We start from the raw sequence: 68,023 nt of genomic DNA on the forward strand, positions 1-68,023 counted from the left end.
TTTTATTAATGAACATTCCGCTCCAGAGTCGAACGTTGTTATAAACGTCTCACCTCGATGAACCATCTCTCCTTTGGGCTCAACAACTTCGCAAAGCTCCACTCTTTTCATCTGATGTGTATCCTTGATCTTGTCCACTTTAGGCTTACTGCAATGTGTTGAAATATGACCAGTCTTCGACTAGCTCTCGTTGCGGGCAGACGTCGCTTCTCTTATCAGCAGAGTCTATTCGGTGTTTTTTCTTTTGCGACCCGCGCGGTCTATCTTCTACTGATCTTCTCACATTCTTTCGCGAGTGCAGTAAAGCTTTAGCTATCTAATCGAAAGCTTATATCGTCCGACAATGGGGCCCCCCCCTCGGCCCCCTAATCTGAAGGGCAATCAGTTTGCGTTGCTTTCTGAAAGCCCCCCAGTGAAAAAAAAAATCAAAAAATCGACATGACATTTCCCGAACTTCCAACAATAACACTTGAAAACCCTAAGTACATTGTTATGGCATTCAAAAACGTTGAGAAAAAAATCTCTGATTTCTCCTGTATCGCCGTTTACAACGCACTGCGTTTAATTTCAAAAAACATCACTTCCATCTCCAACTTGCGCGACGGCAACCTGCTAATGTTAGTTAAAAATCAAAGCGAGGCTGACAAGTTCATCAACTCACCTACTTTACCGGGCATTTGCGACATCACATGTAAGATGCATGAAACCCTTAACCAAGTGAAAGGCACAATATACGCGCCCTATCTCTCCGATGTCTCCAACGAAGAAATTATAGAAGAGCTGCGATCCCAAAAAGTCAGCGATATTTTCAAGTTCACTAAAACCATCGACAACGCTACCAAACCCTCTGGAGTAATTCTGGTCACTTTTGACCTATACCACCTTCCCAGCAAAGTCGATATAGCATGGCATTCAGTAAAGGTACGGGAGTATATTCCGAACCCAATGAGGTGCAAATCTTGCCAGCTGCTTGGCCACACAGCCAAGCACTGCAAAAATGAACCTCGTTGCGGTAATTGCGCTTTACCTCCTCATTCGCCTGACAACTGCTCACAAACGAAATGCGTCAACTGCTCAGAAGAACACCCTTCCTCCTCTCGACAATGTCCCAAATATCAGCAGCAAAGAGAAATTTCTGAAAATCAAGACAACAAAAAAATGCACAATGCGCGAAGCTAAATTACTGTTTAACGGAACTACAACAAAACTATCCAGCTCTTCCTCCTACGCTGCAGTAGCGAATGCTGGACACAATAACAACGGAAAAACAACGGAACAAAAATAATAACAAAAACAACCACACAAGTACAACTATCAATAAGACAAGCAGAGAGATAAAACATTTACCGATTCCAACAAAGGAACTACAACAGCAACAACAACAACAACATCATCATTTAACTCAGCATCTACATCGCTGTCGTATCAGCAAAATCAACACGATAATAGCACTACCGAAACAGTCGATGATGACTATGACTATCTTGGCCTGACGCCTAAAACTACTGAATACCTAAAACCTCTATCTAACAAAACTAAAACTACCTCTACCACCAACCTCCCATCTACTTCTACCTATTTAAAACGAAATGATCTTAACAATATATTAGATGACTCTATGGATGATTCTGATATATAATATAAATCTAATTATTATCTTAATTGCATATAATATCCACTCCATCTCTTCTAAACAATGACGCTCAAAATTCTTCAATGGAACATAAACGGATACTTCAACAATTACATTGAACTATTGTTATTAATTAATCAATCCAATCCGGATATTATATGCCTACAAGAGACTAATCTCAAATCTAATACCATTCAAGTCGCTACTCCCAAACCATTTATTGGTTATTTTTTTAATAATTCTGCCAGTCTCCATGCGAAGCATGGCGTTGGTATACTTATACGACAAAACATCCCGCATAAAACTATCAATTTAAACTCTCCCACTTGCTCTATGGGCATTGAAATTTTATCCTACCCGAATATAATAATATTAAACTCTTACTTCCCCCCCAACCAAAGCCTATTAGCCTCCGATTTAATAAATATTGTAAAGGCAGCTCTAAAACCTATAGTTTATGTTGGGGACTTCAATGCTTGGAGTCCGCTTTGGGGGTCCTGCTCTCGCAACTCTAAAGTTTTTCAAGTCGAAGATCTCATAGTCAGAACAAATTTAGCTATTTTAAATGATGGTTCTGCCACTCACCACTCGACTCACAACTCCTTTACCAACATCGACCTGAGTATGACTTCCGCTACCCTGGTACCATACTGCAAATGGTCAATTGGCCAAAACTTACATGGTAGCGATCACTTTCCTATCACCATTAACCTCCTGACCCATATCCCACCGGAAAAATTCACACCTATAATTAGGTTCAAGACCGACCATGCCAACTGGATTACCTTCCAATCCATTTGTAAAAAAAACTTTCAGTTTGAGTCTACCAATGATTTGAACCTTTTTACTGCCAGAATCACGAAAGCTATAAAAACAGCAGCCAACGTAGCCATCCCTCAAACTAAACCAAAAAAACAAAGGAGGAACCCTGTTTGGTTTAGTCCATTTCTCCAAGATCTGAGAAAACAAAAGCAGGTTCTCTGGCACAGCTATAAAACCTCTCTTAACAGTACCAACTTAATAGCCTACAAAAAAGCTAGAGCCTTGTTTAAAAGAGAAGCTATTAAAGCAAAACGTGAATCTTTTGGCAATTTCACCTCCAACATCAACCCTCTTTCTACAACCAAAAAAATATGGGCCGATATCAACAAATTAGTTGGGATTTTCCCAGGGCCAATTAAATCCATAAAGGATAATAATATTGAGCTGCATAATTCGGCAGACATTGGCAATGCTTTCGGAGCTATGTGGTCCAATTATTCCAAGGACGAAAATTTCTCTAATGTATATATAGCTAGTAAAGAAAATTTCTATCTCAGGCATATTTGCCTAACCACTTATCCGCAGATGCTAAGTTCCTCGAATCGCAGTTCACTTCGATTGAACTGGAATCAGCTCTGCAGCATGCCAAAGGGAAAACTCCTGGTCATGACCGCATCTCCTACACTATGCTTCGTAATTTACCCATAGAAGGAAAGCAAAAATTGCTAGAAATATACAACAAAATGTTAGATGCGGGTAGCTACCCGCATACTTGGAGGACTGCTACTATAATTCCTATCCTTAAGCCAAATAAACCTACCCATGAATTATCATCCTTCCGTCCCATATCTCTACTCTCCTGCCTAAGCAAAACCCTGGAAAAAATTCTTGCCAGAAGGATCATGTGGTTTATGACTAAGAATAAACTTATCAGCCCCAACCAAACTGCTTTCAAGCAACAGCATAGTACCATTGACTCTTTTGCATATCCATCATTACGCGTCTGATGCCCTTTCAACCAGAAATCATGTCACCATTTTGGCTACGGATTTCGAAAAGGCTTTTGACCGCGTTGGAGTGCACTCTGTTCTAGAGCAACTATCCCGGTGGGGGATAGGTCCCAAGATCTTCAACCTAGTGAAGGCTTTCATGACCAAGCGATCCATCCGTGTTAGAGTTAATAACACCCTAACTAATTTTTATAAATTACACAACGGCATTCCACAGGGGTCCCCCCTCTCTGTGGTGTTGTTCTTAATAGCTTTCCAATCCCTTAATAATATTATATTAAAACACAAAAAATTCAGCTCTCAGTCTACGCTGATGATGCCATCATTTTCAGCAACTGCAAAGATAATAATTTACTTTCATTTACCCTTAAAAAAATTCTTGAGGATATCGTAGAATGGGGCAAACTCTCAGGAGCCACTCTGGCTTTAAACAAATGTAAATTATTTCATATTTGTAAAAAACATCGTTGTACATATCCAACTGTAACTGTAAATAACATTACAATAGAATATACATCTAGTCTTAAAATTCTCGGCCTTACACTCGACAGAAAACTTACGTTTAAGCAACATTGTATTAACCTTTGAGATAGCCTTAACAAACGCTTAAATATTATTAAGTTTCTTGGGTCTAAACGATCGCTCGTCCATCCAACCTCGCTAGTTCAAGCCACAAGAGCCTTAATGCTGGCCAAAATCGACTATGGGTTGGCTATCTATGGATGGTGCGCGCCTTCCAACATCAAATTGTTCTCCCCCGCATACCATGCAGCAGTACGGCGAAGCATTGGCGCATTTCCAACAACTCCGACAAAATGCTTTTTAGCTGAAGCTGGCTTTGCTGAAATACAGACGAGAACTGCTCAACTGACTTTTAAGCTCATTCCAAAAATTCTTTGCTCGACAAACCAAATTCTTTTAAAGGATTTTAAAACAACGGTTAAGCAGCGCCGAAGATTTAAAGTCATGTCTACTATCCGCAGATGCTCCAATTTCTTCAAAAAACATTAATTGGATATGCCGCATAGTTGGAACAAAATCAGCCCATCCCCTCCTTGGCGACTACAGGACCACACCGTGAATATGTCTCTCCACGTGTTAAAGAAATCGCAAACACCCAAATGTATATTCCTGCAAATGCTAGCTGCCGAAACGGAAAAATTGCCCAATTGGAGTTGGCTATACAGTGACGGATCCAAAACCATTAACTCTACTAGCTTCGCAGTCCTGGTACCGTTGCAACGGTTGTTGCATCAGGATTACTCCCTGCTTACTTTTCAATTTTCTCCGCAGAAGCTGTAGCGGTTCTAAAAGCTATCCAACATGCTCTCGAGCTTAAGGGAAAATTCATAATTTGCAGCGATAGTCTTTCTACTCTTAATGCCGTTAAAAACACGTATAACCATGACAGCCTGATATGCCAAATCCGACATCTTTGCATTAAACACGCTTCAAAAATAAAACTTTTTTGGGCCCCAGGGCACATGGGCATAAAAGGCAACGAACTGGCAGATGCAGCAGCTAAACTTGCAGGACAATCTCCTTGCCTAATGGTCATCCCTGATGTCCGAGACGACCTATGGCGCAACATTAAGGCTATTCTAAAAAGGAAGGAAATGACACATTGGGACAACTACGACCACAGGTTTAAACTATATAACCCAAACATGGAACCCGTTCGTTATCCACCTTCATGGCACAGAAGACAGTGCAATGTTATCACCCGGCTCAGAACTGGTCACACTGCTTTAACCCACGAGCACCTACTAAAAGGAAAATCTAAGCCCAGAGCCCCAAGTGCGGGGGAGAATTATCAATGCAACACATATTAGATACCCGTCCGCAACTTATTAACACGAGAATCCGCCTATTTGGCCAAATGCAACCCACCTCTCTTCTTACCTTACCTACTCACAATAATGTTAAACTACTAATTAAATTCCTAGACATCAACAAATTATTAAACAACATATAAATTAACTGTCGAGTCGATGGCCTTAGTTGCTAGCACTCCCTTTCTTTTAGTTATTATATTATTCTGTATAATAATTAACATGTAAATAAAATAAATAATGAAATATGACCAAGTTCACCACACTTAAAGCAGGTTACATTCGCTTTTTGATGGTGGCCAGATACACTCCTGCCGCTACTGTTTGTAGCATGAGAAGACGGATTTTGCTGCTGCTTAGCTCGACATTCCATCATCTTGTGGCCTAATTTTCCACAAAAATGACATTTTATTGTTGAAAGTTTCGAACGCTTTCTGTCAGGTGACGATATTTCTTCTTGTAGATTTTTCTTCCTCTTGTTGAACTCGAATGCTTTAAGCTCGGTTTGCAATTCACTTCTGGTGCGCATATTTGAAGTAAAGGTTAAACGCTGCAATCTGTTATCAACATGAGCCATCTTCGCAAGCGTCACAGAAACTGCAATTTCCTCTACGTTCATGTCACGCCATTTCGTGATAAGTGACGACTAGCATAATTGGAGAGACATTCGCCATCGGTCGGACAATTAGCTAGCATTGACAAAAACATGGCCGCTGGCGTTTCTACAATGCCAAAACGCTGGGTGAAAAGTTCTTTAAATTCATCCCAAGTTATCTATGGATAACATATTTGCGGAAACCACTGCGACGCACTACCTTCCAACGATGCACTCAAAGCCATTACCAACTCGCTGCCTTTTATAGTATTTTCTGCCAAAATTATGTTTACGGTTGAACAGCAGGCCGACGCGTCGGCGCCATCAAGGTCTGCGTTGAATTTTGGAAGCACAATTGTTTTTTTGTTTGTTGTTTCAGGTGCCGCCGATTGTACAGCTTTAATAAGCTCGATCAAGTTTTTATTTTGCATTTCCATCAAAATTCGCCATGGTCCATCTGCATCATTAGGTAGCGAGCCAGATCCAACTTCTGATGTTGCAGCGCCGTTATTTTCCGACATCGTAATAGCACAGCGAGTTTCGGTTTTACACACACGACGATCTATACGCAACTGCCTGCGTCGTCCCTTCTTTATTCTATGCTTACCACCGAACCACACTCGGCGACAGCGACACTACGCTGTCGCCCTGCTAAAACGACACTTCTTAAAGCGACAACATACACACACAATTAATCACGGCGCAATTAGTGACTGATGCAATATTCCTATAATGATGAAATTAAGCCTCTGGTGAAATTCCTACAACAGCATACCCACACACTCACACCAACATACACACACACTCTTAGTGTGCGCCGACATATATATAAATAGAGTATTTAAATGTAATTTTAAATTATAGTAATATTTGTTTCATTTAGTTATTTTCTGCAAGTATTTGAAGTCCCGCCAAAGTCCAAATGGTGTTATTCAACACTGACTGGTTCCACGCTGGTTCCAGTGATTAGATGCATCTGCGAAATGAACTTGTTTTTGCGGGTTAGGAAGAGGTCAATTTTCTCAAAAACAGATAATTGGATTTCAACCAAAATTGCTATATATGTATCTTCCTTATAGTTGTATCTACGAAAGTGTGCGCTATGGCCGACAAGAAAGTCAAAAAAAGTTACGGTCATTAATCGGCAGCATTGATTTTTTGTGCTCATTTTGTATGGGGCTGGAGCTGAGGTTATCGTACTTTTCCTGAAATATCTCAAAAACGAAAAGTTTTAAAATTATGAATTTTTGAGGGTATATTTATAAAACAATACTCTATAACTTGTCATAAGCCGATTTGGCCGACAACTCGTCAAAGCCGAGATATTTGCAAAAATGTTGCTACCCCAATTTTTCAATCACGATTTTAGTGCATAAATACTGCATGAAATTTGACGAACACGGATTTAGTAGAAAGATAATTTAATTGTTTTGTTTTGTGTCTATTGTTTTGCATTTAAACTTTTTTAATTTTAGTTTAAATATCACGTAAAAAGACGAAAACAAAAAGTTTTTTTTAGCCGATATTTTTGTATCGATATGTGACGCTAAAGTTGCGGAGCTATCTTGACGCACATCAAATTTTTGTACAATTTTTACAAAAACTAATCTATTTTACTTGAATTTATAGTGAACAATATTGGTGGTGTTGGTGGCTAACATCTTGGAGCCTTTTGAGCACGCTACTCGGTCTATTTCCCAAGAAAAAAAACGCTTCAATATCGATATTAATTCCTCTCATATGTGAATTAAACAAAAAGATGGTTGATATTAAGCCAAAAATTAAGACTACAGAGGGGAATTTAATTTTCGATTTTCTAACGTCTCGTATGCCAGAGCGTTTCGCCCATTATGAGGTTAGAACAGTCCCAAGAGTGGCAACTATTCTAGATTCAAGGTTCAAAAAAGATGGTTTTCTCTCAGTCAAATTCAGACCAAGCTGCTAAGGCTTTAGAGAATGAATTGTACAACACATTGTCCAAAACACAGCACGATACGCCAACACCACCAAATCCAGAACCGGAAAAGAAGAAATTTACGTTCCTACAGCAAAAAGTCGCTGTTAAATCTAAGTCGACCAGGACAGACGCTATTATAGCTCTAAGGCAATATTTGGAGGCTCCAAATTCCCCGGAGAACGTCGAGCCCCTAGAGTTCTACAAGGTTTGAAATTGTTCAATATATCCTTTTAAATCTAATGGTTATTTTTTATAGATATGCCCAGATTCCATGGAAGCTTTGAAAAGCATTGCAAAACGATACTTTTGCGTTCCAGCATTTTCCACGGCGTCCGAGACGATTTTCAGCAAAGCTGGCCAAGTCATTAGTGAGCGCAGGAGCTCTCTCAAACCAAAAATAGTTAATATGTTGATATTTTTGTACAAAAACAGCTTCCTTTATGATGTCTATTAAATAAGTTAAATTTAAACGGCGATAATCGATGTTTTCATCCCAAAACATCGACAACATCGATTGTGGCCAACATCGATGTTTTTCCAGCTCTAATGTCCATATATTGCGACACATTCAGTCCCATTGACCATTTGGGATTGTTGTGCGGGAACAAATTTCACAGAACAAACTGCACCAGAATAGGGCATGATTGACAAAATTTACTAATCAAAAATAATTAATAAAAAAAATTAAATTAATAAAAATATTGTTTTACTAACGTAGCTTTATATTTTGGCTATCATCCTAATTGTCTGGCGGTTTCTAGCGTTTTTCATATGTTACTTTAGCTATTTTATGAACAGAAGAATTGGCAACACTGACTGTATGCGATATTTTCCAGTGTTAGGCTGATGTCAGAGTGCGCGCGAGAAGCGAAGCGAAGCGATGCGAGAAGCGATGAGCAAAGCGAGAAGATGTCAGAGTGAGAGCTTTGCAAGAGCGAGCTACATTGTTCTATTTTTCAGTTATTAATATGATGGTGATGGATTCGGACGAAGATTTTTTTGCTTCAAGTGCAACACTTAATTTTGTTTAAAAAATAAGTGGCGTCCACCCGCTTAACTGCAGTAGAAACGAAAAAGTAGAAAGGAAAAAGAGTTCAAAAATTTATATAATGACTTGAGAAACCACCCAGAAAAGTTTTTTTTAACTATTCAAGGATGTATATTTCGATTTTTGACTATATATTAAATAAAATTAGTAGTCGGCTGGAGAAGCGTTGGCCAAATTTTGAAAATAAGCGGTAATTAAATCACAGAATGCAACAAAACAATCGTACGCTCTGAGAGAGTTGAAGCGATAAAGCAGGTTGCAAACTTCTCTCTCGCTTTGCTCTCGCTTTCTCGCTTGAACTCGCAACTCGCTTCGCTCTCACTCTGTCATCTTTCGAGCGATTGCATATAAAAAAGGTTGCAGTGGTTTATCGCTCGTTCTCGCCCAATATTATCGCATCGCTTCTCGCTCGCACTCTGACATCAGCCTTAGTCATGGTTCAATTTCTAACTGATACAAAATTTGTGCCTGGTGGAACAGAGTCATTTGTTAAAATAATATGTGTGAACATACAATTTTATGAAAAATTTAAATTCTTTGACAGCATTTGTTATGTTTACACACAGATCAAGTTTGTTTCAAATTTTTGCCACGCCCACTTCCGCCCCCCAAAATTAAAAAATCGAATAACAAGCGTAACTTTACAGCTAGAGCAGAAATTTTTTTATGTAGAATAATAACTATAGTAATTGTGATTCCTGAAAATTTGGTTGCGATCAGATGAAATTGTGGAAGGTATTAATTATTTTGTATGGGCAAAAACGCCTTCTATGCTTTTATTTGTATGCGTCTATGTACATATGTATACACACATTCTCGCCTATATTGGTGTGTGCAGGTAGTGTGCATTGCACACGCTGTACAGCTTGTGTGTTGACTGTGTTCAACTGTGCAGATGAGTGCAGTATTTTTTAATAAGTGCATAAACATGGATTATAAGGAGAACGACGCTCGTGCAATGAACTCACAATATAATGTAAGTTTTTGTCATAATATATGTATATGTTTTGTAACAAAGTAGTATATGTGTTGCTTTATATGTTTGTGATTGTCTTTTGTATGTTTGTGGTTATTGAGTGCCAGAGACCCAGACAAAAACAGTGATTGTTAAATATATGTACATATGTATGTATTTCATGTTCATTTGTAGTATACATTTTGTACAAAATTATTAAAATAAAATTATTTGCAATCAGACGCTGGACACAGCAAATGAATCGTCTTTTAAAGAGTACGCTGCCACAGTAAAATCAAAATTATTAGCTGGTGAGCTTAAGCCTACTGATTCACGTGGTCGGAGCAAAGTGTTGGACACCTTTTCACGACTGGTCAATACAAACGGCATAATGGCAGTAGAGTGCAACATATGCAAAAACATTTACAAATTTGAGAAAATCACATGAAATTTAGTAAAACACATATGCTACATTATGGTCAATAGCCGAAAGCGCAGTCTTCCTGTCGTTGATGTATCCACCGAAACCAAAACGAAGTGCACCAATCTGGCAACGGAGTGGACAATAAAGAATGGTCGACCGTTTAATTTAATTTCGGACTCTGGGTTAAAAAACTTGGCACAGTTTATAATTTCTGTCGGTGCGCTCTATGATTTTCACTTCAATGAAGTAAGCAAAATTAATGAGCAATGAAATTAATGAATAGTACGGATATAACATATCTACGGACGATTTCCTTAAGGAATCTTATATTTCACTGACTATGCATTATGTCAAAAACAAGTAAGAAAGTTACAGTCGAGTGTGCTCGAATGTGAGATACCCGCTACCCATTTTTAATAAGGGCAAAATATTGCGGTATTATATTCAAAATATACCGAAAATACTAAAAATATACCAAATGGTATGTTTGGTATATCGATACAGCAAACCATTCAAAATATACCATAGACGGCACAATGTACCAGATTGTCGACCAAAGCAACTAAGAGCCCTAGTAAGTAGGCGATTTGCCCATACAAAAGTATTTCTTTAATAACTTCCACAATTTTTATCTGATCGCAAACAAATTTTCAGGAATCAAAGCTACTATAGTAATTATAATATATACCAAAATTCGCAACTTGTTATTTGATTTTTTTGATTTGCGGGGGTGTAAGTGGGCGTGGCAAAAATTTGAAACAAACTTGATCTGCGTGCAAACATAACAAATGCTGTCGAAAAAAAATTATAGTCCTATCTCTTATAGTCTCTGAGATCTAGGTGTTCATACGGACAGACGGACAGACACACAGATGGACAAACATACGGGCATGGCTAGATCGCCTCGGCTGTTGATGCTGATCAAGAATATATATACTTTATAGGGTCGGAGATGCCTCCTTCTACCTATTACATACATTCCCTGCCGGCACAAAGTTATAATACCCTTCTACCCTATAGGAAGCGGGTATAAAAACAGACAAATTGTATTGAAGTATTAAACAATAGAAAAGAGAACAAAATTTGAAAACTCACTTAAAAACTAAATAAGAAAACTTAACTTAAATTAAATTAAATTGAATTAAAGACTATGGAAAAAACATGATATTAAATAAGTGGAAAATATAAGAAACATATTAAAATTTAAAACGTATAAATTTATATTAAAGTAAATTGAAATTCCTAATTAACTTAAAGCAAATTAGCCAGGTCAAGGTAGGCAGGTCAAGGTAGATGATTAAGCGATTTAAATAGATATATAAACATACATAACAAAACATGCGTATATAAATTGATAAATAAACATATACGAACCGCCAATATGCGTAAGAAATAAAGTAAGTTATCCATTACGCCGTTGTGGCTATTTGTTGTTTCGCTCGTCCTACTGCGTGATTTTTGAATTTTGTTCCTTTGCCATTTTGAAGTCCAAATATTTGTTTATTATCTGAATATAAAAAAAATTAATTAAATGTTAGTATTTAAGGAAAATTCTTGGATAATATAATTGTAATTACGTTGAACAAGGTTGTGTGAGTTTTCTCAGCATGGCGGGGAGGGGAATTCCTCAGCGCTACGCCGGATGAGGAGCAGCCAACGTAAGGGAGATGGCGCCGATGTGGCCATCTCAGGCAGGGTGGGTACGCCGGGGTCCAATTGGACCCTATTCAAATATAAAAAATGGATCAGTGAGTCTATTTATTGTTGTTTTCTTTGTACTTACCGTATCAATAGTTTTTTTTTTATATTTCCTTTTGTTTAGCGCAATTTTAAATTGCGCGGCAGCTGTTTTGTTTTGTGATGCGTTTCTTCTGTTTTAAAGCAGCCGCAAGGAGAGAAATGCAAGTTCGCAGAGGCATCATAGAGCTGATCAGGAGTATAGGGAAAGTGAACAGATTAGAAATACTCAGCGACGTTTAGTAAGGAGACGATCAGCGCGAACTAGGCAGCATGAGCAAACGGAAGATACAGTCCAAAAAAGATTGAGACGCACAGACGCCGACTATCGACAGAACGAACAATCGGATAATACAGTAAATAGAAGACAACGACGAAAGAATTCAGCCAGAGCAGGCGGCTGATACTCTGCGACAATCGAACCGTAGGCAGGGCACTGACTATCGACGAATGGAACAAACAGAAAACTCAGAATTTAGGACGAACAACAGTATCTTTTAGAGAGCCTGAACAGCAGGCTGATACTGTACGAAGATCGAGGCGTAGGCAGAACGTACAGTACCGGACAGTAGAGCAGATTCAGAACACTGAATTTTGGAGGGAACGACGGGCGGACGTAACTTTTAAAGAGCCTGAACAGCAGGCTGATACTGTACGAAGATCGAGGCGTAGGCAGAACGTACAGTACCGGACAGTAGAGCAAATTCAGAACTCTGAATTTTGGAGAGAAAGACGAGTGGACGTGACTTTTAGAGAGCCTGATACTTCACGAAGACGTATACGTAGACGGGATACACTGTACAGGACCAACGAACAAAGACGAAACTTGGCATTAAGGGCAGCAAGACGGACAGATCCTGAAGGGCGTCTATTAGAAAGGGAATTAGGATCGGATTAATGGGTCACAGGTTAGAAATATTCTTACGAAGTGCCCGGTTATTGGCGCGACTAGCAGCATTTGACGCCTCAAGACGACTTAGCCAAAGAGTTAGCCAATATAGAACAAATATTAAAGATAGATTAGTAGAAATCCGTCGTAATGCTGCCCATAATAGAGAAAACGTGCGAACAGTCTTCAGGAAGAGAATTCACCCAGACCCACGAGAATCGAAGCTCTTATTGAGAATTTTAATAGAGTTATCATGATGAGCCCCAACAAATTTGCCTTTCTTGTAAAGGTCTCTGGTTTCCTCATCAAGTAATCCTACTTACTTGACCTCGAATCATAATTGAAGACAATCATGAGTTTTCTGCGGAGATTTTTGATGTTGAACGTCAGTTCTCTTCATCTGACGGTTGCTTAACTTTTTGCAAAACATGTTGCCGCAAAATAAGATCTGGTGTTAAACCAAAAACTTCCATTTCAAATGGACTAGATTTCCCTCAATTACCTGATTGCCTTAAAGGCCTCACTCCATTAGAGGAACGCCTCATTTCTCCTCGTCTTCCTTTTATGATAATAAAAGCCTTTAGGTCATGAGCGTCAGAGTGCAATTAAAGGAGCTGTAGTTAATATACCAATACCAATAAGTAACATCGTTACATCCCTCCCGCGGGCTTTTCATGAAGCCGAGGTCGTACAGCTCTACCTCAAGCGTAGAATGGAATATAGCCATGATTTCATGGCCGAAACCATCAAACTCTTAAGAATAGCTGACGTAATTAGGTATTTAGCTAATATAGAACTTTATAGAAAACATAGTGTAGTTTTAAATGAACAGTGGTTGTATACTTATACAACTGAAACTGTTCCATTCATAGCATCTCAAGCAGACACAGAATTTGTGGAGGGACTTGAGCGAAGAATTGAAAATACAGCACATCAGGATGATGCTGCGATTAGAGGAGCTCAATCCTGGGGGTCAAGAAACACTGCTTGAGAATAACCAGATAGACACCGAAGAGAATCACCCTGGCTCCAAGCGAAGGCCAACGACCCCTAGATATGATTCTCGATGCTGACTTGGAAGAGTTAGCATTCCCTACAATTTATGCTGGCATAAAAAGACCTTGTCCCCTTAGCTTTTCCGCAATTGTAAAATCTGAGCTTCGAAATGTAGATAGGAGAGGTTGTCGAATTGACAAATTATTATTCAATTATAAGAAGTTAGACTTGATCCAAATTCGTAGTAATATTACTATTTATAGTCCTATCTCTTATAGTCTCTGAGATCTAGGTGTTCATACGGACAGACGGACAGACACACACAGATGGACAAACATACGGGCATGGCTAGATCGCCTCGGCTGTTGATGCTGATCAAGAATATATATACTTTATAGGGTCGGAGATGCCTCCTTCTACCTATTACATACATTCCCTGCCGGCACAAAGTTATAATACCCTTCTACCCTATAGGAAGCGGGTATAAAAACAGACAAATTGTATTGAAGTATTAAACAATAGAAAAGAGAACAAAATTTGAAAACTCACTTAAAAACTAAATAAGAAAACTTAACTTAAATTAAATTAAATTGAATTAAAGACTATGGAAAAACATGATATTAAATAAGTGGAAAATATAAGAAACATATTAAAATTTAAAACGTATAAATTTATATTAAAGTAAATTGAAATTCCTAATTAACTTAAAGCAAATTAGCCAGGTCAAGGTAGGCAGGTCAAGGTAGATGATTAAGCGATTTAAATAGATAGATATATAAACATACATAACAAAACATGCGTATATAAATTGATAAATAAACATATACGAACCGCCAATATGCGTAAGAAATAAAGTAAGTTATCCATTACGCCGTTGTGGCTATTTGTTGTTTCGCTCGTCCTACTGCGTGATTTTGAATTTTGTTCCTTTGCCATTTTTGAAGTCCAAATATTTGTTTATTATCTGTATATATAAAAAAATTAATTAAATGTTAGTATTTAAGGAAAATTCTTGGATAATATAATTGTAATTACGTTGAACAAGGTTGTGTGAGTTTTCTCAGCATGGCGGGGAGGGGAATTCCTCAGCGCTACGCCGGATGAGGAGCAGCCAACGTAAGGGAGATGGCGCCGATGTGGCCATCTCAGGCAGGGTGGGTACGCCGGGGTCCAATTGGACCCTATTCAAATATAAAAAATGGATCAGTGAGTCTATTTATTGTTGTTTTCTTTGTACTTACCGTATCAATAGTTTTTTTTTTATATTTCCTTTTGTTTAGCGCAATTTTAAATTGCGCGGCAGCTGTTTTGTTTTGTGATGCGTTTCTTCTGTTTTAAAGCAGCCGCAAGGAGAGAAATGCAAGTTCGCAGAGGCATCATAGAGCTGATCAGGAGTATAGGGAAAGTGAACAGATTAGAAATACTCAGCGACGTTTAGTAAGGAGACGATCAGCGCGAACTAGGCAGCATGAGCAAACGGAAGATACAGTCCAAAAAAGATTGAGACGCACAGACGCCGACTATCGACAGAACGAACAATCGGATAATACAGTAAATAGAAGACAACGACGAAAGAATTCAGCCAGAGCAGGCGGCTGATACTCTGCGACAATCGAACCGTAGGCAGGGCACTGACTATCGACGAATGGAACAAACAGAAAACTCAGAATTTAGGACGAACAACAGTATCTTTTAGAGAGCCTGAACAGCAGGCTGATACTGTACGAAGATCGAGGCGTAGGCAGAACGTACAGTACCGGACAGTAGAGCAGATTCAGAACACTGAATTTTGGAGGGAACGACGGGCGGACGTAACTTTTAAAGAGCCTGAACAGCAGGCTGATACTGTACGAAGATCGAGGCGTAGGCAGAACGTACAGTACCGGACAGTAGAGCAAATTCAGAACTCTGAATTTTGGAGAGAAAGACGAGTGGACGTGACTTTTAGAGAGCCTGATACTTCACGAAGACGTATACGTAGACGGGATACACTGTACAGGACCAACGAACAAAGACGAAACTTGGCATTAAGGGCAGCAAGACGGACAGATCCTGAAGGGCGTCTATTAGAAAGGGAATTAGGATCGGATTAATGGGTCACAGGTTAGAAATATTCTTACGAAGTGCCCGGTTATTGGCGCGACTAGCAGCATTTGACGCCTCAAGACGACTTAGCCAAAGAGTTAGCCAATATAGAACAAATATTAAAGATAGATTAGTAGAAATCCGTCGTAATGCTGCCCATAATAGAGAAAACGTGCGAACAGTCTTCAGGAAGAGAATTCACCCAGACCCACGAGAATCGAAGCTCTTATTGAGAATTTTAATAGAGTTATCATGATGAGCCCCAACAAAATTTGCCTTTCTTGTAAAGGTCTCTGGTTTCCTCATCAAGTAATCCTACTTACTTGACCTCGAATCATAATTGAAGACAATCATGAGTTTTCTGCGGAGATTTTTGATGTTTGAACGTCAGTTCTCTTCATCTGACGGTTGCTTAACTTTTTGCAAAAACATGTTGCCGCAAAAATAAGATCTGGTGTTAAACCAAAAACTTCCATTTCAAATGGACTAGATTTCCCTCAATTACCTGATTGCCTTAAAGGCCTCACTCCATTAGAGGAACGCCTCATTTCTCCTCGTCTTCCTTTTATGATAATAAAGCCTTTAGGTCATGAGCGTCAGAGTGCAATTAAAGGAGCTGTAGTTAATATACCAATACCAATAAGTAACATCGTTACATCCCTCCCGCGGGCTTTTCATGAAGCCGAGGTCGTACAGCTCTACCTCAAGCGTAGAATGGAATATAGCCATGATTTCATGGCCGAAACCATCAAACTCTTAAGAATAGCTGACGTAATTAGGTATTTAGCTAATATAGAACTTTATAGAAAACATAGTGTAGTTTTAAATGAACAGTGGTTGTATACTTATACAACTGAAACTGTTCCATTCATAGCATCTCAAGCAGACACAGAATTTGTGGAGGGACTTGAGCGAAGAATTGAAAATACAGCACATCAGGATGATGCTGCGATAGAGGAGCTCAATCCTGGGGGTCAAGAAACACTGCTTGAGAATAACCAGATAGACACCGAAGAGAATCACCCTGGCTCCAAGCGAAGGCCAACGACCCCTAGATATGATTCTCGATGCTGACTTGGAAGAGTTAGCATTCCCTACAATTTATGCTGGCATAAAAAGACCTTGTCCCCTTAGCTTTTCCGCAATTGTAAAATCTGAGCTTCGAAATGTAGATAGGAGAGGTTGTCGAATTGACAAATTATTATTCAATTATAAGAAGTTAGACTTGATCCAAATTCGTAGTAATATTACTATTTGCATAAGAAAACAAAGCGCCCCACTCGCCATTACAGCCTCTAACGCTCTCAATGATGAGCATATAGATAGCATTATTCGCCACGATGAAGGCTATAGGGTCCTGAAGAGTGTTCGCACGTCTCCTGCTCACTGGGAAGCAGAAAAGAAAAAGGTAATGGCGATGATTCGGCAATTCGGTCTGCCAACCCTTTTCATCACCCTGTCAGCTGCTGAGACACGGTGGTCGGAATTATTAGTTTTATTGAAGGGGAATATAGATAGGCAGCAAGTTACAGAAGTAGAAGCTTCGAATTTTAGTTTTAGTGAAAAGGTTCGTTTGATTAGGTCAGATCCTGTAACTTGTGCAAGATATTTTGATCACAGATATCGTCAGGTTTTATCAATTAGAGGGAGGGGGGCGTTTTCGCAAATCATTCCGTTCTCAAGTATTATTGGCGTGAGGTTCGCCTCATATTCATGGCATGTTTTGGCTGTGGACTTTGAAAATGTATTGTCTATAGCCTCAGTCATTTCATTTATTGACCAATTCATTACCACAGATGTACATAACTGATACTGAGTTAGCTCAGTATATTGAATATCAGAAGCACAATCACGGACATTCTTGTATGCGTGAAATGCGGTATTCCATATTTTCCCATGCCACAAACAGAAATTCTTCAGCCATTGCCAGAAGATTCTGAAAACATTTCTCTTTATCACGAAAATTTGAGGAGTTCAATCTCTCCTAAATTTCCTTTTTGATTCTGAATCTATAAGTCAATTAAGCATATTTGAGAATTTCTTATCTCAACAACAATTGAACCTCAGCTACGAGGACTATAAATATGCATTGAGATCTGGCTTGAAAAAGCTCCAAATATTTGTGAAGAGAACATTTGCAGCCATTAAAGTTAATGCTTACAATAAACACTCTCAGTGCAAAGGGCTAATATGGATATTCAGTTCATAATGGATCCCTATGCCTGTTTCAGTTATATAATTAATTATATAAACAAATCCTAAAGAGGAATCTCAACTCAGCGATCGAGGAGATAAGACGTGTTTAAAAAGCAAACGCAAAAGCTACACCAACGCACAGTTCACTGCAACTCTCGCGAAACAAACAAACACTACCACAAAAGAAAATAACGTAAAACAACCAAAAACAAATACACAACACAAACAGTTAAGCCGGGCTTTAGCCCAAAAACAACAACCATGCACGAACCGCCTGACATAGGCAAATTCACCAATAGAACCAACAACACAAAAGTCAACGAACCTAAATACATTGTACTTAAAAGAGACGACAATGAATCGTTTGAAAAAATATCACCATTCGTCATCAAAAAAACCATAGACTATACATGTGGAGGAGAAGTGGAAACATGCAAAAAAACCAGAAACGGCTGCCTACTAATTAAAACTTAAAATCAACTACAAGCAATAAAACTTCTTAAAATCACCGATATAAACATTACGGCATCAGAACATAGAACACTAAACTTTACCAAAGGTGTAATCTATTGCAATGTACTTAGAAACATACCAGAAACTGAAATACTACAAGAATTAAAATCCCAAAAAGTAACTGAAGTACGGAAAATACTAAAAAAACAACCAAACGTTACCAACCAAACTGAAAATACTCTCACAGAAACTGGTCTTATTACATTAACGTTCGCAACGCACAATTTGCCTAACTCAATTAACATTGGCTACGAAATTGTCCGAGTGAGACCATACATCCCTCTTCCCCTCCGATGCAAAAACTGTCTCCGTTTCGGCCACCCTACCCCCATCTGTAAGAGTGCTGAAACTTGCAAAAACTGCTCAGAAGTTAAACACACAATCGAAGGAGAACTCTGCAGAAATTCACCAAATTGCCTAAACTGCAAAAATAATGCCGAATATGACCATCAACATAGCCCACTCAACCGCACTTGCCCTACCTTCCTCAAGCAACAGGAATTAACAGCAATAAAAACATCTCATAAAATCGACCATAAAGCAGCACTTGACATATGCCAAAATAACTGCACGCCCTACGCACACTTCATCAAGCACACACTCATCCACTCCTACTGCATCTTCATCCACAACCACTGCATCAACCACACACTCATCCACTCTTACTGCATCTTCACACAACAACCACAACACATTTACTTCTCAATCATCAACTACACCAAGCGATACAACACTGCAACATCAACACTCACCAAAACATGGAAACAGACTACCCCGAAAACACACTTTACATATCACAGCCTACCAACGATCTTAAATTAAGAATATACTTAAAAGATAAGTCAACTCTAGCAACTAAACTTAAACCCCCTAAACCTAAATTAACCAAATCCCTTCACAAAGACAAATACACCAAAAACAGCGACAGCGAATCTATCTAAATCAATCACCCATATTATACCTCAACTAACCCAAAAAATCTAAAATCTAAATTTTATAACCTTAATAATGCTTAAAATAATTCAATGGAACATCAAAGGATATTTAAACAACTACAACAATTTATTAATAATAATCAAATTATACTCGCCTCATATTATCTGTCTCCAAGAAACCCATTATTTTAATACAAATGTGCCAATCCCTACCCCAGTTAACTACCAAATGTACAACAATTCAGCCCACAATCGTTTTGGTGGCGTTGCCATGCTAATTCACAAATCCATACACCATTCCCTAACAACCCATTCTAATGACATATGTTAGAAACTCTCGCAATTGACTTTACATCCAAATCCAAAATTACTCTCCTTTCAGCCTACATACCCCCAAACAAACCTTTCTCGCTCCAATCCCTAAACAACCACTTTCAACCATACTCAAACAACAACAACAATCAAATCATACTAGGAGATTTCAACAGCTGGCACCACACTTGGGTATCACCCCATTCAAATAGTAGAGGCCAAATCCTAGCTAAATTTATACAAAACTCAAACTTAACACTACTCAACGATGGCTCCCCAACCCATTTCTCTACGCACAACACCTTCACACATACATATAGACCTCACCTTATGCTCACCAAATCTCACCCCTTTCGCTCACTGGAAAACAATCGATGACCTTCACGGAAGCGATCACTTCCCAATTTTAATATCGCTGTTCCCACCCTTACAAAACATTCAATTTTACCGCCCTTTTTTTTAAACTAAAGAAGCTAACTGGCCACTATTCGCACAAATCACCAACAATTTAAACCTTAGCATACCCAATAGCACCAACATCAATAAAGAAACCTCAGCCATAAATAAAATAATTCTCCAAGCAGCTCACCATAGCATACCTCAAATTACCCCGCATCGCTACTCCAAGTACACCCCCTGGTGGAAGAAGACCCTGACCATATTAAGAACTAACAAATTTAAATCATGGCAAAATTTTAAACTCAACAGCAACACTGATAACCTATTAAAATATAAACATGATAATGCTCTCTTTAGAAGAGAATTAAAACTCTCTAAAATAAAGGCCCTCAATAACTTCACATCCACAATAGCACCAGATACAGCCTCAGACAAAATCTGGGCAAACATCCGCCGTCTCTGCGACCTCAACCCAATAAAAACCATACACTGCATTACAGATAACGCGAACAACACTAATACAACAGACACCTCCCACATAGCTCAGCTCTTTGCCAAACACTGGTCAGACCAATCTAAAGATGAAAACTTCAGTACTAACTTTACCACTAGCAAATATGCAAACAACCCAACCTTCCTTCACACCCTCCCCGTCAGCTCAAATTTTATAGAATCAGATATCTCACTATTAGAACTTCTAACTGCACTTAACTCCCTTAAAGGAAGAACCCCCGGCCTTAACAGAATATCCTATCCCATGATAAAAAATACCTCCATCTCACTTAAATCAAGAATTACAGCACTATTTAACTCCATTTTCAGCAACACCATCCCACAATCATACAAAACCAGCCTAGTCATCCCAATACTTAAACCCAACTCTAACAAAACAGAAATTACTAGCTACCGACCTATCTCACTCAACTGCTGCCTCTCAAAAACACTTGAAAAAATTATCGCAAAACGTTTATGGTGGTTTGTTACTGAAAACAAACTGATTCATCCCAACCAATCAGGGTTCAAACACAGGCAAATCAGTTTCAGACGGTCTGCTCCTAGCAGACCACTTAATAACTAAGTCGTTAAGATCCAAAAAGCACACTTCTATCATCGCCCTTGATTTCTCAAAGACCTTCGACAGAATTGGTGTACACACCATAATCGACCAATTAATCAACTGGAAAGTTGGCCCAGAATCATCAACATTATCAGAAACTTTATGTCAAATAGGAAAATAAAAATAAAAGTACAGAATAATATTAGCTCCCCTCACCCACTCCACAATGGTATTCCCAAGGTTCTCCAATATCTGTAATCCTCGTCCTAATCGCCTACAACCGACTCTCCAACATTATTAGCTTACAAAAAGAAATACATTTCAGTGCTTATGCTGATGATTTTTTCCTAATCATTCCACTTAAACCCAAGAACCAATAATATAACCTCAACAACCTCTTCAACAACATCCACCAGTGGGGCTCGTACTCAGGAGCTTCACTATCACTCCATAAATGCCAACACCTTCACATATGCAGAAAGCACAATTGCACCTGTGACATTTCATGCAACAACACATCAATCCCCTCAGTCCACAGCTTAAAAATCTTAGGTCTAACCATTAACAACAAATACAAATGGGACTCACACATAAAACAAATCCTACCAGCACTAAACAACAAACTTAACGTCATCAAATGCCTTTTCAAGCCCAAAATTTAATTGCAATACAACTACTCTGCTTAATGTCACTAAGGTCACCCTTATTTCTAAAATAGATTACGCCCTTTTTATCTACGGCCACGCCCCTAAATCCACCCTTAATAAACTTACAACCTTATTCAACGCAGCAATCCGCACATCTCTTGGAGCTCTTCGCTCTACTCCCATATTCAACTTACTTTTTGAAGCTAATATCCCAACTATAGAGCAAAAAAGAGACATAATCACAACCAAAACATACAAAACACTACTCCTCAGCTCCAACTCACCACTATTTAAATACACCAAAAAACCAGCGATCACTAAACCCAAAAAATTAACTTCAACACTCGAAAAAATAATCATATCTTGCAGAGACCACTCTATTCCCTACCTTCCAATCCCAATCAGAAGAACGTCCCCCCAATGGATGTTTCCCTCTTCACTTATCCATACTTCCCTTCACAAAACTTTTAAATCTAACACCCCACCAATCATATTCCAGCAACAATTTCATTAATTCAAAGAGAAACATAATAACCACACTTTTAAATACGTAGCCACTTTCGCGGTTACCACCGAAAATGTGATATTAAAAAGATCCATTCTTCCACCTTATTCATCCATCTTATCTGCTGAAACCATAGCCATTCTCGAAGCTTTAAAAATAGTTCAAAAAATAAGAGGAAAATTCTTTATCTGCTCCGACTCCCTTTCATCCATAAATTCCATTCGCAACATTAACAACAATAATCTACATCCCACAACTATCAGAACCCTATTGACCAAATCCGCCCCCAAAATAAAAATACTATGGATACCAAGTCATTGTGGAATTGTAGGCAACGAACTAGCCGACAATGCGGCTAAAAACACATTGAAAATGCCCCTACACTACACTCCCAACCTTAACACAACAGACATTAACAGATTCCTTTCTACAGAGCTAAACAACAAAATAAAACATAACATATTACTCTGCAACACATGGTACCAACAACTCAACACCAACCAAACACACACAAACACCTACTTAAAAAATGTAAATCAAATCAATATCACTCGCAGAGACCAAATTAAAGTCCTTCGTCTTAGACTTGGACACACAAGATTCTCATTGCAACACTACTATAACCCTGATAGCATACTGCCTTGCCGTAACTGCCACTCAACAAATGACCTTACCATCCCACACATCCTTACAAACTGCACAGCAACCTCACATCTCAAAAATAACATCTTTCAAAACCTACAACCTCTATCCATCCTCCAAAACCCAACCCCAGAAAATATAATTAAAATGGTTGAATTTCTTAAAAAATCTAATACATATCAGCTTCTCAAACAATAACATTAATAATAACAAATAAACAAATGTAAATATGTAATTATATAAATATGTAAATACTAAGCTGAAGGCCTTCGCTGCCATTGCTTTATCAATAGCGTTAGTATTAATTTTAATTATAGCTAACCTTTAAATAAATAAATAAACAAATCCTAAAGTGGAATCTCCAAATTAATGCGTGAAGCAGTGAACGAAATTCACAGAGGCAACTTCAGCATTAAACAAAACCTGCAACATATAGGCCACAAATTTATTTCCGGCACTAAGATTTCTGCTCAGGAAGCCGCCTACTGTTGTCTAGGAAGGCGTTTGTCTGAGACTAGCAACGCAGAAGATTACATAAATACGACACGACCAGAGCACAGAGTTCGAATGCTCAAATCTAGACAACAGCCCCAAAATATGAATGAGGATTCATCTGATATTTATGTTTTGGGAATGCTGGATCATTATATTCAGCGGCCAGATAGCTTGAAAGCCTGTGCTTAGCCGATTTTGCTGCAAATTATAATTTTGCGAAATCCTGTCGGTCAGCACGTCAAGATGCAGATGACGGTGGTGATGGAGAAAACGAGGTCCTAAGAAATTCAATTCAGGCTCTTTGCGATGGTAGTGGCTTCATTAGGGAACGGACCAAACCAGCAATTGTTAGGTTTAGGAAGTTCAATCTGAATGCCGACAGAGAGAACTATTTTCGGGAACTTTTAATGTTATATTTTCCGTGGAGGTATGAACAGGTATGTAGATTTGCTTAGTGTTAATTGTGAAAGCGTGTATGCAGCAATCTATTGGATTTAGGTATAGCAAGTATAATATTTTTGAGGATTTGGAAGACGTGCTTAGAAGGGCCATTGAAGCTGGGGGAAATTTTGAAGAACGGGATCAGACAGATAGTTTAGATAATCATTTTAGGGCTTTGGCGCTCCCTGAAATAAATTCCCAAGTAAATGTTTTGAACTTAAATGCCGTTATTGTTTCAGAAGATTCATACAATGTCATCCGAGTTATTAAGCTCCCGCCAATTATATCACCTGATGACTTAGCAAGTATAGTTAAATCTCTGAATCTTAAGCATAAAACTTATTTCACGCATGTAATGCATAATGCTAACGAAAAAAAAATATTTTATGAGTTTGTAGAAGGCGGAGCAGGTGTTGGCAAGAGTAGATTAATTTCAGCTATTTTCCAGTCTCTTTCGCCACTATATAATAGTAGGCCAGGTTATGATCCCACCTCTGCTAAAATACTTTTGCGTGCTCCCACGGGTAAAACAGCTTTTGGAATATGAGGTTCAACCCTGCATTCCATGTTCTCACTTCCAGTGAATCAGTTCGGGTCCTCCTTTAAAGATTTAGGTGCAGATTTGCTGAATACACTTCGCTCAAGGTTTACAGATCTTAAGCTTTTAATTATTGATGAAACATCAACGGTCGGTGCCAAAATGTTATCTCACTTAGATGCTCGTCTTAAACAAATTTTTGCTATCAGGGAAACCTCATTTGGAGGAATTTCATTAATTGTTTTTGGCGATCTCAGACAACTACGTCCCGTAGAAGATTGATGGATTTTCCAATTCTCTTCATCGTCGCATGATCCATACAGTGATATATTTGGGTCTGCTTTGTGGGATATTTTTAAGCGCTTAATAACATGGCATCCGGTCAGATGACAATTAATGACATAAATTTACTAAGAGCTAGAGTTTCGGTCTTAGACCAATTTCCTAATGATGCTAGTCATTTGTTTTTGCGTAATGAGGATACAAATATTTTTAACACTGCTAAGTTAAACTTGATACCTACGGAGCAGTTCATTTCCACTGCTCTTGACTTAGTTAAAGCTGCACACCTTAATTCAGAAGCTAAGTCCAGGTGTTTGGAATCCATTAAGGATTTCAAAACATCTCAAACTCAAGGACTTTGCACAACCCTGTATATTAACAAGTAAGAAAGTTACAGTCGAGTGTGCTCGACTGTGAGATACCCGCTACCCATTTTTAATAAGGGCAAAATATTGGTATTATTTTCAAAATATACCGAAAATACTAAAAATATACCAAATGGTATGTTTGGTATATCGATACAGCACACCATTTAAAATATACCATAGACGGCACAATGTACCAGATTGTCGGCCAAAGCAACTAAGAGCCCTAGTAAGTAGGCGTTTTTGCCCATACAAAAATATTTCTTTAATAACTTCCACAATTTTTATCTGATCGCAACTAAATTTTCAGGAATCATAACTACTATAGTAATTATTGTATATACCAAAATTCGCAACTCTAGCTTTAAATTTACGCTTGTTATTCGATTTTTTGATTTACGGGGGCGGAAGTGGGCGTGGCATAAATTTGAAACAAACTTGATCTGCGTGCAAACATAACAAATGCTGTCTATCTCTTATAGTCTCTGAGATCTAGGTGTTCATACGGACAGACGGACAGACACACAGACGGACAGACGGACATGGCTATATCGTCTCGGCTGTTGACGCTGATCAAGAATATATATACTTTATAGGGTCGGAGATGCCTCGTTCTACCTGTTACATACATTTCCTGCCGGCACAAAGTTATAATACCCTTCTACCCTATGGGTAGCGGGTATAAAAATCACTGCTAAATTCGTGATGACCGTCAATATATGTAGATACTGCAGATGGTCATGTTAATGGAGCTTCAGGTTTTCTTATGGAGATAGGTTTTAATACATCCAACTCCCCGCATGTTCTTTGGATTAAATTTTAGGTGAAAGTGTTGGAACTAATGCTCGATCTAGGTCACACATCGTGCTGAACCCTCTTGGACCCCTGTTCTGAAAACTGTGAAAAGTTTTCAATATCATTCAAATGAGCAAGTTTTTATTGGCCGCAAATGATTTCCTGTTGTACCTACCTATTTATAAAAGACAGCGTGCTACATATACCAACCTGGTGGTCCACACAACTCCTGGTATGCCACAAGTGCGGCTGGCCTTTATTGTTGGGGCAATTTGTGCCCCCGAAAGCTGACCGTCAGTCAGTGGTAGAGCAAGAGCTTGCCAGTTTAAGATCCACAAAATTGTTAGATTCCCATTTCAGCTGTCTCTTTGACAATTCTAACATCAATGCTGTATTCCATAATACACAAAGTTTACATTGCCACATTACTGATATTTGCTCCGATCAGTTAATGCTTCAGTCTCAATTTCATTTTTTCGTTGAGGCTTCTACATATTCCAATGAATCGTATGATATTCCTGGCTACCGTTGTGCTATTCGTCTTTATTGCCAGTCGACTTCTAGTGGATCTCGTCCAAAGAGAGGCATTCTTATATTCGCCAAAAACGAAGTTTTTGAGAATGTTAGTTTCTGCTCAAGCAGACGTTATTCATTCTGACCCCAATAATTTTGCTTGTTCCGCAGTGTTCGATTATAAATATAAGTCTTTAGGATTCCTCAGAAGTCCAACATATGCTTTGCATAAGTTCGAAACTGAATTTGAACATGTATTTAAGGGATTACCTTTTTGGATAGCAGTAGTATAGTGCTAGGAGATTTTAATTTGGGTTTACGGAGCCTATCTGGTAGTTGCAGAAGGGTTTTCGAGCGGCGACATTTTCAAAAACCAATTTTATATTCAATAAAATTAATATTGTATGATAAAATAAGTATACTTATAATACGGAAGAATTAAATAGACTTTAATTTACAATAGCAATTTTGGGCACATTTTCCAGATTTCTTTTTTTAATATAAGTAGCGGGTATCTCACAGTCGAGCCCACTTGACTGTAGCTTTCTTACTTGTTTCTTAATCAGATTAAACATTTACATACATAAAATGTTTATAGAAATTTACCACTTTTTAAACCATTCCTTCATTGGCAATCTAGAACCACTTGAGAATTGTAATATGCAAATTAATAAAATTTGCTGTTTACGCATTTCATTTATATAAACAAACCTGCAATTATGCCACAGAAATTTGACATTGAAGCACAAAAGAACATTGCACACTTTTGAGTTCAGCATGCAAAGAACTTAAAGTAAACAAGTAAGAAAGCTACAGGCGAGTGTGCTCGAATGTGAGATACCTGTTACTCTTTTTGAATAAAACCAAAATATTGCGGTATTATTCTCAAAATATAGCGAAATAATATGCCGAAAATATTCCAAATGGTATATTTTTAATATTTACATAGTAATAAATTCAAGATATACTATAGAGTAGAGAACCCTAGTAAGTAGGTGTTTTGCCCATACAAAAGTATTTATTTAATAACTTCTACAATTTTGATCTGATCGCAACCAAATCAGGAATCACAATTACTATAGTTATTATTTTATATACCATTCGCGGCTCGATTTTCGATTTTTGTTGATTTACGGAGGCGGAAGTGGGCGTGGAAAAGATTTGAAACAAACTTGATCTGCGTGCAAACATAGCATAACAAATTGAAAAAAATATAGGGTATACAAGTACTCTTTATAATTATTAGTGATCTAATTGCATACGGTGTAATAGGCCGCTTGTCGCAGCAGAAATTTAGCATAGCCTAAAAGTATGAATTTTTTCCTTTTATACACATACATGTAGATATTTATTATATTGTTTGAATATTTATTGTCATAATTAATTTACTATTTAGTTGTTTGTTTAGTTGTAGAAAATTGTGTATTGTTTCGAAAAATGGTACTAAGTGTTTTGTCGTGTTTTGTTTGGATAAGTGGAGCCGTTGGCCGTTTATTGGCTCTATTTGAATTGCGTCTCGCTGCTTTAGAAGTACTTGACTGTATGGTATAAAAATTAAGAATCTTAAACTTGAGAGTTGTTAGTTTCTCTGACTTTTTAACTGCTGAAAATGTAGACTGTCATTCTGACAATTCCTTTTTTCACAGTATGACAGTTGTCATGGAACTGTGTTCTCTTCTTCTTTAATCTACGGTCACATTTGAACCTACATTTCTTATGCGGCTCTTTTTCTTTCCCTCTCTCGCTTTTTCTTTCTCTGTCTGTTCCGAAAATCGAGTCCTTAACGTTTTATCTGTTCTGTTGCGCAATTTGCCTAACAAGATCCAAATCTAAGGGTAGATTGGGTATTAAACCGATAAATTCGACATATTCAAACAATTTCTTCTAAAAATAAACTCTTACTTTTATTTCTTTAACTTATTTTCTCTTCTATTAATTTCATTGATTTTTATCGCATTACTCTTTCATTAGTAATTATGAATATATAGTAAACGCAAAATAGTCTGCCCAAAAAGCAGACACGAAATATCACACAATGACACAAAACACGCTACCATCTCTAGAATTGCATTCTAGAAGCATATGATGCTTTGTCACTTCGAATACAAGCTTACATATATGTTTGTATGTATGTGTGTGTAAGCAGCATACGCGTACACATGTGGACGAATTGTCAGGCAACACAACAACGTCTATTGTCTGTTGGTAATTTTTTTTATTTGCGGCCTAGCAAAAGCTTCTGCACACCGCCATCATAAATTAATATGCGTTACTAACGGCGGCTCAGTTTATGCACACATACAAATTGCACACTTTCAAATTTTCAGAACACGCGCCGTTTTTTATACCCGCTACCCATAGGGTAGAAGGGTATTATAACTTTGTGCCGGCAGGAAATGTATGTAACAGGTAGAAGGAGGCATCTCTGACCCTATAAAGTATATATATTCTTGATCAGCGTCAACAGCCGAGACGATATAGCCATGTCCGTCTGTCCGTATGAAACACTGAATCTCAAAGACTATAAGTGATAAAGCTATAATTTTTTTCGACAGCATTTTTTATATTTGCACGCATATCAAGTTTGTTTCAAATTTTTGCCACACCCACTTCCGCCCCCGCAAATCAAAAAATACGAATAACAAGCCTAAATTTAAAGCTAGAGTTACGAATTTTGGTAAATACAATAATTACAATTACTGTAGTAGTTATGATTCCTGAAAATTTGGTTGCGATCAGATAAAAATTGTCAAAGTTATTAAAGAAATAGTTTTGTATGGGCAAAAACGCCTACTTACTAGGGTCCGAGTTGCTTTGGCCGACAATCTAGCACATCGTGCCGTCTATGGTATATTTTGAATGGTGTACTATATCGATATACCAAACATACCATTTGGTATATTCTTAGTATTTTTTTAGTATTTCCGGTATATTTTGAAAATGATACCGCAATATTTTGCCTTTATTAAAAATGGGTAGCGGGTATCTCACAGTCGAGCACACTCGACTGTAACTTTCTTACTTGTTTTCCATTCTGTTTTGTTCTGGTTGCTCCAAGACCGTTTTGTCGTGTTCAGTGAAGCAAAAAGTCTTTTGCGTAAGTATTGGTACACATTCACACGCATAGGCGCAAATCGTTAAGCGTTTGCTTTGCAGACGAAATATATTAATTGTGCTCGTAACGAGAGCAGATTAAACACATACATACATAAATTGTTCATAGCAATTTACATTTTAAACCATTTCTTAAATGGTAATCTAGAACCACTTGATAATTGTTATATGCAAATTAATAAAATTTGCTGATTACGCATTTCATTTACATATGCAAACAAACCTGCAATTATGCCACAGAAATTTGATATTGAAGTACAAAAGAACATTGCATACTTTTGAGTTGAGCATGTAAAGAACTTAAAGTAAACAAGTAAGAAAGCTACAGGCGAGTGTGCTCGACTGTGACATACCTGTTACCCTTTTTGAATAAACCAAAATATTGCGGTATTATTCTCAAAATATTCCAAAATAATATGCTGAAAATATGCCAAATGGTATACATCTAGCCCTCGCTTAACTCGGACTCTTTTAGCACGAACTCGGTCTTACACGGTTACAAATTTGCTCCCATCCCCCTTTTAACACGCTAAAAACCTCGTTCTTACACGATTGCAAAATATCGATATACACTTTCTTTTCTGTCAATTAATGCGATAGTCCCTTTGTGCTTGTGCCGTCACAACGCCGAGGTAACTAGCGCTGACCAGGGGTCGAAATAAGAAAATGTATGTTTGCTGAAACCCGATAAGCCGAGTATCACAAGACAATCTTGGTAGCCAAATGGAGATCACGATGTAAAAGAAAGACACAGTAGTTTTGAATTCTTAATTTTGTTGTCTTTATTTCTTATTTCACTGGTACCAGATAAGTCAACAATGGTGTAGATATTTTCGCTTCTGGGATTCTCCTCAGGTCCAACGTCGATAGGTATGTTATACGGGTGGTTGTCACGGGGGTCAGTGTGAAGCACACTGACTATGTTGCACTGTAAACACTTTTCAGTGTCGACTGTAGTGGTTGTAGTCACACTACTACAGCTAACGGGAAGAAGTTGTGGTTCGTGCGAATAGTATAAAACGTGGCACGCGGCGTGGGTGGAATGGTTGTGAGTGTGTAATCACACTGGCCCAATCACACTGTACACGCTGTTCCGGCGTCGACTGTAGTAGTTTGTAATCACACTACTACAGCTAACGGGAAGAAGTTGTGGTTCGTGCGAATAGTATAAAACGTGGCACGCAGCGTGGGTGGAATGGTTGTGAGTGTGTAATCACACTGGCCCAATCACACCGTACACACTGTTCCGGCGTCGACTGTAGTAGTTTGTAATCACACTACTACAGCTAACGGGAAGAAGTTGTGGTTCGTGCGAATAGTATAAAACGTGGCACGCAGCGTGGGTGGAATGGTTGTGAGTGTGTAATCACACTGGCCCAATCACACTGTACACGCTGTTCCGGCGTCGACTGTAGTAGTTTGTAGTCACACTACTACAACTAGCGGGAGAGTTCGGCAGGAAAATCTTCAAAAAGATGCCCTCTACCTCCTGTAGAGGGGTATGTGCGATTCTTACGCACTAAAAACCTCCGTATGCTCTTCTGTCCTTTGTAGCTCACGGGACTGTCAATTAAGTTATTACTTCGGTGAGCCGGATGGTGTGCTCAGTGCACACAATCGTCAGTGTGGCATGCCTCTTACGGCAAGCTGCGAATAAAGAAAGTTGATGTTGATCAGCTATAGACTAGCAGGTCTATTAGCTATCTCGTCAGCTCGGACCTGCTTCATAATGTTGACTATTAGGGTCTGTCCTGTCTTCCAGGACTCTCGTCTGCCATCATTGGCAGCCAGAAGACCCCTTGGGCTTATCGTCGGCCCTACAAGTCTACAGATTTGCTCTCTTTCGTTAGTAAATCTCGGGCAATGTAGGAGCACGTGCTCGGCCGTCTCCTCGTCGTTTATGCAGTAAAAACAGTAGGGAGTATCCACATGGTTGAATCGTTGAAGATACCCTCGAAAGCAGCCGTGATCCGTTAGAAACTGGGTAAGATGGTAGTCCAGCTCCTTATGTTGACACTTGATCCAAGTTGCGATGTCTGATAGTAGCTCATAGGTCCATCGCCCCTTTCTTGATGCTTGCCATCTCCGCTGCCACTCCTCCAATTGGCGCTCGTACGCCGTCGTCCGGTTTACACCTTCGCGAATTTCCGTTAGAGCGTTTATCTCCAGGTCTACCTGGTAGCATTACCTGCAAGAACCAGCCCCGCGTCTCTGAGATGGTCCTAAAGCCTCTGATAAGCCTTAGAGCCATGGTTCTGTAGGTTGCCGCGCGCTCTTTGAGGTAGGACGGTTTTACCGTAGCTCTACTCCATATTGGTGCTGCGTACAGTAGAGTTGCCTTCGCAACCGATGCCAACAGTTTCCTTGCTGGCATTTTCGGACCCCCTACGTTTGGCATCACCCTACTCAGGGCGGCGGTCGACATAGCGGCCTTCCTACTAGCATATTGCACATGGTCCCCTGAAGTTGAGTCTATGGTCAATCATAACCCCCAAATATTTTCAGTGACCTAGCTGATTCAAGCTGTATTCCGCCTACCGTTATATATAGCGCCTCTACTGCCTCTTCTGCTGCTTAGTAACACAATTTCTGTTTTCTGGGCTGCAATGTTTAACCCGACACTCTCTAGCCAATCAGTGGCAGCTCTGATTGCATGGTTGCAGGTGGTTTGTAGAACAGTCAATGTTTTGGCTACGGCTGTAATCGCCACATCGTCCGCGAAGCAGTGCAAATTAGCGTTCCTTGGTTTCCTTACATTCAGGATACCATTGTACACATGATGTTCCACAGGATTGGACCGATCACAGATCCTTGTGGGACACCAGAGGTAACTTGGTACTTTTTTGGGGGCTTCACTAGTTCGTACCAAAGGACCCGCTCTCGGAAATAGCTCCAACAATATCCCTGAGATATTTAGGGATACCCATGTTACCCATGGCGCTGAGGTGCTGGTCCACTTAGCCGAGTTAAAGGCGTTTTTTACATCAAGGGTGGCTATCGCGCAGTATTCCTTCGCTCCTCCTAGCCATCTTTCACCGTCCAGCGCGTTCTGAGCGATGTTTCGGTACGTCAGCCAACGCATCAAGGGTGCTTTTCCCCTTTCGGAACCCGTACTGTTGGTGCGATAGTCCACTGGGGCCCTCAGTGATCGCCTCCATCGGCAGTATATAATCCGTTCGAAAAGCTTACCCACTATGTCTAGTAGGCATAGGGGACGGTAACCACTGGCAGTGTTGGCGTTACCTTTACCCTTGGGGATGAGAATAAGCCGTTGGTTTTTCCATATTTTGGGGAATATCCCTTCAGCAAGGCACTGTTGGAAAGTGTTGCTGAATAATTCCGGCTTTGCCTCCGCTACGGCTTTAACGACGATTCCTGGTATTCCGTCCAAAACCAGGAGCTTTGCTGGGCCTTATCCTTTTAGTGCTTGCACTATTTCCTCTGGAGTGATGGCAGGAAAAGGAACGCCAGGGTAGGTTCAGCCGGTTGCCAAAGGGAATCTTCTTTCGGGAACAGTTCCTCTACGATGGTGGCCATTGCACCGGGCTCCATTTGTAGCTTACCCGCCGAAGTTTTAACTTTTTATAAACAATTTTATATGCAGAGCCCCATGGATTCTCGTCAATACTGTCGAGCAGATCCTTAAATGCCCCAGCCTTCGCTATCGCAATTTCCCTCTGTAGTGCCGCCCGAGCTGTTCTGTGACGGTTCACTAATTGCAGGTGTTCGTCACGTCCTCTCGCCCGCTGAGCTCTTCTTCTTGCTGCGAGGCACTCCGCTCTCAAAAGTCGCAAGGACTCGCTCCACCAGTAAGCAGGTGGCTTGCTCCTGTTTGACTTTTTTCGCGGCATTGTAGCATCGCACGTCGATACCAGCAGTCTCGTCAGGTTTGTGGCCATATTTTCTGCTTGGTTAGCTGGATTCTCCAGGCCTTCTATTATATAAGATAGCATCTCTTTGTCCAGTTTCCTCGTGTCCCACATTCGACCTAGTGAATTCCTTCGAAGCCTATGTGTCGCACTCGTCATTTTAATGTTGATGAGGATCAGCGCATGGTCACTCAGCGTCTCGTCCTCCAGAACTTCCCAGGTGGCATTTACTGCTAAAGCCCTGCTAGCGAAAGTGACATCAATATACGATGTTCCTCTGTCATTGTCAAAGGTCGGTTTGATTCCATCGTTAAGTAGTACGAGGTCGAGCAGGCTCATTGTGTTTATCAGTGCTCTTCCACGACGATTCGAAATTCTGCTCCCATTCTGTGGCCCAGGCATTGAAGTCCCCGGCTATCACTATCGGCTACGCCCTCTAGCGTGGCGCGCCAGCATGTCGAGCATGTCTTCAAATTGCTCATGGCTGTCGCTTGGGGGGGCGTAGCAGCTGTAAAAATGAATCCCACTCAGTCTCGCGTAGGCGAAACCCCGTAGTGGAGGGGACTGTACTTCTTGTACATGGATTCCGGAGCAGCGTTTGATCGCCGCCTTTCTAATCCGTCCAGAATCATGTCTGATCCTCCCGCTTGGAATATAGGGTTCACTTAATAGCAGAATATCTATATTGCGTTCCACTTCGGTCTGCCGCAGTAGGCTCTGGGCAGCCGCACAGTGGTTAACGTTCAGTTGGGCAATCCTAACGAGTTCTTGCATGTTGCTGCTCTTTTCTTCTAAGTGTTTTTTGGCCCTCTGATAGGTGGGGCATGCAAAACAACCGGTCGCATGATTTAGATTCTTCCCTTCGCCGCAGATCAAACAATTCGGCTTAGCTGTGCATCCCTTGGCCTTATGCCCTTTGGCCCCGCACCGTAAGCAGCAGTCCGATCGGTCTACTTCCTTACAGCTACTTGCTTGATGCCCGTAATCTAAACACTTAAAGCATCTTATAGGCCTAGTGTCTTGGGTGATGCGACACCTTGACCAGCCCACTGTGATAGAACCCTTTTTTAGTACTGTTATGGCATCGTTTACGTCTAGCAGTACCGTAGCTATTTGGGTCCCGTCACGCATCCTTCTTAGACCTTTCACATTCGGACTAGAGATCGTCGGGAATAGGGCCTTTAAACGTTGGAGAAGGTCCCCCGTGGTCGTTGCCTCATCCATGCCACTGCATTTCAGTGCAGTTCTTTGCATGCCTGAACGTACCGTGGCGATGTTGCTGAGGGAGTTTGCAATGCCTTCGCGGATCTTGCTAACTCCGCCCGCAGATTTACCGTCCAGTTCCAACAGTAGGTCACCTTTCTGCGTCCTTCTGATTTTACGGACGTGCTTGCCTATTTCGTCCAGCCCAGGGTCCCCTTTTAGTTGACGCAATATGTCAACGTAAGAGGTGTCGGCAGTTTTTTGAATTATCACTGCCTCGGGTTTCCTGCGTAGCTGTTTGGGTTTGACTCTATTTTCCGCTTTGGAATTGCGGATAGGTGCTTTAGTAACCTCTGCATAGGTGTGTAATCACACTGGCACAGTCACACTGTACACACTTTTTCAGCGTCGACTGTAGTAGTCTGTAGTCACACGACTACAGTGAACGGGAAAAAATATGCGCGTTGTGCGAAAAGAAAAAGACGAACGAAAGACGCGGCGAAAAAAAAACAATATGTAGCGTATGACGTTAGTGTGGTTGTGTTAGTGCGTTGTCGCACTCGAGTGGGGTTATGTAATAACAATGCTACTGGTTATGCGTAATCGCATATGTTAAACGGGGGAGCAACGGGGAAAAATCAATGAGCGAGTGGATATCAAGCATCCAGCTTGAACGTATGTACCTGTATAATACGCGTTGGCTGCGTGATGAACTTCTAGTTTGTCAAGTATACACGTGGGTTTTCTGCTCAAGACTTTTTAACAAAGGCACTCGCGGGTAAAAGAGTTTCGCACTGGCAAGTTCTAATCAGAAAGGGAGAGCCGCTCCTCCTACTCTCTCCTTTATCTAGGACAAGGTCTTGGCTCTGCCAACTTGCTTTTACTTTCTTTTCCCTAAATTTGCGCATGCGCTGTTAACTCACTTGGCTCTGTTTGCGTTGCACTTGCGCTATTCAGTGTTTAAAAAACTGCAGTCGAAGTAGCAGAAGTCGCAATATTTTTGCTTTTCACTGCTTCGACTGCGAGCGACTTCCGAGAATGAACAGTTTCTTCTGCTTCTGCTTCTGAAAAAATCAGAAGTCGCAGTCGAAGCAAAAGCAGAAAACGATCGCCGACGAAAAGCGAATCAGCAGCAGCAGACGCCGTGTAAAAAATTTTGATTTTGCTTTGCTGCTGCTTTCGCGAAGCAACGCAAGTCGAAGCAGCAGCGACTGCTCGACTTCTGCAAGTCGCCAGCAGCAGCAGTCGCCGTTTGAAAATTTTTGATTTTTCTTTGCTGCTGCTTTCGATTCTGCAAGACGCTACATGTCACAGTCGCGACTGCTGTCGAGATTTACTTTGCTGCTTATGCTGTTTTTCGCTCCACCTGTATTCTGATAAATTAAACAATTTGGCAATTTGATTCTTTTTTAATTCATTTTTTTCATAAAATATTATTATTCATTATATATGTACATCATTATTCAAAATAAAGTTTCCAAATCTTCGTCATCTTGAAAAAGAGATAAGCTGTCAATCGCTGAGTCCAGAAAGCTTGGATTCAATTTGACCAGCAGTATATTCTCAAGTACTTCCTGACTTAGTCGATTTCGGTAATCAGTAAGTACAAGTCTTAACGTCGAAAATGCTCGTTCAATCGTCACCTGTTAGAAAACATTTGTATTTATGAATCTGTGAACATTAATTTATTAAAATATTTGTATATATGTATGTACCTGAGTTGGTGGAACAGCAAAGCAAACATTACTTAGTGCATATAGCTCTTGGTCAGTGCACTGCTTTCCTTTCCAAAATGTGAGAACGTCTGCATCGATTCTTTGGAAAGGAAGTTGAAGATTCTCAATCTTTGAGTAGACGTCGAATGTACTACTGACTTCCGTTTGGATCCCTTGCTCTAAGTACGCGTTTAATAATTCATCTTCTTCATCAAAAAAATGGTTCACAGATTGTTGTGAGCCCCGAATTTGGTGTTGAGCATAACTGTCCACTAGAATTTATGTCATTTATTCTGTCCCATATTGATTTTAAATGATTCACTGCATCATTTTTTTGTTGTGGTGTTAGTGTATGCTGGAAACGAGGATCCAAAAACAAACACGAAATAAGATATTTATTATTTAATAATATTTTAGATCGCCTTTCAATAGAGCTCAAAATCTTTTCGCCAATAGTTCTTGTCATATCGTGTGTTGTATCATTTACAATTTTTTCAGTGCAAATTTTTAATTTAAGCCATTGGGCGTAAAAATTTCCATAATGCAGTTGCTCTTCTTGAAATTTTTTTATTGTTTCTGCAATGGACTGAAAACTAAGCAATAGTTTTCAATAAAAATCCCACAACGATGCATCCACTTCAAAATTGTCTTCTTCGATTTTGTTTTCAGTTGACTCAATTTCCGTTAATTCATCTTTGGCACTAACAAATCCTTTAGCATCGTGTAGGTGGATCCCCATCTGGTCGGACAATCTAGTTGCGGCATTTTTAGCTGTTTTAGCTCGAATATTTCGCGAAATCCATTTGAAGTTTTTCTTATAAATTTCGTCATGTTGCGACAGTTAAATAGGTATTTTAACATATCCGGCGATTTGGTGACATCGAGAGCAACCAGTTGAGCTGTATGTGCAGCACAACGGCAAACTTGAATATTTCCTATTAACAAATTTGGCACTTTTTCGATATTTTCAATTATTTTTAAATATTCATCGTTTGAACAATACTGGTCGTCCTCGGCAAGATTTTCATCAAAAACAAATGATAATATGTTTGTTGTCTTAAGCATGTTGGCACCATTGTCGGATGTAATTGACACTATTTGGCTTAAGTTTATATTATATTTGCTCAGGACTTTAAGCACTTCAGCGGCGAGATTTTTGGCTGTGCTCGATCCAACACCTTTAAGCTCTACCATGCCTAATATAAGGGATTTTATTTGAGCTGATCCAATATATTGAGCACTTATGCCAAAAATGTTTCTTGTCAGCCGCGTGGCACTGTCTATTTTTAGAGACAATAATTTATTTGCCACTTCAGTGGTTATATGCGCTTTTATGTTGTTTGCCACTGTTTGCAAAGTTTTTTTGCAGTTTGATGCATTTAACGTAATTTTTTTTCCGTCAGCGGCTTTGAGTCCATCACAAATTGGGTCAAGAATATTTCGCATATTTTCGGAATTTAAGACATTGAAAGGAATGCTGTCTTCTGTCACCAATCCAATATATGACCTCAGCAGTTGTTTTTTATTCACTTCAATTTTTATTTTTTTTTTTCTAATAGTTTTTTTTAATTTCATGGAGGAATTTGACGACGACGAAGTTTCTAACTGCTCAACACTTGCAGCATTTAAATTTATTTTGTGTAAATTAAGTAAATGTGTTTTTAAATTTGAAAGTCTATTATTTTTGAGTTTATTTTTACATGTTTTACATATAGCTATGCCTTCATCAACGTTATTTTCAAAATACATCCAAATATTACTCTGCGCCATAGTTAAACAATTAAGCTCCTGTATCGATCTTGCTTCAATTGACACTGATGCACAAGAATCAAGAATCAAACAGTATAAGCAGAAAAATTCAGACGCGACAGTAGTTTCGACAGTAGTCGCGACTGTGACATGTAGCGTCTTGCAGAATCGAAAGCAGCAGCAAAGAAAAATCAAAAATTTTCAAACGGCGACTGCTGCTGCTGGCGACTTGCAGAAGTCGAGCAGTCGCTGCTGCTTCGACTTGCAGAAGTCGAGCAGTCGCTGCTGCTTCGACTTGCGTTGCTTCGCGAAAGCAGCAGCAAAGCAAAATCAAAATTTTTTACACGGCGTCTGCTGCTGCTGATTCGCTTTTCGTCGGCGATCGTTTTCTGCTTTTGCTTCGACTGCGACTTCTGATTTTTTCAGAAGCAGAAGCAGAAGCAAAATCACATGAAATGAAACTTGCTGCAGTTTTTTAAACACTGGCGCTATTAACTCGCTTGGCTCTTTTTGCGTTGCACATGCGCTGTCAACTCGCTTGGCTCTGTTTGCGTTGCACATGCGCTGTTAACTCAGCACACAAGAAACTCTGGTATATACATATTTCTGGGCTATTGTTTTATTATGAGGCGCAGTATGGTGCGTCACACTCTTTTTTTTTTTTTTTTTTGAGGCGCAGTACCTACCCCGACGGGAGGAGCAGAAGACGATGGACACCCGCCAGTAACCCCCACGATATATCTAACCGGTGGGAGAATCGTGGCCAGGATCCAGATCGAAGGCATGCCCACCGAGGGAACTGTGGATACCGGTGCCCCCACGAGTTTCATCAGTGAAGAGTTGGCCGCGCGACTTAGTACCCCCGAGAACACATTCACTAAGGATTCGCGAATTCGTCTCGCTGACGGCTCCGTTCGAGAGGTCACGAAGACGCTCATAGCGCGTGTCTGACTGGAGAATCGGGAAGTTCGTCTACCATTCCTGGTTTTACCCCATCTTCTTGAGCCCCTGATCCTGGGCCTAGATTTCCTCTGTTCCATAGAAACAACGATTTGCTGCGGTACAGCCCAGATTCGTTTAGATAATTCGCTAACATCGATGAAAACACCTTTGTGCCCTCGAGCCTCGCACTCCGAGCCTATCCTGGCGACACCCCCTCCAGTTCCACGAAAACGAACACGCGTAGAGGCAGATCCAATGCCCCGACCGATTCCTAGACCCCGTCCCCGGCATACAAGGCACGGCCCAGCTGCCCCAATTCCGCTCCCGGCCACCTTGTCCAGTGTAATTCCTGCCGTCCCGGACACAAGGGGACCGAGCGTCTATGACACGACCTATCTCCAGGACTATCGACTATAAACGTCCTCTCCACCCCTCGAGATGGGGTCCGACCCAGACAAGGACCTTCCCCATGGCCTGCGGACATTGCGCCAAGCATTCAGGGATTCTTACAAGAGGAACTCCCAAAGTTTGACGGAATAACAGGGGTAACCTCAATCGCGGAGCACACTATAACACTGCGAGACGAGCGACCTATCAAACAGCATTATTTTCCTAAGAACCCAGCCATGCGAAGGATCATCGACGAACAGGTCGACCAATTGGATGGGCTAATCGAGCCTTCTTATGGTCCCCACAGTGCCACAATTGTACTAGTAAAGAAGAAGAATGGGCAATGACGAATGTGCCTTTATCAATGGCGAGTGATGCCATTTGGACTACATTCGGACTCCGTGATCGGAGTCGACAGGGAACCTTTCGCCTTCGCGTACTTGGACGACATTGTGGTGGTCGGAAACTCTCTAGAGGAACACACTAAACCCCTTAGAGAAGTGTTCAAAAGGCTCCGGCGGACGAACTTACGCATAAACCACGAGAAGTGCGCATTCTTCCAGCGGAAAATAAACTACTTAAGGCATGTGATCAGTGAAGAAGGGATTCACACAAATCCCAGCAAGGTGGCAGATGTCCGCGAATTAATTCCCCCGGCTAACTTGAAAGAATTACACCAGTGCATCGGCATGGCATCTTGGTACCGCAGATTTGTTCCTAACTTTGCTACGGTGGTGCAACCCATGTCACAACTCCTCAAAAAGGGGCGAAAGTGGACATGGGGTGAAAAGCAGTAAGCCGCGTTCGACGAACTAAAAACTCTCTTGACCACCGCCCCTGTGCTAGCGTGCCCGGACTTCCACGTGCAGTTCGTGCTACAAACTGACGCTAGCAACGTAGGAATCGGAGCAGTCCTGACCCAAGAAATCGACGGTCCAGAACGGGTGATATCCTACGTTAGTCGACGGCTCAACAAAGCGGAGGAGAACTACTCCGCCACCGAGAAAGAATGTCTCGCAGTGATCTGGGCCATCAGGAAACTTCGTTGTTATATGGAGGGTTACCGATTCGAGGTCGTCACCGACCATCTGGCACTCAAGTGGTTGAATTCACTTGAGTCAACACATGGACGTGTGGGACGTTGGGCTTTAGAGCTGCAACAATATCAATACGACGTGCGACATCGACCCGAAAAGCAGAACGTAGTCGCCGACGCCCTTTCCCGACAACCCCTTATCAGGCTGGCCATGTTAAAGGAGGAGGCCCAACCTTGTTCTTGGTTATCCCGGCGCATACAACAGGTGAGTGAGGAACCACAACGCTACCCGGATTGTCATGACCAACCAGCCGCCGGCCACTTAGGAGTACGTAAGACTATTCATCGGGACGTCAAGAAGCACGTCCGGCAAAGCCTAAGCTGCCAAAAATTCAAGACATCACAGCAGAAGCCTGCCGGACCATGCATACCCGGCCCGCAGAAGAACCCTTCGCCGTCATTGGAGCCGATTTCGTCGGCCCACTTCCTCGTTCCAAGCAAGGTAACACCATGCTCCTCGTTTTCTTTGATTTGTTTTCCAAATGGGTAGAACTAGTGCCAATACGACGTGCCACTACTGCGAGCCTTCAGCGTGCGTTCCGAGAGCGAATCCTCGCTCATTTCGGGGTTCCGCGACGTTTCGTGTGCGACAATGGGACGCAATTCACTAGCCGGTCCTTTAAGGCATTTCTAAAAACCGCCGGAGTCGACCTACAACACACTGCTCCCTATTCGCCACATGAAAACCCAACGGAACGAGCCAACCGGACAGTTAAGACCATGATCTCGTAACTAATCGACGGACAGCAGAACCAATGGGATGAGTTGCTTCCAGAGATCACATTAGCTATCAATTCCAGCGTCTCCGAGTCCACCGGCTACAGTCCAGCGCTCCTAGTACAGGGTAGGGAGCCACGATTTCCCGGAGGATTATATGACGAGGTGCCACCAGAGGCCCCCGGCGAACTAAAAGACCCCGGCAATCGTACGAGGAAACCTGAACCAAGCGAGCCATGACCAGAGTCGGCATTATAATCTACGCCGGAGGCAATGGCGAGCTACTTTGGGCGGAAAGGTGCTTTTGCGGCAACACCATCTCTCCAATGCTGCCGACGGTTTCGCAGCAAAACTAGCTCCGAAATTCGATGGCCCGTACGTGGTAAAGAAGTTCATTGCAGCAAACATTGTCCGCTTACAACACACAACGACCAACCAGAGAAGAGTAGCTAACATTGCAGATCTCCGGGAGTTCCAGGAGCAGAGGCCCGAGTCCGAGGCCGAAGGCTACGAGAGCGACACGTCGAGAACCGCGATCAAACCCTGATCCTATCCCTCCGACCACAACTTCCTCAGTCGCTCTACCAATGATCTCACTACTTTTCTTAATCATTACAGAACATGGAACCGATCGATCTCACCCTTTCTTCTCCGCCACGCGACTACGCTGGCAATGCACCCCGGATGACTCCCGATCGTACGGAGCCACACTATTCCCCGTGGCCCGAGGATGCACCCCGGATGACTCCCGATCGTACGGAGCCGCACTATTCCCCGTGGCCCGAGGATGCACCCCGGATGACGCCTGATCGTGCGGAGCCGCACTACTGCCCGTGGCCCGAAGATGACCCCCTGTACCAGGCTAGTCTACGAGCTATGTACAACCCCGCCAGCGAGGGGGAATCGGAGGAGGAAGGGCCCTACGAGGAGGACGATGCATCCGAACAGGAGGAGGGCAGCGAGGCGGCTCCCACCAGGCGCTTGGTCACCCAGGCCCGGACAACGCCGCGACCCGCGACTAGGGCGTGGGGTGTATGGTCGACCCCCGTCGCCGACCGAGACGGAGGCGCAACGCTACCAGCCCCCTCCCACTGAGGACAGTGACGCGGACGAGCCATTCTTCGTCCATGAAATGGACCGTACTGTAACGTACGAGCCGGCCATCCGCCCGTGGGGAATGCGAGTAACCCGTATTGACCGGGCGGTGGTGGATGGCATCCTCCCTCCAGGGGAAACCCCCACCTCATACTTCGCGCTGCCGGAGCGCTGGAACTATCGGGGGCCAGCGATCGCCGACCGCCCAGTTCCACCACCCTAATTCCCACCAGCTTTTCGACGCCCTAGGACACCCATCCTACGCCTACTCGAGGAAATGGACGAGTCCGACCCCGACGGGCTTCCCCTTCCCATGCCCTCCTACGACCCACCTCAGGAAGGTCCACGATGGGAATCCGCGTCGTCGGACGACGAGCCGGACGGACCTCGGTTCCGTCGACAGTACGCTAGGACTTCCCCAGCCAACGAGGAGACCGACAATCTCTCCCACCTATTGAAGGTCCTGGGGCAGGACTTGGTGCCGTTGGAGGAGGATGGGGACCAAAATCTAATGTCGGAAGTAGCCCACGGAAGCGAGCTGGTGGAAGCTCCCACCAATTGGAAGGTGGAAACGCCCCAACGCCAACTACCCCGTGGCCTAGTTGAAGAGGGACGAGGGAGCGAGGGACGAGGAACCAGGACCAGGTTCACACACACCTACCTCGACACCACCTATCAGGTGAACAGATCCAAAACCGGACGTATCCGGATTTTTATTCGCCCGGAGGAAAAGGGCACCATACTGCGCCTCATAATAAAACAATAGCCCAGAAATATATATATACCAGAGTTTTTTCTGTCACATACGGTCACTCACCCAGCTGTGCTGAGTTAACAGCGCATGTGCAACGCAAAAAGAGCCAAGCGAGTTAACAGCGCAAGTGCAACGCAAACAGAGCCAAGTGAGTTAACAGCGCATGCGCAAATTTAGGGAAAAAAAGTAAAAGCAAGTTGGCAGAGCCAAGACCTTGTCCTAGATGAAGGAGAGAGTAGAAGGAGCGCCTCTCACTCTCTGATTAGAACTTGCCAGTGCGAAACTCTTTTACCCGCGAGTGCCTTTGTTAAAAAGTCTTGAACCCACGTATATACTTGACAAACTAGAAGTTCATCACGCAGCCAACGCGTATTATACAGGTACATACGTTCAAGCTGGATGCTTGATATCCACTCGCTCATTGATTTTTCCCCGTTGCTCCCCCGTTTAACATATGCGATTACGCATAACCAGTAGCATTGTTATTACATAACCCCACTCGAGTGCGACAACGCACTAACACAACCATACTAACGTCATACGCTACATATTGTTCTTTTTCGCTGCGTCTTTCGTTCGTCTTTTTCTTTTCGCACAACGCGCATATTTTTTTCCCGTTCACTGTAGTCGTATGACTACAGACTACTACAGTCGACGCTGAAAAAGTGTGTACAGTGTGACTGTGCCAGTGTGATTACACGCCAGCATTTGTCTCACTCATACTGTGTACCTCGTTTTCCGTAGTGATCGTGCAAAGCAAAGTGCCCGTTCGCGGTAACAGTGAGACTACCAGTAGTACAGTCGACGCTGGAATAGTGTGTATAGTGCGGCTGTGCCTGTGTGATTACACACCAACACTCGCCTCACCTACACCGTACATCCCGGTTATGATTCTTCGCGAAGTACACCGAACTCTCCCGCTAGCTGTAGTAGTGTGACTACAAACTACTACAGTCGACGCCGGAACAGTGTGTACGGTGTGATTGGGCCAGTGTGATTACACACTCACAACCATTCCACCCACGCTGCGTGACACGTTTTATACTATTCGCACGAACCACAACTTCTTCCCGTTAGCTGTAGTAGTGTGATTACAAACTACTACAGTCGACGCCGGAACAGCGTGTACAGTGTGATTGGGCCAGTGTGATAACACACTCACAACCATTCCACCCACGCTGCGTGCCACGTTTTATACTATTCGCACGAACCACAACTTCTTCCCGTTAGCTGTAGTAGTGTGACTACAACCACTACAGTCGACACCGAAAAGTGTTTACAGTGCAACATAGTCAGTGTGCTTCACACTGACCCCCGTGACAACCACCCGTATAACATACCTATCGACGTTGGACCTGAGGAGAATCCCAGAAGCGGAAATATCTACACCATTGTTGACTTATCTGGTACCAGTGAAATAAGAAATAAAGAAAACAAAATTAAGAATTCAAAACTACTACTCGGCTTATCGGGTTTCAGCAAACATAAATTTTCTTATTTCGACCCCTGGACAGCGCTAGTTACCTCGGCGTTGTGACGGTTCGTTACAAAGGGGAATCCCACGTTTGATCTGCTAGTTGTAAGCGCGTTTTAGTAGGTGCGAAGATCTTATACGCTGGATTTTGGATACAACTGAAACCGACTCCATCGATGTAACCAGTGCTTGGAAAATGTTTTCCATTAGAGATAGCATTGAGTTGGTAAACTTATCTTTAAAAGAGATTAAGGTGTGAACATTAAATAGATGCTGGAGAAAATTATGGCCAGAGGTAGTTAAAAGTTCTGAAATAAAAGTGCCGAAATGTGGATTCCTGGATATATTGGACCTTACTCACTTGATTGAAGTTGAAGGTTTCGACGACATGGCAAATGATGATTTGCAAGAGTTGTTTGAAGATGAAGAAATTGATGACGAATTATTGCTTGAGATTGCTGTGAATGAAGCAAACAATTCGAAATCAGATGACAGCAGCTCTGAAGAAACCGATCAAATTAAGTTGTTTATCGATAGAAAAACTCTAAGAAGGATTCGCATATGCTAGCAGCTTGGAATCGTGCTTTTTAGAAGAAGGCATCTCAGACCCTATAAAGTATATATATTCTTGATCAGCATCAACAGCCGAGACTATCTAGTCATGTCCGTCTGTCCGTATGAAACACTGGTTCTCGTAGACTCTTAGAGATAGACCTATAATTTTTTTTCGACAGCATTTGTTATGTTTGCCCGCAGATCAAGTTTGTTTCAAATTTTTGCCACGCCCACTTCCGCCCCCGCAAATTAATAAAATCGAATAACAAGCGTAACTTTAAAGCTAGAGCAGCAAATTTTGGTATGTACAATAATAACTATAGTAATTGTGATTCCTGAAAATTGCGATCAGCTAAAAATTGTGGAAGTTATTAAAGAATTACTTTTGTATGCGCAAAAACGCCTACTTACTAAGGGTCTTAGTAGCTTTGGCTGGTATATTTTGTATATTTTGAAAGTGGTACTATATCGATATAACGAAAATACTATTTGGTATATTTTTAGTATTTTTTATATTAAAAAAAAATACCGCAATATTTGCTTTTATTTAAATGGATAGAGGGTATCTCACAGTCGAGCACACTGAACTGTAGCTTTCTCACTTGTTTTTTTTATAAAGAGCCACTAAAAAAGAAAGCATGTAAATAATAAAAAACAAGTAAGAAAGCTACAGTCGAGTGTGCTCGACTGTGAGATACCCGCTACCCATTTTTAATAAAGGCAAAATATTGCGGTATCATTTTCAAAATATACCGAAAATACTAAAAAAATACTAAAAATATACCAAATGATATGTTTGGTATATCTATATAGTACACCATTCAAAATATAGCATAGACGGCACAATGTGATTGTCGGCCAAAGCAACTCAAACTCATAGTAAGTAGGCGTTTTTGCCCATACAAAAGTATTTCTTCAATAACTTCCACAATTTTTATCTGATCGCAATCAAATTTTTAGGAATCATAACTATTACAGTAATTATTGCATACACCAAAATTCATAACTCTAGCTTGAAAATTACGCTTTTTATTCGATTTTTTTGATTTGCGGGGGCGGAAATGGGCGTGGCAAAAATTTGAAACAAACTTGATCTGCGTGCAGATATAACAAATGCTGTCGAAAAAAAATTATAGCTCTATCTCTTATAGTCTCTGAGATCCAGTGTTTCATACGGACGGACGGACAGACGGACAGACACACAGACGGACAGACGGACATGGCTATATCGTCTCGGCTGTTGACGCTGATCAAGAATATATATACTTTATAGGGTCGGAGATGCCTCCTTCTACCTGTTACATACATTTCCTGCCGGCACAAAGTTATAATACCCTTCTACCCTATGGGTAGCGGGTATAATAAAACTGTGTTGATGCGAGCGCATTGCTAAGTGAGAGGCACACCTCCGCTCCGCCGACCGAAAAGCACTCAAAGCTTTTTCGCTCACTACCAATGCGCTCAGTGCGTAAGAATGCACTCAAGCTCCAGTGCTCTCAGCTTCTCTCTCCCACAACTCACCACCGCTGAGCCGCGCTCAGCATAGATCGCCGAAATGCCGTCGGCTTTTTCCTATTAGTTAGTAGCAAACGACGTCTAGTTCAAATCGTTACAATCACCCCCTTTTCTGTGCGACATAACAACCCGAGAAGTTTTCAATAAACCAAATATATATATAGTGATAAAAACGCGAGTGTTTTTATTTTTCGGGAAGCAAACAGTTTGGACACTTTTTCAGCGCCCCCACAAACATTGGTCCTTCGAGCCGGATCAAAAATCTTCATCGTTCCAGTTTTTACATCCGCAGATAAGTGCCACTAGTTTTTGCTTTTCTATTCCTTCTACCACGGTCGTCCGCCCCTCCAATTCCGCCATATTGCGCAAAAGTTTTTCCCATAGCTTTGCCAATTGCCTTCTTGTTCTTCGGACGACCTTTTCCATGGTTTTTTTGCCTAATTACTTTACATGTGTGTTTTTCTTTTTTTTGCAAGTGCAAGTGCAGTGACAAGTGTAAATTATCCAAAGAGAGTCATTTTTTAAAGTGCGAGGATTATATATTGTATACTCCATACATATATAATCATACGAATTATTTAACTTAAATCCAAGTTGTGTACCAGAATTTCGTTTTTCTTAATTCTTGTCCGTTATTTCTTGTACGTTTGTATGTCGCGGTAATTGCCGACATACATACATACACACATATTTCGGTGCACTCTCTTTTGTCCGCAAGCGCACCGGCTTGCAGCCGCGCTTGCTCTCGCGCTCTCTCAACACACACACACGCACTCTTGTGCATTTGTTGTTTGTCCGCACTTGCTCTCGCTCTCATTTGTGTTACATACAAATATACGTGCATTTCGCTTGCTTAGACGTTGGCAGCGCAGTGCAAGCACATACATACATACGTACATACTGTTGTGCATGCTTAACCGCGTGCATAAGTACTTCTACGAGTGAAGTAATAGATTGGCAGGGCAGCGGTAGTCGCACTCGACATACCCTACCCTTTCTTTTTTTTGTTTCAAGTGATATATTTAGTGTGTGTATTTGAGAGCAACTCCCAGCTCAGGTGTCGGTGTATAGGCTACCTCCAGCCAGTGTCCACACATACATAGACATACACACACACATATACACACCTACATATAATCACAATTATACTTCCACCACATCTCCATATTTAAATATATAAATAATTTTTGTTGTTGTTTTTTCGTGACCATTTATTTATTATTTTTCCATACAGCGCTTTTTAACCACATTTGTGTTTTTTCCAGCGTATTGTATTTTCGTGGTATTTTTTCTTATTTTCGTGCCTTTTTGTTCTTGTTTTCGACAATCATTTGCTTGATTGTCGCGGGAAGTTTCCCCCGCCCCCCTTGCGTTCGTTGCCTGTGTCCGCAGTCCGTACCCATTTGGGGTACAAAATACCTCAGCACTACCTGTGGTATTTTTCCAGTATATTATTTGTATTTTTCTTTTACTAGTTGCTACGTGCCTTCCGTTTCGTTTCCACCTTCTGGGCCGTTTCCGGATATATATATAAAAAAAAAAACCAAGTTCCATTTGGTATTTTTTTTGGTATATTTTCTGTGATTTTCTGGTTTTCTAACCAGCGGCTTCCTACCTTCCGTGCGTAGCATGTCAACGGGCAATCCCGATAAGACTAAAACTAGACTGTCCGTGCCCTCTACTAGCGCCGCTAGAGTTTCGCCTAACCCCCCTGTGCCTAGATCCAAGAAGGACTCGGCTCTTCGTGCATCCAGCACATCACCGATCCCCGCACGGTCAGCTAGTGTTTCGCCCACTTCCGGCACCAAGCCTCTGATCCTCGTGACCAAATCTCCGTCGGTTCCTTCGACCAAGGCTGCTTCCGTCCCAGTTCCTCGGCTGCCAATTGTTACGCGTTCTCACAGCAAAATGGCACACAATGTGGTAGACTCGGCATTGAATAAGTTCATCGCCGCGACTGACCGTGTCAGTCACTTTGCGTCGCGACTTAACAATGCTTCTACTGACAGCGCGTCCCTGTACACGTGCCAGGTCCGGAGGGACCAGATGCGTGCCTTGTGGGACAAGGTCGAGAAGGAGTACGAGGCTTGCTCCTGCGTCATGTCGGATGAAATGACGACAGACGAGTTGCCTACCATTCAGGCAAAATATGATTACTGCTATATTCTCTATGAGCAGTGGTCCGCTCAGCTAAGTGAGGAAATAGCTGATGCCTCCCAGGCCATCACTCCCCGTACACCCGTACAACCCCAAGCCGTGCCGTTCGTGTCCACAGGGTGTCGCCTACCTCCGTGCGACACCGAAGTTTTCGGAGGCGATTACACTCGCTGGCCCACCTTCCGAGACTTATTCACGGCTATCTACATCCGAAATCCTAGACTGTCGGAAGTTGAGAAAGTTTTCCATCTCAACTCCAAGACCAGCGGTGAAGCCCATGCCATTGTGTCAAAGTCTCCTTTGACCAATGAAGGGTTTCAGTCGGCGTGGTCCAGCTTGACTGAGCGTTTTGAGAACAAACGGTTGCTCGTGAACAGTCAGCTGCGTATCCTTTTCAATTTGCCCGCCATTGGGCAAGAGTCGGGTGCAGCCATTCAAGAGTTGCAGAGCACCATCCAAGGGTGCTTGACGGCCTTTAGAGCACTCAAAGATCAACACGGAGAATTGGGATTGCATCCTGGTTTTCCTGTGTTCTTCGAGGCTCCCCAAATTGACCCTTTCTCTTTGGGAACAGTCCATACAGAATAAGAGCGACGTTCCAACGTGGGCTGACATGAACGCTTTCCTTCTAGAACGGTATCGCACCCTAGAAGCGATAGCGGAAGTGTCAGCCAGCACGAGCGCTCCGACGGTTCCACGGGCCTCACGTAAGGAGGCCCCCGTCGCCAAGCAGGTAAACTCCTTTGAGAGTCGGGTAACTTCAAAAACCCAGTCCTGCAAGTTGTGTTCCCGGAGAATCACCCGATTCGTTTGTGCCCTCGTTTCCTCCAGATGGGTATCAATGATAGGGTCAATTATATAAAGCAACAGAAGCTGTGTCTAAATTGTTTCGCACGAGGCCATATCCTGGCCGAGTGCACAAGTGCGCACAGCTGCTTTACTTGCAAGGGTCGTCATCATACACTCTTGCATCGAGTGAGCCCGGCGCCGACAGTTACAACCCCCACTCCATCTCATATACAGTCCACTTCCACCCAGTCAGCTAACGTCCAATCTTTCGTGGCAGTTAACACACAAGGTGTTCTGCTCAGCACAGCTGTCATTCACGTATGCCATCTCGGCGTCCGTTATACAGCTCGGGCTCTGATCGACTCCGGATCAGAAGCCACCTTCCTCTCAGAGAAGTTGTTCAAGCGCTTGAGGATGCCGTATACATCCGTGCAAGCCCGCGTTTCTGGGCTGACGCAAGCTGTGGCAGCCCAGCCCCGAAAGTTTTGACAATTCTTAATTGGCTCCCCGGTCAGACCCGATTTGCAGATCGAGGCGTCGGCGTACGTCCTCCCCCAATTAGCGGGGAATCTGCCTTCATGTTCCGTCCCACAAACTTTCCTCGAAAATCTGCCCAGCATCCAGCTGGCAGACCCCAAATTCCATGAGAGTTCGCAGATTGATGTGCTACCAGGCGCTGACATCCTCCCGTCCATTCTGCTCGGCGGCTCTCATGTCGGAGAGACCTCAAGAGACCATTTTCGGTTGGATCCTGACTGGCCCTGTGTCGGGATCCATTTCAAGATCCATTTCGTCCTTTTCGGCTCGACTGTCCGTCGAGCGAACTCCGCCATTGGAGGAACTCCTCTCCAAATTTTGGGAGGTGGAGGACCTGCCGGCTAGCCCAGCAAAGGAATCTGACCTTTTTTGTGAGGCTAACTTCAACGCCACGACCGTGCGAACCTCAACGGGTCGCTACATGGTCACGCTCCCATTCCGCGATCCTGGTCACGTTGACCTGGGTCACTCGAGGGCTACCGCTCTCGCTCAGTTCCTGAGAAACGAGAGCCGTTTAAAGAGGAACGACTCTCTGAAGGAACAATATGACTCCGTTATTCGAGAGTATCTGGATTTGGGTCACATGACTCAAGTCCCCCCATCCAGTTCCGGCAACTACTATTTGCCGCATCACGCTGTTCTCAAGCCCGACAGCACCACCACAAAGCTCCGCGTTGTGTTCAACGCCTCCAGCCCGACTTCAAACGGGAAGAGTCTGAACGACATCCTCCACACAGGGCCAATCCTTCAATCCGACCTAACCATTCAAATCCTGAAATGGAGGTTTTTCAAGTTCGTCTTCAACGCTGACATCACCAAGATGTATCGGCAAATCCTTGTGGATCCCAAACACACCCGGTTTCAAAGGTTGCTCTTCCGTACTCCAGACGAGAAGTTATGCGACTTTGAACTCAACACAGTCACCTTTGGAGTGAACTGTGCTCCGTACCTGGCTATCCGCGTTCTGCATCAGCTTGCGAGTGATGTGCGCGACCGGTACCCCCTTGCTAGTGACATCATCGCCAATTATATGTACGTTGATGACGTCCTAGCAGGAGCTGACACTAAGCAGGCTGCGGTGTCTGCTATAGATGAGCTTCGAACAGCGCTCGAGAGTGCTGGGTTCCCTTTGCGTAAGTGGACCTCGAACTCGAAAGATGTGCTGAGAAGAATCCCTAAGGATCACTTGCTCTGTGCAGACTTCCTCGAGATCGACGAAGCTAGTGTCGCAAAGACGCTAGGCATTCGTTGGCGGGCCACGTCCGACGAGTTCTTTTTCGTCACCGCCGAGATGGTGTCCAAACCATCTTTCAGTAAGAGAGAAGTGCTGTCGCAGATCGCCAAGTTGTTCGATCCTGCAGGTTGGCTTGCTCCCGTGGTCATTTGGGCCAAGATTTTTATGCAAGAAATCTGGAAGCAAGAAATCGGCTGGGACGACTCCTTACCGGCGGATCTCACAGAGCAGTGGACCAGTTTTCTGCGAAACTATTCGTCCTTGCAGGACATCCGCATCCCTAGATGGACCAACTACACTCCCGTGGAAACCGTGGAATTGGATTTTTGCGCCGCCTCTCAAAGCGCGTATGGAGCCGCTCTTTACGCACGTGTGGAAACAGCTGGACAAGTGTCTGTGAGCCTTCTAGCAGCGAAGACTAGAGTTGCACCTATCAAGACGGTCTCTCTACCTCGTCTTGAGCTGTGCGGAGCTCTCCTGTTAGCAGAATTATCCGCCGCCCTCCTACCACATTTTCCCACCCCCGACGCTGAGACGTACCTGTGGACAGACTCCACTATCGTTCTGGCATGGTTGGATAAGCAGCCATGCAAGTGGACCACTTTCGTGGCGAACCGAGTGGCCAAGATTCACTCGGTGAATGGCACTTGGCAACATGTTCGTTCCGAACATAACCCAGCCGATCTGGCAAGCCGCGGTGTCTCGCCGCAAGAGCTACTGGCCAGTCGCCTTTGGTGGCAGGGGCCTGAATGGCTGACGCATTCACCAGCGCAGTGGCCTTCACCAGTCATTGGCTCGATACTGAATTGGAGTGTCGAGCGGTGAAGGTCCATGCAGCGCAAGTCCTATGTGAGGACTTCCTCGACCGTTTCTCCAGGTTCGATCGAGCGCTCCGAGTGTTTGCGTATGTGCGAAGGTTTGCCCAGCGTTGCCGCCAACCCAAGATCTCGTTTCCAGAGACGCTCAGCTCTCAAGAGCTTGCAGAAGCTCAAGAGAGGCTGATTGTACAGGCTCAGAATCGGGTATACGCGAAAGAGTGTGCTTCCCTCCGGTCCCATAATCGTCTAATCGGGTCAAGCGATATCCTAAGCTTGAATCCGTTCCTTGACAAGCAAGGTGTCCTGCGTTCGTGTGGACGCGTAAGAGCGTCCACCTCCTTATCCTACGACGAACGGCATCCAATAATTCTCCCGTTCGGCTGCGTGTTCTCACGCCTCCTGGTTTCCTTCACGCATCAAGTCTCCCTCCATGGAGGCAACCAATTGGTGATGCGGCTGGTCCGAACCAAGTTCTGGATTCCCAAGCTAAGGAACTTGGTGAAGACAGTGATTAGTGCATGCAAGACCTGTGTGATTCATCGCCGCAAGCTCCAGTCGCAGTTGATGGGTGATCTCCCAAGCGCCCGGTCGACTTTTTCGAGACCTTTCACTAACTCCGGAGTAGACTTCGCCGGTCCCTTCGACGTCAAGAGCTACGTCGGACGGGGCTGCAAGATTACGAAGGGTTACGTATGTGTCTTCGTGTGCTTCAGCACGAAGGCGTTCCATCTTGAGGCGACCACGGATCTGACAGCGGAAAAGTTCTTGGAAGCTTTCTCCCGATTCGTGGCACGGCGCGGGTGCCCTCTTCACATGTACTCTGACAACGGGAAAACGTTCGTCGGAGCCTCCTCCATTCTCTCCAAAGAATTTGTGGAGAGCACCCGCAACCTGATTGTCACCACTCACAGCCATCAAGGTCTTGCATGGCATTTCAACCCACCTGGTGCCCCTCACATGGGGGGTCTCTGGGAAGCAGGCGTCAAGAGTTTTAAGACGCATTTCTACAAGACGGTTTCCTCCGTAAAACATACGTTCGAGGAGCTTTCCACCCTCCTATCCAAAATTGAAGCGTGCCTCAATTCGCGGCCTTTGTCTCCTATGTCAGAGGATGTGAGCGACTTGGCGGCACTTACTCCCGGTCATTTCCTGATCGGGGGTTCGCTACTCTCCATGGCGGAGCAGAGTCCAGAGAGGATGTGGAGTCCATCCGCAACCGCTGGCAACGGCTCAAGGCTCTCCATCAGCATTTCTGTGTGCGATGGAAGAACGAATATCTAAAGGAATTGCATAAGCGGAATAAGTGGCAGTCACCTTCACGCGATCTCCAAATCGGTGACATGGTGGTCATCAGAGAGGAGAATATACCGCCACAAGAATGGCGCCTCGGGCGTGTGCTGACCGCTTGCCCAGGCGCTGATGAAAGGGTCCGTGTGGTTGACATCCAGACGTGTCGTGGTGTTTTCCGCCGACCAGTTGCAAAGCTGGTCCTCCTTCCTACGGGACACGCGCTCTGAGTCACCTATTCTTCTCTCTACTGCCATCCACTATCCTGTGGTTTCCTCTTCCGGCTTAGCCAATTCATCCCGCGCCATGTTCTTCATTTAATCTATTGTTTTTTGTTCTTTTTCTCTTCCTTTTGTTTTTCGCCTTTTGATTTCATCCCATTACAGTTTACCATGGCGTTCTCCAGAAGATCATCCTGCACCCTGTCCGACGGAGTGAGCTTGCGAGGGCTCTTCTCGCCAGCGCGCTCCCTTTCGCCTCCGATTGCCGGCTCTCCGCCGAGGCAAGTCGCCCCGATGGAGTCCGAGCCCTCTCCAGCACCGGTGGCACTGGTTACTCCGCGTGGAGTTTCCGTGCCTCGCCGGGCCGCCCCTCAGCGGGGTGAGTATGTGCCTCCCGGCACAAACTCGTTCCGCTGTAGGGTGTGCCGCGGTGTCCACGCGCTGCGCAAATGTCCACGGTTTGCCCAGCTGACGCCAGAGAAGCGGCTCCGGGCAGTACTTGTAAATAAGTACTGTCCCAACTGCTTGGCTCATCAGCACTCCGGGGGCACTTGCCGCAGCGGTGGACGATGCAGGCATTGTGGTGAGGACCACCACTCCATGCTGCACATGCGAGACCCTAAACCCAAGCAGCGGTTGGCGCGACGACCGAGGGGCCGACGCGACCACCCGGCACCCACCAGAGGAGGACCATCGTCATCCCGGATGGACCGGCCCACTTCCCCACACACCAGGCCCGTGCCTAGCCCCGCCTTGTCATTGACGGCATTACTCCAGTGCAAGGGAGTCAGTATTCTCCCCACCGCGGCGGTCTGGCTAGTCACGGGGAAGACGGCCTTCGAGGCGCGAGTGCTCATTGATCCGTGCTGTCCTGTAAGCCGCATCAGGGAGTCGATGGCAGTGGCCATGGGCCTCTCTATCACTCGCGTGGGCGCAGAAGGAGTGTGCACGGCAACGTTGCGCTCCAAGACGTCACCCATGAGCCGGGAGGTCGTCTTCAAAACTGATCCGCAGCTCCATACAACGACGCCCACCAGGACTGTCACTCCAGCCGGGCCCAGTTCTTTCAGTAACCTCGTGTTGGCTGACAAGGACTGGTTCCGCTCGGCATCGATCTCGGCAGTCTTGGGGGCTGATGTTTACCCTGATGTCGTGCTACCGGGTATCCTCCCGGGCCAAGGCGGACTGCCTATGGCGCAGAATTCCACGCTGGGCTGGATTCTGTCCGGCACGTGCTACTAGTTGTTTCGTTGCAATCCCAATATTGCAAGGGGGAGAATGTTGATGCGAGCGCATTGCTAAGTGAGAGGCACACCTCCGCTCCGCCGACCGAAAAGCACTCAAAGCTTTTTCGCTCACTACCAATGCGCTCAGTGCGTAAGAATGCACTCAAGCTCCAGTGCTCTCAGCTTCTCTCTCCCACAACTCACCACCGCTGAGCCGCGCTCAGCATAGATCGCCGAAATGCCGTCGGCTTTTTCCTATTAGTTAGTAGCAAACGACGTCTAGTTCAAATCGTTACAATCACCCCCTTTTTGTGCGACATAACAACCCGATAAGTTTTCAATAAACCAAATATATATATAGTGATAAAAACGCGAGTGTTTTTATTTTTCGGGAAGCAAACATTTTGGACACTTTTTCAGCGCCACCACAGCAACGCTAAATTTGAAGAACAGTTGCTTATAACGAGACAAGAATATGTGATAATGTAAATTTCACTAAGTCAGTGATATAATAGTACGAATGTAAAAGAAGAGTTCATGCGAATGATAGCAAAAGATAAAGACCTCTAACGAGGCATTGCGTTCAATGCGTCTGCCATTGCCACAATTCGTACCGAAGATGATGAACCGGTATATTCAAAACTCTACCGCATATCCGAATGGTGTGTCGGATTTCGATAACAACGAAATCTCAAAACTGCTGGAAGGCGGTATCATTAGACCGTCAAGATCCGCGTACAACACAGCACAGCTTGGGTTGTCGACAAAGAAAGGGTTCGATGCCGAGGGCAACAACAAACGACTCGTAATTGACTTTAGGAAGTTAAACGATCGAACTGTTGCCGACCCGCTACCAATGCCGAGTATCCAATGATTCTAGCGAATCTGGGTAAGCAAAATTTTTCACAACTCTCGACTTAAAGTCTGGGTATCATCAGATATACCTAGCAGAAAAAGTCGAGAAAAACATCGTTCTCTGTGAACGGTGGAGCATTTTTCAAGGAGCAATTGATGACGTCCTGAGAGAGCAAATAGGGAAATGTTGTTGAGTTAATAATATTTTTCAGAAAATGAACAGGACCATGTTCGACACATTTGACTAGGTACTACAACGCCTACTAGAGGCCAACATGAGAGTAGCAAAGAAAAAACTCAGTTTTTTAAAAAACAGCGTCGAATACCTCGGCTTTGTCGTAACCAGAGACGGTGCCAAAAACGGACCCTGAAAAGGTCAAGAGCAATTCAAGAGTACGTCGAACCAACGAACCTATATGCGCTAAGATCGTTCCTAGGCCTAGCTAAGCTATTATAGAGTATTCGTAAAAGACTTCGCCTCAATAGCTAGACATTAACCAATATACTAAAAGGTGAAAATGGTTCTGTCAGCAAACACACGTCAAGGAAAATCCCGATAGAGTTCAACGACACGCAACGCGATGCGTTCGACGGCTAAGGAACATTTTTAGCATCAGAAGATGTTAGTACTAATGTATCCTAACTTCAAAAAACCTTTCGATCTGACCACTGACGCTTCTGCAAATGACATTGGTGCAGTGTTGTTCCCAAGAAGGTAGGCCAATCACAATGACTCTCACGCACGTTAAAACAGTGTGGGACTCATTACGCACCAATGAAAGGGAGCTTCTAGCAATCGTGTGGTCATCGGTAAATGCAGAATTATCTGTATGGTACCAGAGAGCTCCGCATCTACACTGACCATCAACCACTTACCTTTGCGGTGTCTGAAAAAAAACACCAACGCAAAAATCAAGAGATAGAAGCGGCGTTTATAGAAGAGCATTAATGCAAAAATCTTCTAGCTCAGAAACAATCACCTCCGCTACTAAAAAAATCAATTCAACATTCATTTGGTCAACGCGCCTCCGCTTCACAGCTGCTCCAACGGGCAAGTGGAACGCTTCCATAGTACGTTAATCGAGATTGCGAGATGTCTTTAAAGATCGATAAACAGATCTGCGACACAACACAAAGCATTCTAAGAGCTGTTATTGAATATAACAGGAGCGTGCATTCCGTAACAGGGCAAAGGCCACTGGATGTTATCCACACAGCCTCGGACGAGGTTTGCCAAACTATCAGAAACAAGATAGTAAAGGCACAACAAGACCAAGTACACAGGTGCAACACGGACAGACAAAATAGGGTTTTTGATGTGGGCGAAACACAGTCTTATATCAAGAACAGAAGCAAGAGACTAGGTAACAAACTGTCACCTTTATGTTCGCGAAGAGAAGATACAAGCCGACTTAGGAACAACGGTGCTGATTAAAGGGAGGGTGGTCCATAGACACATCCTTAGGTAGTTATCATCAAGTAACCAACCAATAAATCTCAACAAGAATGTATCTTACAGGTCCACCATGATAATTTCTTATCCTGTTGACCTTGTTAACAAACAGCGCAAGTTGTGTTTTTTCCCCACTCGCATATGGCGAAAACTGTAGGACATAGATGTAGAGCACATAGAAACATGTTTTTTTTCCGCCCCTAACAGTTCACCATAGAATGGCCAAGAAATATTGGACTTTCTTGGCACAGCACTAAAAATTATTACAGAAACTCAAAAACAGATTAATAAACTCACAGATACAGTAAACAAAAAAATACAAGCGAAAAAAGGGTGATCTCTAAGACACCCCACATTTATTTTGAAACGCTTATGACTCGGAAAAGCATGTTAATTACAGAAATTCAGAATTTGATACTAACTATCACTCTTGCAAAGTCAGATATTATAAATCCTACAATTGTCGAAACCAATGATTTGAAGTCAATATTTGATAATCAGCTCACAGAAGTCCCCGTAGTTAATTTAATGGAAGTTTATAAAATCAAAGTATTACAATCAGAAGATGAAATTCTTATGTTAGTCGAGTAGCCTAGAATTAAGCAAATATGTAAGAAAACAGTAATTCTCCCGGTATCGCACAATCACACAGTCCTACAAATTCGAGATGACATCATTGCGGAGTGTGACGATGGAATATTCGCAGTTAGCGAGCTCACCACTTTCTGCAAAAAGCCAAAACGAGAAAGCTGCGCCCGAGAGATGCATGCTGGAGGCCTAGCCAATTGCCGCACTCAACCGGCCAAACTGCTGCCAGTCGCGCTGATAAACGAAGGAACTATCGTCATCAATGAGCAACGCCCCAAGTCACTGTGGTCGAGGGCCCACGGTAATGTTGGAGGAACGCACCTCATCACGCGTTCGAGCATGTAGCAGTGATCAACAATACGAGGTACTTGAACCACAACGCGGTCGTGGGCAAATGTACGAGCGTCGCCACTTTTCCCACCTGTCAACATCACCGGGCACGATCAGATCTGAGTCTCTCATTAATACAATCGATTGAGCGAGCAGAACATAAAACTTCACACGCCAACTCAAAGATAAAGTCGAGGCAGGAGGATCGCCAAAAGTTGCACATCAATCATCGTTCACACAATGCAGCCATAGAAGACGTGCCTCTTTGAAGCTAAAAAGAGCATCGCCCAACTCGACGTCACCGAGGCCGGCCACGAAACTTGAGAGGGGATAGTTAAGAAGCAACACTTCCCAACATTAATTAAGCAGCCCTCGCATGCGCGGGCCGGCAACTTATTAAGCGACCCGCGCGGGATAGGTCTCATGTGCCGCAATGCTTGTGCACCGTTATCCCTAGCAAGCAGCGACGGATTTGTAGCCAGTACTTTTCCACTCGCGATGCTTAGCTTTAGCTGTAGAGGTTTATTTTATAAGTTTTAGTTTAGAGCTACCCAGCAGCCATAGCGTACGAATAAACGCTTCGGCACCTTTTACATCGACCTAACATATTTATACCCGCTACCCATAGGGTAGAAGGGTATTTATAACTTTGTGCCGCAGGAAATGTATGTAACAGGTAGAAGGAGGCATCTCCGACCCTTTAAAGTATATATATTCTTGATCAGCGTCAACAGCCGAGACGATATAAGCCATGTCCGTCTGTGTGTCTGTCCGGTATGAACACTGGATCTCAGAGACTATAAGAGATAGAGCTATAATTTTTTTTTCGACAGCATTTGTTATGTTTGCACGCAGATCAAGTTTGTTTGTTGCCACGCCCACTTCCCCCCGCAAATCAAAAATCGAATAACAAGCAAATTTTAAAGCTAGAGTTGCGAATTTTGGTATATACAATATTTACTATAGTAGTTATGATTCCTGATTCCTGTTATGATTGCGATCAGATAAAAATTGTCGAAGTTATTAAAGAAATACTTTTGTATGGGCAAAAAACGCCTACTTAATAGGGGTCTTAGTTGCTTTGGCTGACAATCTGGTTATTGTGCCGTCTATGGTATATTTTGAATGGCGGTACTATGTCGATATACCAAATATACCTTTTGGTATATTCTTAGGATTTTTGCAGTATATTCGGTATATTTTGAGAAAGATACCGCAAATCTGTTTCTTTTATTCAAAATGGGTAGCGGGTATCTCACAGTCGAGTACACTCGACTGTAGCTTTCTTACTTGTTTTTATTGTATTTGTAGTAAACTTATTAACCTATATATCAGTGCGATATCTCGTTTGCTCCCTTGAATTGTGTACTCCCCTATAATTGTCTGAGATAGCTTAGAGGTTGCTAGGACAATTTTTAAAACAAAGTAATTTTAAAATTAAATTAAATATAATAATTTAAAATAAAATTAAAAAAAAAAAATTTTTTTTAAGTTGTGTTTTTTTGTTTTTGTTGCTTCGTAGCAACAAGATTTATTTGTATTTTTATTTTGTTTTGTCTTTATTTTCTCGTCACCTTTAATAATTTTTAAAAATGAATTCGAAAGAAACACTTCAAGGCTCTAGGAAGAAGAAAAAAAATATCAGAGCAGAATTGAGACATTTGACGAATATCGGTGCGAGTTAGAAGAGATTTACATTTCTGCAAAGGCAAGGCTGAAGGCGGTGGTGAAATCGTTGTCCGATACTTCATCCGCAATACGTCGATTCAGCCGATTGCTGCCTCCTCGCACCGTCTCTGCCTAAACTGTCATTGCCAAAGTTAGCGGAAAGTTCCGAATTTAAAAAATTTTATAAGATTGTTTAAGACTCTCGTTGACAATGACCATTCTATTCCGAGCATTGAGAAGTTCAATCATCTCATTTCATGTCTCTCTGGTGAGGCTCTTGGAACGGTGTGAACGTTTTCAAGTCACCGAGAACAACTATGAAAAAGCAATGGCGAGTTTGAAAAGAGTATATGACAAAGATTGTCTGATATTTAATGAAAATATCACAGCTCTTTTCAATTTGCCAAAGATTTCGCAGCGCTCCGCTTCAGCGTTGAGAAACTTGATTGACACTGTCTCTGCGATATACGGATCATTGTTGTCGATAGGTGATGATAAGATGATTGCAAATGTAATCCTTATTCACCTGGTCATACTCAAAGTTGATGCAATGACAAAAAAAGAAGGGATGAGCAGCTAGATTACACGAAGATTCTATTATGGAGTGAGTGTGAAACTGTGCTTAATATTGATATCAGCACTTGTCAGCCGTTTCCGCCAAACAGCTTAATAAAAGCTCGTTTTCGTGTACGACCCAAAATATGCGTATATTGCAATTCCGAAGAGCATTGCATCGTAAGTTGCTCGATGTTAGCTGCCTTGGCATTAACAGAGATTTGACTAGGCGAAAACAATGCATTATGCATAAATTGTCTTCGGAAGGGTTCACACTGACGCCAAATGTAAGGCAAAAAGTGTCGTGTGTGCAGCGTTTCACATCATACGTTGCTGCACTTATATTCTGTGGACTAAAAATAGTAGAGCGTTACCACCCCCGAGTCCCTTCGTTGTTGAGCTGATCGTCCATCACACTTCGCATGCGATGCATGCGACCGTGTCGGATAAAGTGATCCTGGCCACAGCAGTCATAAAAAATAAAGACGAATTCAGGCGATTTGTCTTAGCCCGAGCTTTGCTGGATTCTGGGTCACAAATTTATTTTGTGACTGAGGAATAGCGCAGCGACTGCATTGCGTAGAGAAGACTCGTTGCATCAGCTTGCACACTGTGGTCAAGTCGCGAGTTGGGCTGCATATGAAGTACGCGATCGATTTATGGATCCTCAAATCGATCCTCGACACCTGATAATCTTCAGCTAGCCTATTTCTTCAAAACCGCAGAAAATTGATCTTATCGTGCGCTGAAAAAAGTCTTTGACCTATTTGTCCGTTGGCCAAGCAAGGCACGGTTCCAGGAATGTCCAATCTCCAAATAGACAAGCCTTGTGGATTGTCTCGGGCGGTACACTCCTGTGAAAAAATCTCACCAGAAGATGACTGTCAATCTGAGCTATCAGCAAGAAGAAGTTTAGCTCGATTGACAAGACCTTGCTGAAGTTTCGGACTGTTGAAGATGTGCGCTCTCCTCCAGTCCTTTCCGCTGAACAACAAAGTTGTGAAGATCATTTCACGAAGTAATTCGAAGTAAGGCTGCCGTTTAAAATCAGATTCGCACCAGCTTGGGTGCTTGTTTGACTCGAGATCCCAAGTTAAAGCGAATGTACTTGGAATTCTTTTTTTTTTTTTAATTAAACAAAGCATAATAACAAGTGTTTTATTTTAAATGAATTAAGTCATTGATTTTAATTAAAATACTACTCCATGTTTTTATATTTGATAGAGGTAAAACTTCAAATATAATGAATATATGAAAGCAATCTTAGTTGTTAAATTAAAGTAATTAAATTAAATTAGTAATTAAAATTAAATACATTATACTGTTATAACTAAATTTTGTTCTAATAGTAACGAAACAGGATAGTTTCATGGAATTAATCACAGATAGTGTTTGTTTTTAATATTAGATATTTTTTGTAAGTAAACTCGCGTTCCTCTTAATTATCAAATATCTCTTCTTCAGGAGAGCTGACCAACATAGTCTCTCTTGCGATTAAATATAATCGACGTTAGTCTTCACTTGTGCTTTCAATTGAAAGTTTATGTATACTATAAGTGAAGTATTGATTAACATTTGTGTGTCTTTTTTTTGTGGAATAATCAACGTTTGGATTACAAGTGTTACAGTTGAAGAGAAATCAATGGATTGTGAATTGATAATGTAAAGAACACAAAAATAATATGGAATATCAACGATAATTTGGTGAACTGATAATGTGTAACAAATATGTGTTTTATATTAGGGAGTGATTCAAATCCGTGTCGTGTCGCACACTACATTCGCACGATTTTAGCTAATGAAAATCAATTGTTTTTTTGGGGTTTTTTTAAGATTTACCGTAACTTTTATTATGTGTTTAGAGTGAATTGAGAGTACTTTCGGAGGTATATAAGGTTCAATTTCACTGGAGTCACTGTTTTTAAAATAATTATAAAATTGTGACGTTCGCACGACGCTACACAAGGTGGAAGGCGAATTATAAAATAAACCCTATGAAAGTTAATATCCTAAAGAAAGTTAAGAATATTAGAAGACAAGACCGATCGTTTGGTCTTTATAATGTTTACAGATTTTTTAGCAAAGCCGTAAACCCATTGTGTCGCACGCTTCACTGTTTTCCACTGGCATTAGCATAGAGACAAAAATATATTTATTTAAACAAAACATTATTTATTATATTCATAAATGTGCTGAAACAATTATTTTGATATATTATGTATTTATTAAACAATTTTTATTTAAAACAATATATAATATATAAAAATGTTCAAAGTTTACAAATAAATTTTATTAATTTTTGAGTCTGCCGTAAACGCCATTAACAATGCATTCTCCTCATATGATGCAAAATAGTAATGCTTTTAATTCCGGTATGCTCGATACGTGAGCCCATCTCAGTGCTATGTAAGTGCTACTTACGTACAAATGTTAATGCTAGGTATAGTTTTCCTGGCCAATTTTAAAGAAGTCATGGGCATTGTTTAAAATGATGTTCTACATTTAACCATTTGCCAAACTTTCTCTTTAAAACAGCCCTAGTTTCGTCACAGTGTCTTTTCCGTGAGAGGTTGGCAAAGAAATTCCACCAAGTGTGAACATTATTTCTTTCGGAAATATGGGAGGCTGCGAATGATAAAGTTTGTTTTTTAAATGGCTAGCACAGCCATCCGAAACAATAAAATATTTTCGATGGGATGTTTTGTTTTTTTTTTTTTTTTTAATTAGGCTTAGAAAGCAGTACACATCAATTTATTGTGTGCTAGCTCATTGACCCAGTGTGCAACCAGGCGACACAGTAAAAATAGTAACTGTGAGTAGCTAAAGTGAGCTGATTGGATTTCATTTTGGTTGACTAGGCGATAGTTTTCGCCAAAATCAATTTGCAAAACAACCTCATCCTTACCAATAGACATTTTCCGCTTAGAGAGAAGTACTGTTGTTTGTACTCTTTTTAACATAACAATGCGTTTTAAATTTTGGCAAGTGCTTTGCAATTCGCTGAGTACATCAAAAGCAGTTCCTATAGTTTGGTAGCACCCATGGTTTATCAATTATTCGCCAAATTTTCCATTCGACACTGTTTTCGAACGCAGATTAATTTCATTTAAAGGGTCAAGAGCATAATTTCTACAACACATTCATCGCACCCGTTTCTCATACAAACTTCATTGGCTTCGTCGCAGCACACTTTTTTTTAAAAAGTGGCCGAAGTTTGATAGAATAGATTTAAATGATTTTATTGCTTGCTTCTAGCAAGAATGCGAAATTTGCATGATATGGCAAAAACACAATATATTGTGAGGAAGCTTGCTGGATTGCACAATATGTTTTGGTCTACATTTGTAGAAACTTGCTGCGAGAAATTAATTTCTTTGGATACGTTGCTTTAAAATCTCGTACGCTTCTTCTATAGTTATTATCATAAATCGTTTAGAAATTGGCAAGTCAGAGTGCTTCAATAATGTTGCCTTTCTTCCGCGGCAGTTTCCGTTGAAATGTCATCGCTGTTGTAAAAGTCTTCATGTCTGGGTCTATTAGATTTGCTGAACCGTCCTCGTCCGTTAAATACTTCTCTACAAGCAATTTAATAATATCCTTTTTTTTTGTATGTCCTTTGGTAAATGCCATTTCCACTTTCTTTATTGCTTTTTAAAGGGTATTCTTACACTTGTATCACCTTGCAGCGTTCTGCACACGTCTTCATATTTTTCAAAACTTTTTCTAATTTACAAGGTTAATACTAAAATCTCTTAGCGATCACTTGTCCCCTGCTTATTTAAAAGTGATTCTCGAGGACGAATTTGTTTAAACAAAATTTAAAGTGAAGTCAACTTTCCCGTTATAGATAAGATGAATGCAATACGCAAAAAAAATAACCAGCATGAAAATACCGTTACAGATAACAATCTCCAATAGATATGTATTCTAATCTCAAATCTGATGCTCTTATCAGTACGTCAATAAGTAAGCAGTGAGAAGAAAAAAAAAATACGGTTTTTGGGTAGAATTGAAAAAGTGTCGCACGCTCAAGCATAAATGTGCCAAAGAAAATATATTCATGTAAATACATAATTTTACTTTTTTATGTATATTAAAGTACAATATAATTATGATTTAAAAATTAAGTGGAATCAAAAAAACAATTTTTGTCACACTAGCTATATAACAAAAACGTTATTTTCGTGTCGCACGCTACAGCGCTAGGGCACTACTTCCAAATTAAAATTTAAATTTCTGTAAAAGAAAAATAATTTTCTTTTTTCACTAAAATTAAAGAACATAAGTTAAGTAATAAGACTACTATTGCTCCAATACACTGTGTTAACATTAATGTCAAATTTGGAATTTTGAAAAATTTGTGGCATAAAAGTGCACACAAAGAGGTTGGGGTTGGGCTTGATAAAAATTTGTGCATTTATAATGATCGAATTTTCTTTTTGCTTTAAAATTCTTAAAATTCGATTAATTTTTTTTTATGTTCCATATAAAAAAAATTACAAAATGTGAAATTTAAAAATTGGTCGCTGGTGGACTGTTTCTGGGTGTTGATGCCAGATGACTGCAGGTGTGACCACTCAGGCCAGCTGATAGTGTGGTCGCGATCGCAAGTTATCGATAGCGACAAAGCTGGTATACTGTGCGTGTGACCGTGTCATACGCGCAGGCACACTGATCTAGGTTCCTCTAGAGATGGTCACCCTGCCTTTTTTAGTGCTTTTTGCTATTTCCTTTTTCTCATATGTTCCAATTTTTCTCAAGAACATGCAAGGTTATTTTCAAGTGTCGAATAAAAAGTTCTAAAAGCTCTACAAGTTCTACACAATTAAAAAGTGAAAGTGTTTTATTTTGAATTGGCAAGCATCCCCCCTACAAACACTGGGATTTGCCTATATGTTATTTTTTTCTTAAATTGTGGGAATATAAACGCTTATTCCAAAAGTGATATAGTAAAAACAAAAATTTTGATAATTAATAGAGTTTTTCATATTATGAATTTCATAATCTAATTACACAACGAATTAAATAATAATTAATCATAATAATAATTAAATAAATCAGGTTCTCTACTGTCTAGCAATCTTTAATCCATAAAGGTTATTATTATAATTATGACGACGTACTACCTTTGTCGCTTAAAGTATGTCTTGTCTACATATATAAAACATAGATATGTTATTTATGTACTATAATCATAATAATAAAGCATATATCACTTTTACTTATCAAATGATGATTGTTGTAATCATATTACGTATTAACAAGTGTGTGTGTTGTGTTAAAAATAAATAAAATAGTGTGTTTATTATCACATGTTGATAATGATGGATCACATGAGAGTGAGGACGGTTTCCGGTTTTTCCGCTTTAGGGTTAAGTATATTACAAACAAGGAGGTTTGGCTAAAAAGGCTGTGGTTCTCAGGGCTACCCAACGCACTATGGGACAAAAATCCCCGAATTGCGGCATTTTTTACCATTTTTTAAGATAGAAACATTGAAACTTTGTACACGTACCTAAAAAATAAAGATAGATTTTCGGATTTTTTTTTTCGAATTTGGAGCCACGCTTTCCTCCCTCCCACCTTACCATTAAAATTGCAATTTTCGATTTTTTCGCCTAAATTTTTTTTTTATTATTTTTAAATGAATATATTTAATTAAAATTGTATTAAATATTTTTATTAATATATTTTTAACAAATTTGCATTATAAAGTTGATATGGATACCTGAAAAATTAAATTAAAAATTAGTTAGAGGCCAATATATTAAGTTTTGTGTCTCCATACCTTGATACCCAGTTAAATAAATTTATTTCTTCCTAAAGCTCTTCCTCAACTCCAAGGGAATCAGCCGAGAGTATTTCAAATTCCATTATCTGCGACTTCTTCTACCTGCTCAAACATTATGGTCTACACATGCCCCTGTTGTTGGAAGCTCAATGTCAGGAGATTCCAAAAGAGCTATAACATCTCTTGGCAGACCTTTTTTTTTGTATTTTAGTCTTTGGCGTTCCTTTAGAAATGTATATGGTTGTAAAGCAGTGGGTCAGAGGAATCCAATGCTATTAAACCAATCTGATATAGTTATTCAGCGACTGTTTTTTCTTGCATGGGAAAGCCTATCGGCGTTTGTACAATTAATTGCGAGCTTTCTGATGCATTGTCACCGAAAGGACTTAGAGAAGTACGGAGGTTTCCACTATTTGAAGCCCATGTAACCAATACTTTATGCACAGTTGGAGACATTGGATACCAATAAGTGTTGAACGTTTTCGTACATAATCTTTGAATTTGCTGGGCATACTTTATATTCACACGATGCAGCAATGTAAAATGATATACAATTATGCAAAATGTTTCTCGTTGAAATTTAAAATTGTTGATAACGTTTTGGTATCTGCAAAGCTCTTTGCTGGCCGGTATTTCCATCATTACTGTTGCCACTTCCATTTTGTTTAGGGTTGTCTACGTTCAGAACCCATTTCATCCCATATCTACGTTGAATCCTTTTTTTCGTAACGCAAGACCATCTTTGTCTGAGCCTGTGACTCTCCATTTTTTTAGCTCATTCGGTATGCTACTTTTTAATACGAACTCGAGAACTCGTATCCATGCAGTAAAGACTTATTACCTATATCAGAATACATATGAAGTTTTTTGTACTCAATTTTTCGATCATCAAAGTGAACTGGCTAAGCTCCACATAATGGACAGCATTGGCAGGAATTTGTATCAGTCAACACATTTAAACTTTGCCGTCATTAAAGTCAAATATGCCTTCATATTTAACTATTATTTTTTTTGCTCTCCGAGGTATAGGTGTGGTCATCAGGTTTTTTATTTGCCTCGTCCCAAATCGTTTTTTTTCATTTTTTATAAGATCAGTTGTTTTCCTTAATAAATTCATTTTCAAGGGTCGGCCAGAATCTGACCGATGAGGAGATGGATAAACCAAATAATTTGATTTTTGGAATCTATTATTTTAAAGGAATTATTGTAGTCACAACAGTGACTGGATCCAATCCAACAGGCTGATCCGTGTGTGAAATCGCTGTTTATATATACTTTGACTATGAGCCATTAAACCGTAGAGCTGACCATTAATTTGCATGCGTTGCTTGCGAATGAGTAATTACGTCTTTCTGCCATTTCAAATATGCGGTCAACAGAAGATTCAATATATTCTGAAGTGATACTTGACTTATATTAGAATAAGTTATTACAATCTTGTTCTGTCTGCATTTCAATTCATTTTGTAATTTCCGAATAAGGGGGATAAATATCGCATACCTGGAGCTTACTTATGGCTTTTTATGTTAATGTATTGTCGTTTTGTTAAATTGTTTTCAATTCAAAAGTCTAAAGCATTTTCAGGACTTTATTACTGTCACCTCTTTCTGCTTAAATTGGTTCGTTATAATCAGCTATATTATCTTTATTCAATGCTTTTGCAGTAGAGGAGACAGTGTCGCCCGGTTTTCAACTTTTGGCCAATGTAGAAGTTGACATGCAACACTAGTGGCATGCAAATCTTCACTTTAATCGACCAGATCAGATG

At 41.6% G+C, this 68,023-nt stretch overlaps 2 protein-coding genes across 2 annotated transcripts; both read left to right on the forward strand.

Moving 5' to 3' along the window:
• Nucleotides 1–7,466: 7,466 nt before the first annotated feature.
• LOC127565831 (uncharacterized) lies at nucleotides 7,467–8,243 on the forward strand. Its single transcript, XM_052006477.1, has 2 exons — nucleotides 7,467–7,994; nucleotides 8,046–8,243. Exons 1-2 carry the CDS (start codon nucleotides 7,740–7,742, stop codon nucleotides 8,241–8,243), a joined length of 453 nt encoding a protein of 150 aa, XP_051862437.1. The 5' UTR covers nucleotides 7,467–7,739.
• A 41,273-nt stretch (nucleotides 8,244–49,516) lies between these two features.
• On the forward strand, nucleotides 49,517–53,562 carry LOC127565811 (uncharacterized). The gene is made up of 4 exons (XM_052006403.1): nucleotides 49,517–49,636; nucleotides 49,735–49,825; nucleotides 50,310–52,284; nucleotides 52,341–53,562. Exons 1-4 carry the CDS (start codon nucleotides 49,517–49,519, stop codon nucleotides 53,560–53,562), a joined length of 3,408 nt encoding a protein of 1,135 aa, XP_051862363.1.
• The last annotated feature ends 14,461 nt before the right edge of the window (nucleotides 53,563–68,023 follow it).

This window comes from Drosophila albomicans, chromosome 2R, assembly GCF_009650485.2.
Source record: "Drosophila albomicans strain 15112-1751.03 chromosome 2R, ASM965048v2, whole genome shotgun sequence".
Taxonomy (NCBI): domain Eukaryota; kingdom Metazoa; phylum Arthropoda; class Insecta; order Diptera; family Drosophilidae; genus Drosophila; species Drosophila albomicans.

Coding starts and splice junctions, on each gene's coding strand:
- LOC127565831 (XM_052006477.1), top strand. CDS start 7,740: ATGGTTTTCTCTCAGTCAAATTCAGACCAAGCTGCTAAGGCTTTAGAG. Junction 7,995..8,045: donor AGCCCCTAGAGTTCTACAAG/GTTTGAAATTGT, acceptor TATTTTTTATAG/ATATGCCCAGATTCCATGGA.
- LOC127565811 (XM_052006403.1), top strand. CDS start 49,517: ATGAACGCTTTCCTTCTAGAACGGTATCGCACCCTAGAAGCGATAGCG. Junction 49,637..49,734: donor AGGCCCCCGTCGCCAAGCAG/GTAAACTCCTTT, acceptor CGTTTCCTCCAG/ATGGGTATCAATGATAGGGT. Junction 49,826..50,309: donor TATCCTGGCCGAGTGCACAA/GTGCGCACAGCT, acceptor AAATCTGCCCAG/CATCCAGCTGGCAGACCCCA.